At 43.2% G+C, this 72,089-nt stretch overlaps 1 protein-coding gene across 1 annotated transcript; it reads left to right on the top strand.

The window, feature by feature from the left end:
* Nucleotides 1–26,024: 26,024 nt before the first annotated feature.
* LOC115473729 (perforin-1-like) lies at nucleotides 26,025–48,982 on the top strand. The gene is made up of 3 exons (XM_030208790.1): nucleotides 26,025–26,064; nucleotides 42,089–42,684; nucleotides 47,862–48,982. Exons 2-3 carry the CDS (start codon nucleotides 42,098–42,100, stop codon nucleotides 48,949–48,951), a joined length of 1,677 nt encoding a protein of 558 aa, XP_030064650.1. The 5' UTR covers nucleotides 26,025–26,064; nucleotides 42,089–42,097; the 3' UTR covers nucleotides 48,952–48,982.
* The last annotated feature ends 23,107 nt before the right edge of the window (nucleotides 48,983–72,089 follow it).

Genomic DNA, 72,089 nt, shown 5'->3' with positions numbered 1-72,089 from the left:
GTCAGTAATAATAGGTACACATGTTTCGTATTTTATAAAATACACAGTAAGAAGTAAATTCTAAGTGGCACCTAAAAATCAGCACCAAACGTTTTACACACTGAGATACATATACATGTCCTTTATAGAACAGCACTTAGGGCACAAACTGCACCTCACTTTAATTCTATATTTCCGCATGTAAAATTTTGGAATGCCCCCAGAATGCCCCTAGCCATGCCTCGAAAAATATACACGTGATAAGATTCACAAACGGATCATTGTAGAATACGATCTGTGTGTAAATCAAAATTAAGGCCAATTAACATTAACACCAATAATTGGTTGTTAGCAGCCATCTATTACCTCTGATAGGCTTGTTAAGCAATTAAGTTGTGCGCACAACTTTAGCTGCGTTTATGGAATGCAGTGGTAAGTACCAAACACCCACCCTCTGCCTATTCTCCACCCATGGGACCACCTACATATATGAGGGTATTTTTATAAAGGTTTTTCCACATATAGGACCTTATTCTATAAAGGTTATCTTCCTATATTTACGCTCCTAAAATTTATGCTCCTAAAATTTATGCTCCTAATTTATGAGCATAATTTATGCTCCTAAATTAGGAGCATAATCTATTTTGGAGCATAGAGTATGGTCATAATTTAGAAACATAAATTATGCTCCTAAATTAGGAGCATACATTTTAGAAGGATAAATTTAGGAGAATAAATTTTAGGAGTGCAAATTTATAAAATAAATTTATAAAATAGGGTCCATAGGGGGAGATTCTATATATGTTGCCTAAAAAATCAGCTCTGAAATAAGTGCCGACTAAGTGTATTCTATAATTGGTGCCTAGATTCAGGTACCGATTATACAATAAGCTTAGTTGATATTTCAGTGCCTAAAACTGTGCACATCCATTTACACCAAAGAAAACATGGCATAAATCCCAGCACGTAGATTTATATGGACTGGGCAATATTTTATAAATATGCATGCAAGTTTCAGCATACCCACAAAACACCCATTTCTCCGCCCAAAACCATGCTCTACAGGCCGATTTTGCGACAGTTTTATGAAGGGTTAGAGAATGCAAGTGAATTCAGTACGGAACGGCTCTAACAAGGACTTTGGTGCATCCCCCCCTCAATTCTTAGGCAAATCTATTTTATTGCAATTCTCCCTATACACAAAGAGAATCCAATCTACAATTCAGCTGCCTGTAAGAACTGAGCCTATTGCAACATGAAGTTCGTACCCAGCCACCTCAGAGGCAAGGAGAGGCCAGACCTCAGCACTGCTGAAAAGCAAAGATGTAAACTCTAGGGTCCTTTACTAAGCCGCGTAGGCGCCTATGTGCGCCCAACATGCGCCAGTTTAGAGTTACTGCCCAGTTACCACATGGCCCTTCCGGTAATTTCAATTTTGGCACACATCCGCTATGTGTGTCTGAAAAATATTTTTTATTTTCGGACACGCATAGCGGATGCACGCCAAGTGGTGTCTGTCGCACATAGGTCATTACCGTCCAAATTCTTTACCACTAGGTCTATGGCTGGCGGTAAGGCCTCAGACCCAAAAAGGACGTGTGGCAATTTTGATTTTGCCACATGTCCATTTTCGGCAAAAAAAAAAAAAAAAGAAAGGCCTTTTTTACAGGTGCGCTGAAAAATGATTCTGTGTGCACCCAAAACCCGCACCTACAATACTGCAGGCCATTTTTCAGCGCGCCTTTGTAAATGGACCCCTCAAACAGGGAGAACAAATGGAAAATGCCTTTTACAGCAACCTAAGAGAGAGAGAGAGAGAGATGAGAAAGAGAAGGTAAAAAACCTTGATGGAACCACAGTGGAACTAAGAAAGGTCAGCTCTCAGAATAGATGCTAGCACATGGTATGCAAGGCACCTTAAGTGTTGCCAGATGGCAAAACGTTTTCCAGCCCAAAAGTAGCCAACAAAATAGCCAAATTTTATTAATATTAATAAGGTCAATATGAATATTAATAAGGTCGGTATGAATATTAATAAAGTCAGTATGAAATCCTCATTATCAGCATAGTCATAATCATAATAATCAGCAACAGCAGCATAATTCATAATCCATATTCCTGCAGCATAATCCATAATCAGCATAATCATAATCAGCATGTCATAAATAAGTAAATAAATAGATAGCTAGAAACTCTGAATGTTGAGCACCTGATTCTCATAACATGATGTATGTAACAATTAAGAATTACAACATGGATGCAGCAGCTCATCATAGGTTTGTTTGCTTTATTTTGAGTGTATGCAGAACAACGGCTGAGCAGGGGAGGGGAAACACAGACTACCCAAATTGACTTCAACTTTTTTATATCATCTGGTCCTGTCTCCTGTTTTCAATATTGAAAACAGGAGACGGGAACAGATGAGACCAACCTCTTTGCTCTTTAGCCCTTCCTGGTGGTCTAGTGGGGCAGGAAAGATCCCACTCTTTCCTGCCCGCTGCTGTGCCGATAATCTGCTGCTCACTCCTGCCTCCCACTTTGTTTTTAAAATGGCTGCCGAGAGAGCTTGAAGTCTCAGTTGGCAGCTATTTAAAAAGCAAAGTGAGAGGCGGGAGCAAGCATCAGCGGCAGCCGGCAGCACAGCAGGCAGGAAAGAGTGGGGATCTTTCCTGCCTGGCTGTCCCACTAGACCACCAGTACTGAGGTATGTTTAGGGAGGGGAGGGGAGGACGGCGACCGACGGCGACTGACGGCGACACTGAGGCTGATGCTAGTGCTGCGCGGGATCCCTCCCAGTGGGGATTCCCCGATCCCCACGATGATGCATCATTCTCATTGGGCCCCTGTTCCTCTGCTCTGGCTCCCTCCCCCCTCCCGCCCCTGCCCAGACCCTGACTCACAATTAGACTGTCACTGCTGCACTGCCGGTGTTCGCTACTGCACACTTTCTTCTCCTCTCTGGTGCCGGGTCCAGTCCTGATGATCTGCTCTGCTCTCTGATAGTCAGAGAGTTCAGCAGATCATCAGGCAGGGAGTGGGGATCCACGGTGCCACCAGCCAACAACATGAACAGGTAAAGTGAGAGAATTGAGAGTTCTGGGACTCTTGGGAGTTGGGACGTGTTGGAGAGGGGACGGCACACGGGGTGGTGCCAAGTATTTAAAGTGGGCTAGATCCCGCCTCCCTCACCATCCTATTGGTCAAATTTGACCGATAGGATTGGCAAGGGGAAAAATCCACCAACCCACGGGCCCCCGCAGGAAAACAGCCCAGAAAATGCTACCCACAGCTTTTGCATTTTTCCAGCAGGGGCTCGTGGGAAACCACCCAATTCCGTGGTTTTACCTTGGAATTGGCAACCTTGAGACTAAGCCTCTCATACCCAGCCTGCCAGGCAAAGAAAGAGGGTTGACCCTAGCTCAAAGACAACAGGGTTGCCAGATTTAAATAATTTTTCCCACCCCAAAACCAGATCTAAACCCGCCCAAACCCGCACACCCCCGCCCCCGACGTTCACAGCCCCACCCCCAATGTTCACAGCTCCACCCCCACGTTCACAGCTCCACCCCCTATGTCACCAGCTCCACCCCCTTCATCACCAGCTCCACCCCTTCATCACCAGCTTCACCCCCTATGCCATTAACCACGCCCCCCGCGCCGCAAAAACCGCAGCCGAAGAACAAAACAAAACCCGCCCAACCGAACGCGAAGCCGCCCAAAAAACCGCGACCCGCAATGGTCGAAAATGTCCCACAATGGGTCGTGGAAAGCCGCCCAATTGGGCGGGAAAACTGCCCATCTGGCAACCTTGAAAGCCAACAACCAATAGGAACAAGCTCACAAGGAGCCAGCCAATCACAGGATACTGTAACTATAGACAGGGGAGGGGAAGTCCCAGTAACCTGTGCTGTCTATACAAATAATATTCCCATTAAATACAATAATGCCCTCTTCCCCCATGAATTTGGGGGCAGCACAATATTCATATAAAACCTCTCTCCTATAAATATACAATTGCACTTACTGGACCATCAAACATGGGAGAGCATTCAAATAAAAAGACAACTTCTAGTCTATCAGCTCAGTATCATCATGTCCATTTTTTTTTACTGTTAAGCCAAATTATTCAATCTTTCAAGATAATAATCTTTCTTCCAAAGTATTATAATATACTTAAACATGGTAACTTTTTCAGGGATATCTCCTCTATCAAACAGCAGCCTGTCCTATATCATACTTAAAATTCCAGTATATTTTCTGCTAATTCAGGTCAGAACTCTACCCCAGTGTAAATATAGAAAAAAAGAAGCCTTTACCTTGCCCCCCCCTGAGAGGGAGGCATCTTGCAGGGAGGTACAGAGGGCTCAGGGCAGCCCAGAAACAGCACTGACACCTTTCAGTTAAAATGTTTAAAGTGTTTAAAATGCTCCAACACTGTTATAAAACTAAGAACTCAGGTGCCCATAGATGTTAGAGGTGTGTTCAAATTTTATGAGTTTTTAACTGTGGGAGGATGTGCAGTGAAGTCTGTTACAAGGTTCCTGATTGGCTGTCTGAGGCCCCAGGGAAAACTGGGAGCCTGAGGGGCATGTGAGGCAAGCCTGAGGGGCAGTGTGGAAGTCATCTCTATGCTGATGACTCCCAAATGTACCTTTCTACCCCTGATATCTCACCTTGCATCCAAACCAAAGTTTCAGCGTGCTTGTCTGACATTGCTATCTGGATGTCTCAACGCCACCTGAAATTAAACATGACCAAAACCGAACCTCATTTTTCCCCCCAAACCCACCTCCCCACTCCCCCCGTTTTCTATTTCTGTTGATGGCTCTCTCATTCTCCCTGTCTCCTCGGCTCGAAACCTTGGGGTCATCTTTGACTCTTCTCTCTCCTTCTCTGCTCACATCCAGCAGACCGCCAAGACCTGTTGTTTCTTTCTTTACAACATCCGTAAAATCCGCCCCTTTCTTTCCGAGCACTCTACCAAAACCCTCATCCACACCCTTGTCACCTCTCGTTTAGACTACTGCAATCTGGTTCTTGCTGGCCTCCCACTTAGTCACCTCTCCCCTCTCCAATCAGTTCAAAACTCTGCTGCCCGTCTCGTCTTCCGCCAGGGTCGCTTTACTCATACTACCCCTCTCCTCAAGTCGCTTCACTGGCTCCCTATCCGTTTTCGCATCCTATTCAAACTTCTTCTACTAACCTATAAATGTACTCACTCTGCTGCTCCCCAGTATCTCTCCACACTTGTCCTTCCCTACACCCCTTCCCGTGCACTCCGCTCCATGGATAAATCCTTCTTATCTGTTCCCTTCTCCACTACTGCCAACTCCAGACTTCGCGCCTTCTGTCTCGCTGCACCCTACGCCTGGAATAAACTTCCTGAGCCCCTACGTCTTGCCCCTTCCTTGGCCACCTTTAAATCTAGACTGAAAGCCCACCTCTTTAACATTGCTTTTGACTCGTAACCACTTGTAACCACCTGCCTCCACCTACCCTCGATCCTGTACACAATAATTGATTTGATTTGCTTACTTTATTTTTTGTCTATTAGATTGTAAGCTCTTTGAGCAGGGACTGTCTTTCTTCTATGTTTGTGCAGCGCTGCGTATGCCTTGTAGCGCTACAGAAATGCTAAATAGTAGTAGTAGCAGTAGGAAGATGGCCAATAGGAGCCAGGATATGGTAAAAGGCATGAATTTAGACCAATGAGGTGGCAGGAGGCAGCCTGACCCATAGATTGGCGTGAATTTCAAGCCAATCCAGGGGACAGGAGGGGTGGAGCAGCAGAAAAAGAATAGCAGCCCAGAGGCAACTGGGTAGGGGAGAAAGGCAAGCCCAAGCAAAGAGAGGAGGCTGCAAGCATGATCTGAGAGGAGAAGATCTGACCCAGGCAGGAGTGTGCTACAAGCAGGGGCAGAGAAGGGCAAGCTCAGGCAAGAAAAGGCAGCTGCAAGCTGGAGGAGAAGCAGATCAAACCCAAGCAGGAGTGAGCTGCAGGCTGGAAGAGAAGGACCCACTGACGAGCCCCCAATGAAGAGAGAGAACTGGTGAGTCCTGCAAGGGGCCGGGCACCAAAGCAGACAAGAACAGAGGAGGAGGAGAAGGGGTTCTGGAGCGAGCCAGGGACAAAAGAGGAGCCGAGCTGCAGGGGAACAGGCGAGCTGGGGCCAAGAAGAGGAGCTGTAGCAGTAGCCACAGAGGCCATTATTCAGGCAGAGAGAGAAGCAGAGGAGGAAGAGGGACCACACTGGAGAGCTGAGACATGGGAGCAGTGCAGAGCTGAATAGAGAGCAGCGTGGCAAGGGCCCTAAATCCCAGAGAAGTCCACCCAGTGTGTGCTTGCCTGTCCAGAGAGGAGAAAGCTGGCCGTGTGACTGCCTGTCCTGTAGAGAGGAGGCCTATCTGGAAAGGGAAGAAGCCCCACAAAGAAAGAGACACCCCCTCCCCCCGCACTGAGTGCCCAGACTCCAAAGGAACTTTTTTAGAGTGTCTGCCAGCGTGAGTGTCTGCCTCAGGAGGATCCAGCACAGAAGCCTGCTAGTTCGAGTGTCCACACCTAAGTGAGCCTGCCCTGGGGAAGGAGCTGCCCTGCCTAAGCCTTGAGCCCTGTGAGTGCCTGCAGTTAAGGACCTGCCTTTAGGAGGTTTAGTTTAGCAGTCCATCAATTTGAGTCAGTGGCGTAGCCAAGGGTGGGCTTGGGTGGGCCCAGGCCCACCAGTAGCAGCACACCTATGATGTGGCTGGCAGAGATTCCCAAGCTGAAAACTCCCAACAACTGTCCCTCCTGTATACCTTATAAATAGCAGATCTTTGCCTGCAGGAAGCAGCGACTGATACATACTGCTCACACCGGCTCCAAAGCCTTCCCCTCTGATGAATTCTCGCCTGTGCAGAAACAGGAAGCTGCATCAGTGGGAAGGATGTGGGGCCAACATGAATACTGTGTATTAGTTGCTGCTTACTGCCAGTGAAAATCTGCTATTTAAAAGGTGTGCAGGAGAGGGGGGATATTTGAGAGACCATATGGCATGCAGGCGAGAGAAGGAGAGACCAAATCACCTGTGGGATGGGGTGGGGTTCTTCTGCCCACCCATCTTGGGCCCTGGCACATCCAAAATTGGGTGTCTGGCTACGCCCCTGGTTTGAGTAGAGGGTGTATAACAAAATAAAAGAAAAGGGGTCATGTTTTGGGAGGGCTAGATAGGAATTTGCCTTGCTTATCTTTTTATTTGAATTTAGTTAGCCCACAAGGTCCCTTGCCAAAGAAAATACTGATTGAGGTTAGCACACACGACGAGCAAAGGGAGTCAGGGTTTTCATTTTTTGAGTGAGTCAGAGCAGTAGGTATCCTGGAGTTCCTGAGCTGGTGAGCTGACCTCGCCAGCCAAGAAAGCGTGGATGTGAAGAAGACCAAGGTACCCAATCCAAGAGAGCAGCGATGCTAGTGAAGATTTGATACACCGGTAACATTATTGTGTGCACACAAATTGAAAAAAACATATATATATACAGTGGGGGAAATAAGTATTTGATCCCTTGCTGATTTTGTAAGTTTGCCCACTGACAAAGACATGAGCAGCCCATAATTGAAGGGTAGGTTATTGGTAACAGTGAGAGATAGCACATCACAAATTAAATCCGGAAAATCACATTGTGGAAAGTATATGAATTTATTTGCATTCTGCAGAGGGAAATAAGTATTTGATCCCCCACCAACCAGTAAGAGATCTGGCCCCTACAGACCAGGTAGATGCTCCAAATCAACTCGTTACCTGCATGACAGACAGCTGTCGGCAATGGTCACCTGTATGAAAGACACCTGTCCACAGACTCAGTGAATCAGTCAGACTCTAACCTCTACAAAATGGCCAAGAGCAAGGAGCTGTCTAAGGATGTCAGGGACAAGATCATACACCTGCACAAGGCTGGAATGGGCTACAAAACCATCAGTAAGACGCTGGGCGAGAAGGAGACAACTGTTGGTGCCATAGTAAGAAAATGGAAGAAGTACAAAATGACTGTCAATCGACAAAGATCTGGGGCTCCACGCAAAATCTCACCTCGTGGGGTATCCTTGATCATGAGGAAGGTTAGAAATCAGCCTACAACTACAAGGGGGGAACTTGTCAATGATCTCAAGGCAGCTGGGACCACTGTCACCACGAAAACCATTGGTAACACATTACGACATAACGGATTGCAATCCTGCAGTGCCCGCAAGGTCCCCCTGCTCCGGAAGGCACATGTGACGGCCCGTCTGAAGTTTGCCAGTGAACACCTGGATGATGCTGAGAGTGATTGGGAGAAGGTGCTGTGGTCAGATGAGACAAAAATTGAGCTCTTTGGCATGAACTCAACTCGCCGTGTTTGGAGGAAGAGAAATGCTGCCTATGACCCAAAGAACACCGTCCCCACTGTCAAGCATGGAGGTGGAAATGTTATGTTTTGGGGGTGTTTCTCTGCTAAGGGCACAGGACTACTTCACCACATCAATGGGAGAATGGATGGGGCCATGTACCGTACAATTCTGAGTGACAACCTCCTTCCCTCCGCCAGGGCCTTAAAAATGGGTCGTGGCTGGGTCTTCCAGCACGACAATGACCCAAAACATACAGCCAAGGCAACAAAGGAGTGGCTCAGGAAGAAGCACATTAGGGTCATGGAGTGGCCTAGCCAGTCACCAGACCTTAATCCCATTGAAAACTTATGGAGGGAGCTGAAGCTGCGAGTTGCCAAGCGACAGCCCAGAACTCTTAATGATTTAGAGATGATCTGCAAAGAGGAGTGGACCAAAATTCCTCCTGACATGTGTGCAAACCTCATCATCAACTACAGAAGACGTCTGACCGCTGTGCTTGCCAACAAGGGTTTTGCCACCAAGTATTAGGTCTTGTTTGCCAGAGGGATCAAATACTTATTTCCCTCTGCAGAATGCAAATAAATTCATATACTTTCCACAATGTGATTTTCCGGATTTAATTTGTGATGTGCTATCTCTCACTGTTACCAATAACCTACCCTTCAATTATGGGCTGCTCATGTCTTTGTCAGTGGGCAAACTTACAAAATCAGCAAGGGATCAAATACTTATTTCCCCCACTGTATATCAGATCTGAGTACAATAATTGGGGTTGTGCACATGTTTGGGATGGTTTGTGTTATTGCAGAAGTGAGGTCGGGGGTCTTGGTAACTGTAATTGTAGTTTTGAACATCTTATTGCCTTTGTAACTTATCACAAAGTATTTAACACCTTGCACTATTTTTATTGAATACCAGCAAACTTTAACAATTGGTACCAACATTAAGGAACATATCCAAATGTTTCTATTTATTTTATCATTTAATAAAATATTTAATATTTTTCTTATCAAATCCCTTGGTTGCATGGAGTTTATTTGGGAACCCTATTTGAAACTGTGACATTCCTATATATTTATTTCTTTACTTATTGCAATTACCTGCTCCATCACTAGGGGGTTTACAGCAGCATTCATTCTAAAAAGTAAGATGGCTATGGCATTTTTATATACTGATCATTTGACATAATTTCACCAACCAAAAAAAGCAGCATTATTCAAAATTAACCTTTCAAACTAAGATAAGGAGAACCAATCCCTCTCTGCATGTTTAACCTCACTCCCACCCTCAGAATTGTTCCTAAAAGTTCAAAAAATTATCATAACACCCTCAACATCTGTATCAATAATATCAATAACTCTCCTTTTAATACTGAGGAGTAGATGGTTCTTCCATTTCCAATGAGCCATGATGGGGGCATTTTCATTTCTAGTATACAATCAGTTTTTATGCTTGTTTAATCAAAGGTGAATATTTTTCTCAGGCTAACTGATGTACACTAAAGAACATAAAATGATATAAAAAATAGGGATAGGCAGTCAGAAATTTTTCATTTCACTTTTAATCCTCTTTTTTTTTCCATTTGGAAATGAATGTCTTTAAGAATGTGCACTGTTTGCAATTTTCTTAAAGAATGTGCCCTGTCCCCCAAATTCCATATATGGTGCCCAAAATTGGGTGCTTAGATTTGGGCTCCGATTGAAGATGTGCATCCAATTAGTGTCAATAATTGGGTATTAATCGACACTAATTTGGAATTGGGTGCACATTTTGCAAGGCATTATTCTATGGGCCCTGTTTACTAAGCTATGTTATAGGTGTGTTAGCATTTTTAATGCGTGTTAACCTATATGGCAACTGAAAAGCCTTCTATAACTGTCTGCTAAGTTCTTCTCTGGTACCCTTGATCTCTTTGTAATACCAACTGTATCTTTTACACTGGAATGGCAATGCCATAACAGGTCTTTGTAAGCCACATTGAGCCTGCAAATAGGTGGGAAAATGTGGGATACAAGTGCAATAAATAAATAAATAAAAAATAAATAAATAAAATTCCACGTGGAATAAATTTCGGCCTAAGAGTATTTAGAATATACTTAGTTGATATCACAGCGCTTAAAGCTACCTGCATCCACTGTATTGTAGTGGAAGAGTTAGAGCAGTCTATGTATTTCTTCATGCATAGGTCTTTCTGGACACCATATAGGATGCATGTTATTACCCCCTCTAGCTCTGATCTATGCTGGTCTTGTCAGTCTCAGGTGGGTAATTTTAGGCACCTTATATATGATTGTGGGTGTATTCGGCAATACTGGTTAGAAATATGGGCGCAACTGGTAGACATCTTTCATCTCCCTGGCGTGATCTCTTATAAATTTGTGATACTCAGAGACCAATGTTTCCGCAGTTTGCTGACTCCTAGTGAAGGGGCTCTGGTTAACACCATGGTATCCTTAGCGTTGAAGGTAATCTTCTCCCATTGGAAGGCTTTGCAACAGGTTACCTACCAGGAATGGTGGAACCTGTTGCTTCAAATGTATAAATACGAGTTGAACCTTGCTAAGAAATCGCCCCGCTTTGCAGCTTATAGAGAAAAATGGCTACCATTTGCATCTCATTTTAGTGTTCTGCAGTGATATGTGCAAATTTGGTGTACCTCATGCAAACGTTGTTGTATATCCCCCAGCACCCCTTCCCGCTTTTCTTTCTCTCTCCTCATAACTGATTGTTAACCTTGTTACTTATTAGGCTGAGCTCTGGTTTTGCTTCTTATTGCTGTCTGTTGCCATGTTGTGAGCTCTTCTATATTTCTGTGCTGAACACCAATAAAAGAAATTAAACACTAAAACTACCTGCATCCATTTACATGTGGCATAAATGTTGGCGCATAGATTTAGGTGTACAGGGACATATTCTATAACAGTGCGTATAAATTTTGGAATGCCCATGAAATGCCCATTTCCCCACCCGTAACCATGCTCCTTTTTGGCTGTGTGGATTAAAATTTAGCTGCAGTGTGTTACAGAATACGCTTAGTGAGTTGTTCATGTAAATTCTAATTAGTGCTCATTCTTGCTCATTAAGACCAGTTATCAACACTGATTAGCTTGTTAAGCCAATTACTTTATAAGCATTGTTATAGAATATGCTTGGATTTTGACATGAAACACTAGGCATGATACATAGAATCTGGGAGATAGTGCATACTCTTTCCCAGTGGTTGCACATGCATACACTACTGGGAAAGAGTGTGGACTATGGGTTTCTTTTATCAAGCTGTGTGACAATGCCGACGGAGCCCATTCAAATTGAATGGACTTTGTCTGTATTACCGCACCGGGGAGCCGCTAGTGCAGCTTGATAAAAGAGGCCCTGTGTACATACAGGGTGCATCTCTTCAAGAAAAGTGCACACTATGGGGCCTAAAAAATCAGCACGGAAATCAATGCCAACTAAGTGTATTCTATAAGCGGTGCCTAGATTTAGGCATGGTATATAGAATGCACTTAGTTGATATCTCAGTTCTTAAAACTACATGCTTCCATTTACACCAATGAAAACGTGGTATAAATCCCAGTGCATATATTTAGGCGCACTGGGCCATGTTCTATAACTACGCGCATAAATTTTGGAACTCCCATGAAAAGCCCATTTCCCCACCCATAACCACGCCCCTTTTTGCCTGCAAGCATTTGGAAGTTAGGTGCATGGCATTGCAGAATGCTCTTAGCAAGTTGTGCGGGTAAATTCTAATTATTGCCAATTAGTGCTCATTATTGCTTGTTAAGAGCTGTTATCAACACTGATTAGCTTGCTAAGCCAATTAAGTTCCTTGCGTTGTTATGGAATATGCTTGGATTTTGGCACAGATCTCTAGGCATGCTATATGGAATCCGGGGGTATAGGTTGAATTTGAAAATTTTGCCTAAATAATCGGTGCAGAAAAAACTGCTCAAGCACTGTTCTATCAGTTGTGCCTAAAGATAGACATGGTTTATAGAATAGCACTTAAGTGCAGGGGTCATGCATAAATTTGGGCATGTACATTTGCAACAACAAAAACACAGTACAAATTCCCCCACCTAAAGTTATACACAGAACCCCCTTATTCTATAATTACATGCATAACTCGAATCCACGCCTATGTTCCACCACAAAACACCCATGATCCTCCCATTTCTGCACCCCCTTTTCTGGGACGTATATAAAATTTAGATGTGGTTCACATGCCTAAATTTATGCACATACATCTTAACTGATTTCAATTAGCATCAATAATTGCTTGTTAAAAAGCCAATTATTGGCACTAATTGGCTTGTTATCCGACATGCAAATCTGAGTGCATGCCCAAATTTTTGGCAACTTTTATACAATTAAGGGGTATGTGCAATAATGTGCATTCTAACTGGCAAACAACATTGAGTTTCAAAGGATTACCTATCCATAATAAATAACATAAGAAGAATTACAGGTTCTAGTCCAATAGGAAATAATAATTCTTTCATATTAGGACATATCCAGCAGTCTCCCATCAGAGCTGACACACACTGACTTCATCATCCACATACTAAGGTGCCCTTTTACTAAAGGGTTGGCATGTGACAATGGGCTTCCTGTGCACCAATCCAGAACTACCACCAGACACGCCATTTCCAGCCATACAAAAATATTTTCTATTTTTAAAGCACCAGGGCTTATCTGACGGTAGTCAGGCAGCGCCATGTACTCTCTGGTTACCACTAGGCTAGCATGGGAGCCCCTACTGCCACCTGAATGGGTGGTGGTAAGGGCTGCCCCCCCAAATGGCTGCCAGCAAGAGGGTTACTTACTGCATGGCCGTTTATTTAAAAGAAAACCCAACTTTTTACCCACTGCGGTAAAAGGGGGCCTCAGCTTGCATCAAAAACACACACCGATGCCACCGCTGGCCCCTTTTACTGCAGTTTGGTAAAAGGGGCCCTAAATGACTTCTCCACTAGATTCATACAGCAAGTAGTACTACCTGTTAACAGCTCTTTATTTTCTTCCCATGCTTATAGGTGATGATCAGGGGTTCACAGAATATTGGATATAAGGTAAAAACACTCCAGTGGGACAGTATAGAATGAACTATCTTTCTTATACTAATTGAATAGGGAAGCAAACAAACTAATCTTGCAGAAGACTCATGGTTCTTATATTGCAATAAATGATCATGATTTCCATATTTTGCTCACCTCTAAGTTTTCTGTAGCACCACTAATGGATAGCCACATTGAAGAATTCTGCCAAACAAGCGTTCCAATTCTGTTTCAAACTCAGAAGATGAAGCGTATATTCTTTTTATGTATAGAAACTGAGTGACTAGTCGTTCTGCTTTAAATTTATATGGATGACAACTACTAAATCTTAGAGAATTGTTGTGATCAGTTGTCTTTCTATATAGTATAAACAGCTGACCTCACTTCTTCACAATTGAAAGATCCAAAAAAATTCATAGCTGTCTGGTCATATACGATCGTAAATTGATTATCACCATAAAGCATCATCCAGTACAGTTTTACATCTAGTCCAAATAAAAGGATGTCATCCAAAAATCTCTTCCACATTAGAACGTTGGTGAAATTAGGTCATGTGATCAATTTATAAAAATGCTATCACCATCTTACTTTTTAGAGTGAATGTTGCAGTAGAGTTCTGACACCAGTTTACACAGATTACACTGGACTTTTAAGTGGGATACCTTGCTACTATTTGATGCTGATGATCTCATTGAAATATGGCATCATGTTGGAAGAGAAAGAAAAGGAAAGGAGATTATTATTATGATGGAAGACTGAAAATGTTTGCTTAATTGTAACAAAAAAAAAACCCCAACAACCTACGCCTGTGATCACATCCTCTGGTCTCTTGTAATCAGAGGTTGTCTATTTTATTTTTATTTTTGTTTTTTAATGTTCTTCCTTATTTGATAGACCAGTAAGTGCAGTAGTATATCTGTAGGAGAGTGGTCTTATATATATATACTTTTGTAACATAGATTTTAAATAGGTGCCTTTTAAAATTTTTCACATATGTGTTCTGTTATGAGGGAAGGATTTCTCATGTCATTTCATGTCATTTTTAACCCAAAGCAAGAAACAGAATGAAATTTTACACTGTCATGTCAATAGTGCACACAATTGATAATATTGCCCCCCCCTCCAAAAAAAAGAAATGCATTTTTGAAAATGCCACAAGAAACTAAACAAAATAAAAATTTTGGCTGGCACACCCCTACTGCTAAGAATGAGCTTGGACATGAGAGGAATTGTAATACGTGGAGGGGCATAATCGAACGCGAACGCCCATCTCCATAGGCGTCTATGTCCGAGAACAGGTACGTGAAGGGGTGGGTACCGACCGTATTTTTGAAAAAAATGGGCGTCCATCTTTCGCTTCGAAAATACGGTTTGTACGGACCAAAATGCCATGGATTTAGTTGTTTCCGAGCTGGGCTTTTGTTTTTTTTTAGCGATAATGGAAACTAAAAATGCCCAGCTCAAAAACGTCCCAATCCAAGCCATTTGGTCATGGGAGGGGCCAAGATTCGTAGTACACTTGCCCCCCTGACATGCCAGGACACCAACTGGACACTCTAGAGGTCAGTGCGGTGGACTTCAGACAATGCTCCCACATGCATAGGTCCCTTACCATGGGTGCTGAGCTCCCAACCCCCCTCCCCCAAAACCCACTACCCACAAATGTACAACACTACCATAGCTCTTAGGGGTGAAGGGGGCACCTACATGTGGGTACAGTGAGTTTTGGAGTCTTCCCATTTACCAAGCCAAGTGTTACAGGTAGGGGGGATGGGCCTGGGTCCGCCTGCCTTAAGTGCACTGCGGTACCCACTAAAAGTGCTCCAGGCACCTGCATACATGCAGGCCTCTAGGACTTGTTGCTGCTGTATAACCTTGGCACACCAGGTGACACCTGAAGACTAATGTCTCCGAAAACGTCCTTTATTGGAATAAGCACGCTTACTCACAGTTAACTGCAGATCAGAGGTTGTGCCCCACTGGCAAAGAGTCTCCCTGGTACTGAGATTAGCAGTAGGTCAGAGCTGGCAGAATGCTGTACAATGCCCACTTTCAGTAACGTGGGTAACACATGAAAGGGAGCTAAAACTGGCTTACAAAAATGGCCACTACTTCATGGACTACCGGAAACAAAACAGGGCACACTCTGACCCAGTAAGCAGGGGGAAAAGCACCATGGGAGTAGAGCCTACCAACTACCAACATCATGAGCATTTAACACAAGCTAGATGAATCACGGAGCCCACTACCCTACACCCACCACAATGCATTGCTGATGTGACTCTGCAGGGCGCATAACAGAAAAGGTGTCACACTCACCCGAGAGCCACATCAGAACCAGGGAAAGGCTGTCAGAGGATAGAACACATTCTGCTGTCATGGAGGTGGGTACGGCATTTGAGGCTGGCATACAGGCTGGGAAAAAAGTTTTTAAAGTGGGGTTTTTTTTTGGTGGGAGGGGGTTAGTGACCACTGGGGGAGTCAGTGGAGGTGATCCCTGATTCCCTCCGGTGGTCATCTGGTCAGTTGGGGCACTTTTTTGGGACTTGGACCTGAAAAAAAAGGGTTCAAATAAAGCGGACCAAATTCTCGTCCAAAACACCCTTCTTGTTTCGATTATCACCTAAAGATGCCCATCTCTCCTCGGCCAATAACCACACCCCAGTTCCGCCTTCACCACGCCTCCGACACGCCCCCATCCACTTTGTTTGTTCCTGCAATGGAGTGCAGTTGAAGACGACCAAAATCGGCTTTCAATTATACCGATTTGTTCACCCACGGGAGAAAGACGCCCATCTCCCAATTTGGGTTAAAATATGGGTGTCTTTCTCTTTCGAAAATAAGCTGGACTGTGATTCTGTCTGTAAAATTTGCTATCCACCTTATAATTGAAAGAGAAAAACGCCTAGATTTCGACCCAAATCGGGAGATAGACGTTTATCTCACAAAAACGAATAAATCGGTATAATGGAAAGCCGATTTTGGACGTTTTCAACTGCACTCCATCGCGGAAGCGTACAAAGTTGATGGGGGCGTGTCGGAGGCGTGGCGAAGGTGGAACTGGGGCGTGGTTATCGGCCGAGGAGAGATGGGCGCCTTTCGCCGATAATGGAAAAAAAGTATACATTTGTAGCTAGAATTTAGGGCACTTTTCCTGGACCCTGTTTTTTCACGAATAAGGCCCCAAAAAGTGCCCTAAATGACCAGATTACCACCAGAGGGAATCGGGGATGACCTCCCCTGACTCCCCCAGTGGTCACTAACCCCCTCCCACCACAAAACATGATGTTTCACAACTTTTTATTTTCACCCTCAAATGTCATACCCACCTCCCTGGCAGCAGTATGCAGGTCCCTGGAGCAGTTGTTAGGGAGTGCAGTGGACTTCAGGCAGGTGGACCCAGGCCCATCCCCCCCTACCTGTTACAATTGTGCTGCTTAATGCTTAGTCGTCCAACCCCCCCAAACCCACTGTACCCACATGTAGGTGCCCCCTTCACCCCTTAGGGCTATAGTAATGGTGTAGACTTGTGGGCAGTGGGTTTTGAGGGGGATTTGAGGGGGATTTGGGGGGCTCAACACACAAGGGAAGGGTGCTATGCACCTGGGAGCTCTTTTACCTTTTTTTTTGTTTTTGTAAAAGTGCCCCCTAGGGTGCCCGGTTGGTGTCCTGGCATGTGAGGGGGACCAGTGCACTACGAATCCTGGCCCCTCCCACAAACAAATGCCTTGGATTTATTCGTTTTTGAGCTGGGTGCTTTCATTTTCCATTATCACTGAAAAACAAAAAACGCCCAGCTCACAAATTGTCGAATAAAACATGGACGTCTATTTTTTTCGAAAATACGGTTCGGTCCGCCCCTTCACGGACCCGTTCTCGGAGATAAACGCCCATCGAGATAGACGTTTTTGTTCAATTATGCCCCTCCACGTGTTCCAATAATAATGAAAATAACATAGTTGCTAATTAATATTAGATTTTATGCAGGCTACATAGTAGTCATTTCAGGCTTAGGGTGTAGTTACGTTTTCAGTATCAAAAGCCAGAAATTAAAACAAGTGGGCTTTTAATCTAATTATGCATAGGCATCTAGGTAGGATTTATAGACATCCAGGTTGGCACATTTTCAATTCCTAGAGTATTTTACAAAAGACTGTTCTGACTCTGAATGTGAAGCCTTTTGTAAAATAAATATAAGAACATTGCGAAGCACACATGTATTTATGAGCACTTCCAACAGAAACAGCCATTTTAGAAAGAAACATGTTGGAACCTTGGTTTAAGAATATGTGGAACCCAGTTGGCCCTGAATTCTATAAACGCTGTTAAAAAGTGTTGCACAATTTAACTGAATAATGAGTCAATTAGCGCCAATAATTGAGATTTTAACAAGAAATTATTGGTGCTAACTGGATTTAATTAAAATTTAGCACATAAATTTAGGCGTGGGATCCATACGTAAATTTTACAAGTGGGTCTAAAAAGGGTGTGTGGCCATGGGTGGTTCATCGGCAGATCAAGGGCATTTCTTTAATTTACCTGTGTTGTCATAGAATAAAAGGTGTCTGCACCTAATTTAGACACAGGGATTTACACCAAGGCTTTATTGGTGGAAATGGTTGTGCCTAAATGTAGTCACGTTTCCCGGTGCTAAGCACTCTTCTATAAAAGGTGCCTAACTTTAAGCGCTGTTTATATAATTGCACTAAGCACTATTTTTTCACTGCTGATTTTTAGGCACCATTTATAAAACCCTTGATGTTTATTTGAAATAGCAGCAGACTTAAATGTAACTGTTACTCTGGTCACATGTTGATTGTTTTGGATTGGATTGTATTGGAATATACACTAAAATAAATAAAAATGTTGGAACTAAAAAAGAAAGAAACATGCTGGAAAAAGAAAGCAATGTCATGCAGGGCTTTACAATTTTAAGTGTTGGCAAATAACCAAGTAAGGAAGGAAGTTATCAAGGCGTGATAAAAGATGAGCTTTTACTGCACCTTGATTTACCACAGGAGTCAACAACCTGAGGTATAGCAGTCCCACAAGTTGCTGACTACGGTGATAAATGATTTGAGAAATATAATCCTTAGCTGTAGTAGAGCGAGACTACTGCTAGGGGCGCCATTTTGGAAACAGTGCCCGCAGGGCAGGAGCAACTGGTAGGGCCCATGTGAATGGTGGGGAGCCCTTGGGGGGTGGGGAATGTGATTGGCAGGGTTGGGGCTTTTGGCTAGGGTTATTTTACTGTCATTTTATGCCTGCTGCACACTGCAAGTCACGTTCTGGTTTTACATGATAATGAGCTGCTTTACATGCATTTGCATGTTCTAAATCTCATTACTATGTAACCTGTGGTGACCTAAACATCACCATGGTATGGCAAGACAAACTGTATTAAAACCCTTTAATTAATGTTGAGGGGCAAATAGTCCCTAAAACAGATTGATAACTTCCCCCCTAAATGCTGATCTTCAGAAAACTGTGGGTACAAGATGAGACAATCAAGGAGCCAGATGAATTAGATAAACTCTTATTTATGAATTTATGAGGCCATATTAGACACCATAGAGTAAAGCACAATTGTCCCTTCAATCATGGATAGAGACCATAGGTCCAAATGAGCAGGTAGCTGATATTTAAAACTGTAAATTCTAACAAGGAAGTTTTTTTAAGTATACATGCATTCCCATTGTAATACTGGAAAATACATATATTTTTGACTACCCAAAACATGCTTCCTTCAAAAGCTGTGCATTTTATGGCTTCATGTGTAACTAGCAGCACTGCAAAATAGGCACTTACAGATACAGCAAATCCACACATGTAAAAACCATCCAAGCTTTCTATAATGCTCCTTTATTTCTTAAGTAAAATATATTGATGTAATAGGAAAGCATACTTCTAATCTAAACTCTTAATTTAAGATAAATTTTCAGTGGAAAAATTATAGGATCCTAATTTTGGTTGAAAATAGGGCACACATTTAGAAACATAACATAGGGCTGGATCCAAGATGGCGGCATAGTGTTTAATTGCCCCAGACGTGCCCAGATATTCTCCCAAAGTGCTGTGGGAACGGCTCCTGACCTCCATGGACAATGGGGGAAAGGAGAGGGAAGGTGCGGGAAAATCCCTCGACCCCCACCGAGACCCACCTTCTTCACAAGACGACTTTGGGGCAGTTCGGGCTGACGTCCGATCCCAGGCAAGCTTCTTCTCCCGCCATTGGAGCCAATGTGTCAGCGTTGGCCAGCAGTGTCGACGGGGTCTCCTTGAGCCCCGTCTTAATCTGCAGCTCCCTCACAGCCAGGAAGGAATGGCGTGGAATCAAGTCCTGCAGCTTGGTCTCCGAATGTAGAAGTGCTAAGCATGCAGGGAGGGAACCTGCCCATGCTGAGAGAAATGGCTAAGGGTAATTTGATGGAAGAACAAATTGCTGCACAAATATTACCTTCACAGATAGTGAGTACTGTGAACCAATCCCTTAATGCCCCCCTTCCTGCTTTTTCTTTGGGAGCTTTGGTAAAACCAGCTGTAGTGACAATGGAGTCACTTGGGGACCTGACATTTAACTTACAATCTTCTTTACAATTACTGATAACTAAAATTCTAGTGAAATTAAAGTATTGTCTGAAGCAGGCCTTATCCAGGCACAGGCAACTGCTCAACAATCCTCTGAAGTGAAACTTCTAGATGAAAAAATACCAAAACTGGAATCTTTGGGACAAGTCTCAATTAAGGACAGAAACTTTACCTTTCGTCAATTGGAATGTTTAAAGAATCAATCTAGGAGACTTAATTTGAGACTGACTAATTTTCCCAGGTCACCTTTAATAACATTGATAGAAATGGTTCAAAAATAGTTGGTTGAAATTTTAGGAATGTCTGGGGATTCATTGCCTCCAATAACTCGGGCACAGTATTTACAGAGTAATGTAAAATCTATGGCTGGAAGTTCTCAACACCAAGTAGGAGAGGCTATGAACCTCACATCTTTCCTAGAATCCTCACTAGAGGTTATTACTCAGAGAACTACTGTGGTGGTTTCCTTTGCTCTGGAGATGGATCGAGATGCTTTCATTCTGACATTTAGACTCTCTGTTTTTGGGATCTAAAATAAGAATTTATCCTGACTTGTCTAGAGAAACACAGAAAAGGTGTAAAGCCTTTTTGGCTCTACGCCTAAGGACTTTGGCTTTAGGTGCAAATTTTGAACTTACATTTCCATGTATATGTCGAATACTATTTCAGTTTAAGCAATTTCAGTTCTTTGACCCCAAGCAGTTAGAAGAATTTTTGCTGTCTAAAGAAGAGGTTAATGTTATAGTCTAGTCAAAGATAGTACACTGTATGATAGTAATTTAGTAATTAATTTCCTAAGCATAATTATTATGTGTTGTTATTATTTTCTTGGATCTAATTTACCTAAATATAATGGACGAAAGTGGTGAATTAATTTCTGTTTATTGGTAACATTGAACATTTCCTTATGTTAACATTTTCCAATTTCCTGTATTATCTCTCTTTGAGTTGTATAATATATAATCAAATAAAAATAAATTAAAGAATAGAAACCTAACGTGGAGGGGCATAATCGAACGAAAACGTCTATCTCCATGGGCGTTTATCTCCAAGAACGGGTCCGTGAAGGGGCGGACCGAACCGTATTTTCGCAAAAAATAGACGTCCATGTTTTATTCGACAATTTGTGAGCTGGGCGTTTTTGTTTTTCAGCGATAATGGAAAATGAAAGCGCCCAGCTCAAAAACGAATAAATCCAAGGCATTTGTTCGTGGGAGGGGCCAGGATTCGTAGTGCACTGGTCCCCCTCACATGCCAGGACACCAACCGGGCACCCTAGGGGGCACTTTTACAAAAAAAAAAAAAGGTAAAAGAGCTCCCAGGTGCATAGCACCCTTCCCTTGTGTGTTGAGCCCCCCAAATCCCCCTCAAAACCCACCACCCACAAGTCTACACCATTACTATAGCCCTAAGGGGTGAAGGGGGGCACCTACATGTGGGTACAGTGGGTTTGGGGGGCGGTGTGGAGGGCTCCCATTTACCAGCACAAGTGTAACAGGTGGGGGGGGATGGGCCTGAGTCTACCTGCCTGACGTCCACTGCACCCCCTAGTAACTGCTACAGTGACCTGCATACTGCTGCCAGGGAGGTGGGTATGACATTTGAGGGTGAACATAAAAAGTTGTGAAACGGCATATGTTTGTGGTGGGAGGGGGTTTGTGACCACTGGGGGAGTCAGGGGAGGTCATCCCCGACTCCCTCCAGTGGTCATCTGGTCATTTAGGGCACTTTTTGGGGCCCTATTCGTGGAAAAACAGGGTCCAGGAAAAGTGCCCTAAATTCTCGCTAAAAACGCATATTTTTTTTCCATTATCGGCGAAAGGCGCCTATTTCTGATCGGCCGATAACCACGCCCCAGTTCCGCCTTCACCACGCCTTTGACACGCCCTCATCAACTTTGTCCGCATCCGCGATGGAGTGCAGTTGAAAACATCCAAATTCGGCTTTCGATTATACCGCTTTATTCGTTTTTGTGAGATAAACGTCTATCTCCCGACTTGGGTCGCAATATAGGCGTTTTTCTTTTTCAATTATAAACTGGATAGGCTCCTACATTTAGCAGCTGTTTTGATTTTGAATATTAGGCCTTCTGAAACCATATTGAGGAATACAAATGTGATTTCTTTTTGAATGCTACAACTTACAAAGTAGCTACCAAAGGTTCTAATGCCACTTCCATATGTTTGTTAAAGGAATAGTTTTTCTTATGTTCCATCACCGCTAACATCCTAATAAAAGCCACAGAGATCTTTGGTCGGCTTGGTTCTCTTCCAAATCTTCATGATAAATTCCAATGTTTCTCCATGAGGGATGTTAACATATAAAGAAATCACATCCAATGATACCAAAGTACCGCAAGATTGCTGCTAGAAGTCATGGCAGCCATTTTGAAAGGGGAGCCATGATGGGCAAAAATGACTGGGTATTTCTTCTGCCCTCTCTCCACTAGACCACCAGAGATCAGGAATGTAGGCCGGGGTGGAGGAGGATAAGAAATAGTCGGATGCTGTTCCAGAAGGGTGGGAGGGAGGATTGAATAGAGGGCTATTCCAGGGGGTGGGAGGAAGGGGGATTCAAATTGGGGAGAAGGGTTGGGATCTGGCCAGATATCCTTCTGCATGGGCCTGGCTGAATAATGGCCCAGACCCACATAAATCCCGGTGGCTGCTTCTTGTCCAGCCAGGCCCAGATATTCAATGCCAGCACCTGCACATGGCTCAGTATTGAACATGCAAGTCTAACTTAGCCAGGCCCAGATATTCAATGCCAGCACCTGCACATGGCTCAGTATTGAACATGCAAGTCTAACTTAGCCAGCGATGGTACTGTAAGCATTTAAAAAAAAAAACATTCACTGCCTCCAGCTAAATATTGACTGGTTAGTTTCACAGAAAGAAATGTTATACTGAATCTGGCACAAACACAGGTCTAGACCCCTGACACAGGTGGATTATACTGAAACATAGCTGTGTTGGGTTGAATTATTGAATACTTCAATAAAACATTTATAACCAAGTTGGACTCTGGAGTCCTTTGTTTTCCTGGTCATCACCACTTCTGTTGGTTCTACGCTGTCATTTGCAACCACATGGGAAAGGTCAACAGCATATCCCATGTCAATGCATGTCATTAACAATCAAGCAGAAAAAAAATGACATGTCTTGGTTTTCTGTTTGTCAATAATGGGCTGCACTCTTTCAAAAGAATGTGCACTCTATGTAAAGAGTGTTTGCACTCTTTTGGAAAGAGTGTGCTATTTGTAAAAAGGGTGCTCTTTTTTCCCAAAAAGAACACCCAACTGAGCCAGTGCATATGTGCAAACTATTGCACATCACGAAAAGAGTACTCACTCTTTCCGAAATTGCACACACTTTTACTAAAGGGTTGGCGCACAGCAACAGGCTTGCTGTGCACCAATCCGGAACTACTGCAGGAGCCCGGCGATAGTTCCCACCCCCCCCCCCCCCCCAGCATGCGCCATTTCAGGTGCTTATCTGGCAGTACTCAGACAGTGGAGGAGTGGCCTAGTGGTTAGAGCACTGGTCTTGCAATCCAGAGGTGGCCAGTTCAAATCCCACTGTTGCTGCTTGTGATCTTGGGCAAGTCACTTAACTCTCCATTCAGGTGCAAACTTAGATTGTGAGCCCTCCTGGGACAGAGAAAAAACCAGTGTACCTGAATGTAACTCACCTTGAGCTACTACTGCAAAAGGTGTGAGCAAAATCTAAATTAAATAAATGCCACATTCTGCCCAGTTAGCACAGGAGCCCTTACTGCCACTTCAATGGGTGGTGGTAACTGCTGCTCCCCCAAAATGGCTGCATGGTGAGTGGTTCACTTACCACACAGGCATTCCTTTTCGTGGAAAAGGAAACCTTTTACCCGCTGTGGTAAAATGGGGCCTGAGAACGCATCAAAAACACGTGCTGATGCTAGCACAGGCCCCCCCCTTTTACAGCAGCTTAGTAAAAGGACCCCTCAATGAATGTGCTCCCATGATGACAAAAAGACAAAATGAGAATGAATAAAATGAACGTTCCTAGAAATGATACAGGAAACAAAAAGATCTGAAAATTTTCTGGCTGCCCATCCTTAACAGAGTATAATAAGAAAAGCTGGCTTACATCTAACATACAGTAACACACCGGAGGGAGAGAACAACAACACAATCTGGCACCAAAGAGCCAGAGGGAAGGGTAGCATTGCACAACAATAATATCCTGGCACTTAACTTTAAACTGAACACAAAAGGGAACGGAAATACAGAGTATGGAGAAAAATTTGCAACAGTCTGAGTAGGTTTGGAATAAAAACCTGGTTTTAAGAGAAGATTTAAACTTTAGCACAGAGTGCTCAGAGTGAAGGTCAGCAGGGAGTTGATTCCAAAGAGTCAAGGTCAAACAACTAAAAGATGCAAGTCAAGAGAAATCTAGCCTAATTTTAATCATGCAAGTAATAACCAGATGATTAGTAGCAGATGAACATAGAGTCCAAGACAGTTGGTAAAAAAGAATCTAGTGTAATGGACTTTACATGAGAGAAGTAAGATTTTAAATTGTATTCTACTCTAAATAGGCAGCCAATGTTGCTCAAATAAAAGAGGGGCAACATTGAAAAATCTAAAAGGCGTATTAATTAATTAATTAATTTATTTATTTATAATGACATTTGTATCCCACATTATCCCATACATAGTTCAGGTTCAATGTGGCTTACAATTCAGACAATTTAGCAAGTATATATTATATTTATAAATCTTCTGATAAAGAAAAAATGTTGAGTAAATCTTCTACTGTATATACGATCATATGAAACTTTACAAAAATTAGTTTATGGATTATTTTACAAGGTTGTAGTGTGTAACAAACATCAAATTATAAGCAGTTATGAAGCTTTGCCATATAAAAATGATCAGCAATTCAGCAGCATATTCTGCTTGAAAAACATATGATGCCAAAGTTACCTTCATATGGATTAACCATGTCATGCCATTGCTCCATCTTAAATTAGTTGATAGGATTTGGCAAGAAGAAAATAAAATGGATTGTGTTCATCAATGCTAGATCAGCCAGTATCATAACAAATTCTGTGATGCAAATGCAGAGCCTTTTGTAAAATACCTGCAAGAGTACACACCTATTTGCTGGCACATGCAGTGGGAACAGCCAATTTACAAACATACACATTGAAAAAATGAATGGCAAGAACCTGGCAACTTGGAAGTGTGGGTACTTACACATGGATATAGTAATGTTGCAAAGTCCGTGTGTAAACAGTGCTACTTTCCCTTGTAGCTGTCCCACTTTACAAACCTATGCATGCAAGTGCCATCAATTAAGTAGTGAGGCTGCAATTTTAACTTGTTTTCATTTTAGATGTGAACATAAACTACATGACATTGAAGAGAATGACTCCCTTATTTCCTCTTGTAATGCCCATGTCTTGGAGCTGGTGTAAAACCTGATGTGGAAATTTTTCATATACATATGTATTCATTTTGTAAAATGAGGAATGCCCAAGTATATTTTTACCCTGCCTAAGCTATGTCCAAACCGTGGTCCACTTAAAATCTGTATATGGTATGAATCTCCACATGTAAATAGAGGCTTTCTGAAATAATGGCCTTTGCATCTTTGAATTAATTGCTGAAGTAATATATCATGACCTGAATGTTCCAATTACCCTCTGCAGTAGCTGAGGGTGATGAAAGCAGAAAAAAATAGCACTGAAATGATAGCGCTTACACTCCTTTTCAGCTAGTGCCTTCTGTAATCCAGGGGAGATTTTGTATTTCAAGCAACACTTTGTCATATGGTGAGAAATGCTGTACATTCAAGTTCACGCTCTAAAAGGGACAGGAAAATGCTGACCATAAATGTGGGTGAGATTGTAAAATGATGCAGAATGTTGCTATAGAGATCACCGGAACTGAGGCGGACATGTGAAATCCACATCCTGTTCAGTTGTGGAGTTGTTGGCAAAATATGAATCATTCTGCTAATGCCTTAAGTTCTCAGTCGCCTTCTGAACTTTGGAGAGATTGAGAGAATATTTACAGAGGTGGTCCCCAACCAGGTGAGTCATATTTTCGTGAGCTATGTTTCAGCATTAGAAACTATATTTGTTATCTAGTGGTAGGGGTATACTAAAGACTTCACATTTTCTCACGTCCCTGCCATCTCTGTGTATAAATGATTTCCCTTTGGTGATGCCTGGGTGCATGGGACATCTGTGCAGGGCCACCGAGAGACTGAGCCGAGCCTGGGGCAAGGCCACCCCCGTGGCCGCTGGCGCCACCCCCCGGGCCCCCACTGCCCCCCCCCCCAATCACTACCACTGTCACCTCCCTCCTGCTTCCAGGCCGCTGGCGCCGCAGTCTCCATTCTCCACCCGCCCACCCCCAGCCCCGTCAACAGCCCCCTCCATCTGCCACCGTGCCCCCTGCATTCAATTCAGCAGCGCAGTGCCAGCGAGCAGTGCCTCACCTCCGTTTGAAAGCAGAAGATCACTGCGCTGCCAACTAGAGACTCTCCCTTTTCCAAATGCAGGGGGTCCAGTGGCAGACAGAAAGGAGCCACCGATGGAGTCGAGGGCAGGCAGGTGGAGACCAGGGACTGCAGGTGGCCTGGGAGCAGGAGAAGGAGAGAGACCAAGGCACTGGGCCCCCCTTGGAGACCCAGGCCCGGGGAACTTTGTCCCCCCTGCCCCCTCTCTGGGCGGCCCTGCATCTTTGTGCTTCCCCAGCGTATTTAGTTTGCTGGTTAAAATCAGTACCTACATCCACATTCTTCTATGCTTCATCCACTTAACTTATAGTATCATAGCAGATGATGAGAAATGAAGACCAAAACATCGCATCCATTCTCCTCAGTAAGCTAGAGAGAGTTCTATCTGCAGCTTCATGCAGGTTACCCCTCCCATACCTTCTTAAAAAGTGCAAAATTCATTTCATTGTTTTGAGTTGAAGCACTCATAGTTTCCTTCCCCTTGCTCTACAAAGAATATGGAATAGAAACTGGGTACATGTCCAATTACATGGCTGATGTTAATCAGGCAATATTAATTCTCTGATGGTGATAGCACCTTAATTAATGATGTAATCAGTTCATAAGTAATGCCACACTGGGAAAAGACCAAGGGTCCATCGAGCCCAGCATCCTGTCCACGACAGCGGCCAATCCAGGCCAAGGGCACCTGGCAAGCTTCCCAAACGTACAAACATTCTATATATGTTATTCCTGGTAATAGTATTCTGAGCTTTGTATTCAGTTATCACTGCTATCACTCTGCAATAACAGCGTGTAGACAGTGTGACCTGTAGATATCTACGGAGGACAGAACATTTCCTTAGCTTTGTAGTCCATTGTTACTCTCCTCCACTGCAAACTCCAGGCTTCGTTCCTTTTCCCTTGCGGCACCTTATGCCTGGAATAGACTTCCTGAGCCTATACATCTTCTAGTTCCATCTCTACCTGTTTTCAAATCTATGCTAAAAACCCACCTTTTCACCACTGCTTTTGGCTCCTAGCCAATACTCAATTGCCTCCCCCTTGTTCTTTCTCACCCAGTACTTCCCTCACCTTAATTGTCTTGTCTGTCTGTATTTTTAGACTGTAAGCTCTATTGAGCAGGGACTGTCTCTCTATGTCAGGTGTTCAGTGCTGCGTGCGTCTGGTAGCGCTATACAAATGTTAATAATAATAATAATAATAATATGACAAAATGAGAGTTCAAAGCCCCTGGGGAAGTGAGTCATGGTCATCAATGAGGGCAGAACCTAATGGTAGATTTAGAGCCCATGATACAGGATTCTGGAAGGAGCTCTGGGTGCAGAGCTCTCAGTCTCAGGATTGCTGCTGTGACTTTCAAACAAAAAGCAGGTCAAAGGGAGGCGATCTGCCGCTTTCACACGGAGATGACTGAGGCGATGCCGATTTGAATGCAGGGGGCTCGGTCATGGTGGCGGATGGAGTGTGGCTATCAACGGAGCCGAGGGCAGGCAGGTGAGACCTGGGACTGCAGCGCCGGTGACCTGTGAGCAGAAGAGGGAGGTGACAGTGGAATTGGGGGGGGAGGGGGGCCCTGGGCCCGGCTCAGTCTCTCGGCAGCCCTGGCTCTACCTCCCCCCTTCCTCACTCCCTCCTCTCAACACACACACTGATTTCAACTGAGTTGGAAAAATGGGCAAAGGACTGAGGAATTATCAAGCCCTCATCCTAAAAACAAAAAAAATTGACTTCAGATGAGAGTGAGAAGTGATGTTGAAAACTGAATGTTTCTGGGATGGAATAGAATGTAAGGATGCGTATTTGCTTGGGGAGTGTGAATGTGTGGTGCACTTGAGTGCCTTGTACAAGTGGGATGGATTTTTAAGGTTCATATGGTGGAGTAGGAAGGGGTGTAGAGGTTTCTGTGTGCTTTGGAAGTAAGCAAAGGTATCTGAGATTGGATATTTTAGAGGGGAAGGAGTGCCAAGGTTTTATATATGTCAAGGCTAGAAAGGTGTGTTAGCATTTGTGTATTTGAATTAAAAAGGAATGACCACCGGGGTGGAGAAACGAGATCTGTTATGAATTGGACAATGGAAAAACAAAAAAGTAGCGTGATCAACAAGACTCTTCCAAAAATCCAAGGAGATATAGTGAAGAAGTATTGTCTTTATTCAATACTAAAGTTGGACTCAACACGGCACTGTGTTTAGGAAAAGTGCCTGCCTCAGGAGTCTAAAACATCACAAATAAAAAAAAGTAAATACATTTACATGTAGTAAACATAAAAAGTAAAGGAAGAAACTAAAATTTAAAAACTGAAAACATTAAAAACATTGCAGGTGTATATATAGGTATATTAATTGACATATGATTAAAAATAAGATTTAACAAGGAGTCATAAATGAGTCAACAGTGATGAAAAGTAGTGTTACAAACGGACATATATAGGGATCTAAGAGACGATCAATTATGGATAAAACTAACCTTTTTATAATAGTGACTGGAAGAAGGCCTATGAAAATATGCAAATGAGAAATGAACAGGATCGAGTCTAAATATATATATATATATATATATATATATATATATATATATATATATATATAAAATATAAGGTTTTAAAACTTTACAGTAGCAACATAGATACATGTGGAGGGGCATAATCGAATGGGGCGCCCAAGTTTTCCTGAGGATGTCTTCGCAGGACGTCCCGGCGAAGGGGTGGGGAAACCCGTATTGTCAAAACAAGATGGGCGTCCATCTTTCGTTTTGATAATACGGTTGGGGACGCCCAAATTTCAACATTTAGGTCGACCTTAGAGATGGTCATTCTTAGAGATGGTCGTCCCTGGTTTTCGGCGATAATGGAAACCAAGGACGCCCATCTCAGAAATGACTAAATCCAAGCCCTTTGGTCGTGGGAGAAGCCAGCATTCATAGTGCACTGGTCCCCTTTACATGCCAGGACACCAACCGGGCACCCTAGGGGGCACTGCAGTGTACTTCACAAATTGCTCCCAGGTGCATAGCTCCCTTACCTTGGGTGCTGAGCCCCCCAAAACCCACTATCCACAACTGTACAACACTACCATAGCCCTAAGGGGTGAAGGGGGGGCACCTACATGTGGGTACAGTGGATTTGTGGTGGGTTTTGAAGGGCTCACATTTACCACCACAAGTGTAACAGGTGGGAGGGGATGGGCCTGGGTCCGCCTGCCTGAAGTGCACTGCACCCACTAAAACTGCTCCAGGGACCTGCATACTGCTGTTAGGGAGCTGGGCATGACATTTGAGGCTGGCATAGAGGTTGGAAAAAATATTTTTTAAGTTTGTTTTTTAGGGTGGGAGGGGATTAGTGACCACTGGGGGAGTAACGGGAGGTCATCCCCGATTCCCTCCGGTGATCATCTGATCAGTTCGGGCACCTTTTTGTGGCTTGGTTGCAAGAAAAAATGGACCAAGTAAATTCGGCCAAGTGCTCGTCAGGGACACCCTTCTTTTTTCCATTATCGGCCAAGGACGCCCATCTCTTAAGCACGTCCCAGTCCCGCCTTCACTATGCTTCTGACACGCCCCCAGAAACTTTGGTCGTCCCCGTGACGGAAAGCAGTTGAGGACACCCAAAATCAGCTTTCGATTATGCCGATTTGGGCGACCCTGGGAGGAGGACGCCCATCTCCCGATTTGTGTCGAAAGATGGGCACCCTTCTCTTTCAAAAATAAGCCTGAAAGTGTACTAAACTTACGTGTGGTTGACAAGCGTATATTTAAAACAATAAGATATATGACATACCTTTAAAAAGACGAATGAAGCTAGTAAGGGGTTAAAGCCACATCAGCAAGATTAGCTAAGTCAAAAGAAAAAAGAAAAACAGCAGAGGTTGGTAAAAAGGTCAAGAAATGCCCATGGTTGAGAAAGTGTTACATGCTGAACAGATGAAAGTAGTGAGGAAGAGAAAAAGGCATATGCAAACAGATGCTAAGGAGAGAGCAAAGCTCCCAATTACTTAGAAGTGGGTGGTGTACTTAAAGCAGGGTAAAATATGGCATAGTCGAAGTGCTATTTAACACATCAGGTTACTGGAGAAGTGGGAAGAAAGAACAGATATGTAAAAAAAAAAAAAGGGGGGATACAGATGTCTAAAAAATAGGAGAAAGGAAAAAAATGCTATAAACCGTTAAAGAAGTACTTTGTAGCGCATGGTGTAAACAACACAGTGAAGGTCTAAAGCAATATAGCGTGTGTCGGAGACATCGTAGACAAAGCAAATACTACAGTTAGGCAAGTAATAGTGTGATTGAAACAAGGTTAAATAGAACATAGTGAAAAAGCTCATCTTATTGTAGAGAAAAAGTGTGACAGCTGTCTAATAAGAAATGGGAAAGAACGTTATTCTATAGGAGTGCTGTGAGTGGTAAGGAACATACTTCGGTAATAACATGGGTGATCAGTGGTGTAAAGGACAAACAAAGAGGTGATAGGTGACAGTGTTCTATACAAGAGAATGAAAAAAATAAGAGGGCATATGTTACAATATGCTAAAATGCAAAGGGTGAATGACCGGAAAAACAAAAGCGTGCAGAAGAGACTATAATAGGTGTGAGTATCAGAAAGAAACACAGGGAATGCCAATTAGAATGAGATCACTAAAAAGACTAAAAATAATAAGAGAACATACCTCTGGAATAATAAGTGATCCAAAGACACTAAGTGAAAAACGATGAAGCGGCAAATAAGATGTGTCACCTTTTCCTCTTTGGCACCTTTTCCTTTTTAAATATCCCTCACTTCATACACATCACCTATTTGCCACTTCGACGTTTTTCACTCAGTGTCTTTGGATCACTTATTTTTCCGTCCCCATTAGGATCCCCAAACCATGCCTCTCAGGCCTCCACATGATCTGGTTTAGCAAGGCTATGCACCTGGAGCAAAACATTATAAACCTGACAAAGAAGCAACCTGCCCTCCCCCTCCCCCCCTTTAAATAGAATCACTTCCACAGGGGATGCAGTCCTATGCAAGTGTCTAATCGCATCCTGATCCAAAGCAAGTCTGTCAACTGAAAGTATTGAAAAAAGGGGATTCATACCCGTAGCAGATCTTGCAACTGCTGGTGAGAAAGCAAACCCCCCCCCCATGCAAACAAATCTACACAACAAGTGAAACCCAGCACTTCAAACCTACCCAACAAGGAGCTAAAATATTTGATGGGGAAAGGGGCATAGTCTCACAGGTGACTGAGATGGTGCAAAGAACTACAAAGATTTAGATCCCGGCAACATGAGTCCCACTGCTTCATCAGCAGACAAACAAATGCACCTCTGCTAGAAAACCATGGGTCCCTTCCGTATTTTTTTTTGTTACATTTGTACCCCGTGCTTTCCTACTCATGGCAGGCTCAATGCGGCTTACATGGGGCCACCCTGGAATTGGGAAGCTTCAAAAATCCCTCGTTTGCCCAAATAGGTCTGCTTTATTAGGACCCAATAATTATGCAGAGGTTGATCATGATAATCCTGAAGTGCCTTAAGCACAGCAGCTTCATAATACATTTTTAGATTTGGGAGACCCCATTCCCCCCCTGATTCACCAGTTGCATGAGTCTTTGCATTCCCACCCGCGCCCTCGTCCCCTGCCATAAAAATGCCGAAAGCATTCTATGCCATTTAGCAAATAAAGCCTGAGGGAAAACAAGGGGCAGCTATGCAAAGTAAAAAAGAAATCTAGGAAGAATCATCATCTTCACCGTAGCTACCTGCCCTCATCACAAAAGTGTCAACTTCCCCCAATGCTCCAAATCTTGCTGAACTTTGCCCTATAATTGAGTGGAGGAGTGGCCTAGTGGTTAGGGTGGTGGACTTTGGTCCTGGGGAACTGAGTTCAATTCCCACTTCAGGCATAGACAGCTCCTTGTGACTCTGGGCAAGTCACTTAACCCTCCATTGCCTCATGTAAGCCACATTGAGCCTACCATGAGTGGGAAAGCACAGGGTACAAATGTAACTAAAATAAAATAGTTTAGAGCATACAAATCTACCACTTGAATGGAGAACTGAATTCCCAAATAGCAAAACCCCTGAGTAGTTAGCTGAAATGGAAAAAGAAATCCAAGCTCCTCCACCATGGTGTTATTTATTTATTTAGTTATTGAACAATAAAGTTTCTGTTTCATCAGCATTCATTTTGAAACCCAAATGGGAGGCAAACAAAGAAATTTCCTTCAGCAGGAAGGCAAACTGGTCCTGGGGTTCCCTATAAAAAAATAAGGCATCATCAGCACAGAGAGAGTAGTGGATGCTTGGAATGCCCTCCCGCGGGAGGTGGTGGAAATGAAAACGGTAACGGAATTCAAACATGCATGGGATAAACATAAAGGAATCCTGTTCAGAAGGAATGGATCCTAAGGAGCTTAGCCGAGATTGGGTGGCAGAGCCGGTGGTTGGGAGGCGGGGATGGTGCTGGGCAGACTTATACGGTCTGTGCCAGAGCCAGTGGTGGGAGGCGAGACTGGTGGTTGGGAGGCGGGGATAGTGCTGGGCAGACTTATACGGTCTGTGCCCGGAAAAGGACAGGTAGAAATTAAGGTAAGGTATACCCAAAAAGTAGCACATATGAGTTTATCTTGTTGGGCAGACTGGATGGACCGTGCAGATCTTTTTCTGCCATCATCTACTATGTAAGAAGGATTTTGTGGGCAAGGCCCTCCAACTGAAATTGTAACTATGCGCATGTTCTTACGAATAGCCATTGCTAACAGTTCTATGGCCAAAGCAAACAAGAGAGCGGGCATGGGGCACTCCTGCCGCGTACCCCTCCCCCCCACATGTAACAAAAAGTCCTCTGACTGAATGCCATTGACTAATATTTTACTACTAGGTTTGTTGTACAAACTGCAAACCCAATAGCCAACTCCATAATATCCAGCACCTGGAAAAGAGAGGGCCACTCCATCCGGTCAATTGCTTTCTTAGTGTCCACCGCCACTGCTGCCGCTTGGGTCTGAGACTGCTGCAAGTAATCAATAAGATTAATAGCTCTACGCACATTGTCTCCCAAAAACCAATCTTTAACAAATTCTATGTGGTCTGCCCCAATCAACTCAGGCAATTTAGTTTCCAAACTGGTGGCCAATATCTTCGCAAAAATGATCATATCCATATTCAACAACACTCTATAGAGCGGCCCTGCAACACTGCATTAAGTACCCAGGCAAGGAACGATATCATTTCCTCTGACATGGCCTTATAAAATTCTAGAGGAACTCTATCATCTCCTGGGGCTTTCTCCATAGTCATCCCCTTAATTGCAGCCTGGATGTCAGAAGGATGTAAATCCCTCCCCAACCATTCTTGGGTCTCCCTAGAGAGACAGGGCAGGTTCAGAGAAGTTAAGTACTCCCGGATTTCCTCCAGTAAGAAACTCACCTCTGCCGCATAAAGCCTCTCATAAAAAGATTGAAATTCTGCTGCAATCTTCGAATTCTTAACTACCAGTTTTCTAGGTGGGACTTCAAGGTGAGTAATTCATCTGTCCATTCTTTTCATCTTTAGCTGCCAAGCTAACAACTTTCCTGCCTTATTCCCCTGCTCCATATACTGAGCTTTTGTACCAAGGGCATAAGCAGACCTGCCATTTTGGGTGGGTGGGTGGACCCTTCCCACCCCCACCCCTGTACACACATACAATATAGTGTTTTTTTTAATGACCCAACGTCTGCCTGTTTCTGTCTGAATCCCCTCCCCTGGTCCTATAGGGAACCTGCACCGGCCCTGCAGGCTTCTTTCTACCAGGCCCATACCAAAGAAACAAGAAGTGGTTTCCAGAGAGAGACAGGCAGATGCCAGTCCATGTGTGGAGAAGAGGGAGAGAGAGTAGTGAGGCACCGCCACTGAAGAGTATTGAGGGCCTCATGGGCTGCTGACTGGGTGGGCCTGAGGCAAGAATGGGTGTGTGTGTGCCCACCCAGGCCCACCCTTAGCTAAGCCACTGTTTTGTACACTGCATAAGATATTCCATATGCTGAATAGCCAGAACATTCAGTTCTCTATTCTTAGCCTGCAATTGAGAGAGGAGTTCTTTCACAACAAGGTTCAAAAGATAAACCTTGCTTTCTCTACCTCACCAGCTCTCCCTCCACTAGTCCGTTCCCCTCTCTCTCCTTCCCCTCATTCCCTTTCCTCCTTTCCTGAAGTTACTATTGAGGAAACTACACTTCTCCTTTCTTCCTCAAAATGTACCACCTGTTCCTCTGATCCCATTCCCACCCACCTTCTTAATGCCATCTCTCCTACTCTTATTCCTTTTATCTGTCACATTCTCAACCTCTCACTTTCCACTGCGACTGTCCCTGCTGCCTTTAAACATGCTGTGGTCACACCTCTCCTTAAGAAGCCTTCACTTGACCCTACTTGTCCCTCTAATTACCGACCCATCTCCCTCCTTCCTTTTCTCTCCAAATTACTTGAGCGTGCTGTTCACCGCCGCTGCCTTGATTTTCTCTCCTCACATGCTATTCTTGACCCATTACAATCTGGTTTTCGCCCTCTCCACTCAACCGAAACTGCGCTTACTAAAGTCTCCAATGACCTATTACTGGCTAAATCCAGAGGTCAATATTCCATCCTCATTCTTCTTGATCTTTCCGCTGCTTTTGACACTGTCGATCACAGCATACTTCTCGATACCCTGTCCTCACTTGGATTCCAGGGCTCTGTCCTTTCCTGGTTCTCTTCCTACCTCTCCCTCCGCACCTTTAGTGTTCACTCTGGTGGATCCTCTTCTACTTCTATCCCTCTGCCTGTCGGCGTACCTCAGGGTTCTGTTCTTGGTCCCCTCCTCTTTTCTATTTACACTTCTTCCCTTGGTTCATTAATCTCATCCCATGGCTTTTCCTACCATCTCTATGCTGATGACTCCCAAATCTACCTTTCTACCCCTGATATCTCACCTTGCATCCAAACCAAAGTTTCAGCGTGCTTGTCTGACATTGCTGCCTGGATGTCTCAACGCCACCTGAAATTAAATATGACCAAAACCAAGCTTCTCATTTTCCCCCCAAACCCACCTCCCCGCTCCCCCCGTTTTCTATTTCTGTTGATGGCTCTCTCATTCTCCCTGTCTCCTCAGCTCGAAACCTTGGGGTCATCTTTGACTCTTCTCTCTCCTTCTCTGCTCATATCCAGCAGACCGCCAAGACCTGTCGTTTATTTCTTTACAACATCCGTAAAATCCGCCCCTTTCTTTCCGAGCACTCAACCAAAACCCTCATCCACACCCTTGTCACCTCTCGTTTAGACTACTGCAATCTGCTTCTTGCTGGCCTCCCACTTAGTCACCTCTCCCCTCTCCAGTCGGTTCAAAACTCTGCTGCCCGTCTCATCTTCCGCCAGGGTCGCTTTACTCATACTACCCCTCTCCTCAAGACCCTTCACTGGCTCCCTATCCGTTTTCGCATCCTGTTCAAACTTCTTCTACTAACCTATAAATGTATTCACTCTGCTGCTCCTCAGTATCTCTCCACACTCGTCCTTCCCTACACCCCTTCCCGTGCACTCCGCTCCATGGATAAATCCTTCTTATCTGTTCCCTTCTCCACTACTGCCAACTCCAGACTTCGTGCCTCCTGTCTCGCTGCACCCTACGCCTGGAATAAACTTCCTGAGCCCCTACGTCTTGCCCCTTCCTTGGCCACCTTTAAATCTAGACTGAAAGCCCACCTCTTTAACATTGCTTTTGACTCATAACCACTTGTAACCACTCACCTCCACCTACCCTCCTCTCTTCCTTCCCGTTCACATTAATTGATTTGATTTGCTTACTTTATTTATTTTTTGTCTATTAGATTGTAAGCTCTTTGAGCAGGGACTGTCTTTCTTCTATGTTTGTGCAGTGCTGCGTATGCCTTGTAGCGCTAAAGAAATGCTAAATAGTAGTAGTAGTAGTAGAGTTTCTTACCCCCCCCCTTCAATTTATGCTGAGCCTGCAACCCCTCAATGTCTTCCAATAGGGTTTTCCTTGCAGCCTCCTGCTGTTTTTTCTCCTGGGATCCTTTCTGCATGAGCAAGCCCTGAAGATACACTTTCTCCACATCCCACAGAGTGCCTATATTAGTTTCCATAGTATCAATTATTTCCAGATATTCCACTCATCTTTCTTGTAACCACACCTGTATACCCCCCCCCCCCCCCCCCCCCCGTAGGAGCATGCTAGTATTGGCCCTCCAGTTTCGAGACCCCGCTGTAGCCGGAGCAAGATCTAGATACCCCACCACCAGCGCATAATCCAAAACACAAATAGAACCTATCTTCAAAGCCGACCATTGATAGACTTGCGTAGTCAAGCTAAGAAGATAGTCCAGCCTAGAGTAGGATTGAAATTGAGCTGAACAATAAGACGTGTCCTGAGCGCCTCCATGAAAATGTCACCACATATCCAAGAGTCCCCACTCCTGCATTTATCCAGTCAATATTAGAGTAAATAAAATCAACAGAAACAAGAAAAACCTTCACAGAATATAAAAACAGAGGTGAAACCACAAGTCCAGGTACGAAGTCTTTATTAATGATTGGCCTGACACAGCCATGTTTTGGCACAATGCCTGCATCAGGGGTCCTATTCAATAACATAATAACAGACAAATATTAAAAAATAATAATAACACAGGTATTAAAAATTTAAAGCAATATGATCAGACACACATGAAATATAAACCAGAAAACAGAATGTTAAGTACATGTGTATCAATATTTGACCACTGTTCCCTCTAAACTGAGCGGGAGTCCTCCAACTGCACTGCAGGCCAGTGGGGGATGGTGCTTCAATATTATGTTTTCAATCACTAGGGACAGGCAGGTTCCCTGGAGTCCTGCAGAGCTTGCCTGTCCCTTTCTATTGAAAATATGATAGTGAAACAACACCTCTACTTGCAGGACACTTGCATTTAATGCCACTGTTAGTCCCGCCAACATTCCAACTAGCCACATTACACCTGGTCATGATGATAAAAGCAGCTATCTTCCACACACACCACCCCTTACACGCTCCCTCCCCACCATCTTACTTTTCCACCTATCTATCTTTTCCATCTAGGTGGAGGACTCCCGCTTAGCTTAGAAGGAACAGTGTACTCGACCACAAACTGAATAGTAATCAAAAAGACAAAAAGGTATGTGATGAGAAGTAGACAGCTAAAATGATAAATATATAAAAACCATAAAAAAGGAATTGATGACAAGTATGCAGAATATATAAAAGCCAGTATAATGAAAACACAACATACATTGCCTGTTTATAAAGTAGTTATCTAAACTGCTCTTGTGGTGTCAAAATTTCAATTGAAACATCAAAAATATATCTCAGTGATAGAAAAACGAGACAATATATATTAAGACAACAAACAATAACATTTTAAGGGTCCTGTTTACCAAGTCACGCTATAGATGTTCTGGCGTTGTTAGTGTGTGCTAATGCTAGAGATACCCATAGGAATATTTGAGTATTTCTAGCATTAGTGCGTGCTAATTTTTAACGTGCACTAAAAATACTAGTGCAGCTTAGTAAATAGGGCCCTAACCAGCTCATTTTTGAAAGAGAAAGACGCCCATATTTCGACCCAAATCGGGAGATGGGCACCTTTTTCCCGTGGGTGCCCAAATCAGTATAATCGAAAGCCGATTTTGGGCGCCTCCAACTGCAGTCTGTCGCGGGAACGAACAAAGTTGATGGGGACGTGTCGGAGGTGTGGTGAAGGCGGGACTGGGGCATGTTTATCAGCCGAGGAGAGATGGGCGCTTGGCCGATAATGGAAAAAAGAAGGGCGCCAGAAGCGAGAACTTAGGTCACTTTTTTGGACCCTTTTTTTCACGAACAAGTCCCCAAAAAGTGCCCCAACTGCCCAGATGACCACCGGAGGGAATCGTGGATGACCTCCCCTGACTCCCCCAGTGGTCACTAACTCCTCCCACCAAAAAAAAAAGAACTTTAAAAACTTTTTTTCCAGCCTGTATGCCAGCCTCAAATGTCATACCCAGCTCCGTTAGTGGGTGCAGTGGACTTCAGGCAGGTGGACCCAGGCCCATCCCCTCCCACCTGTTACACTTGTGCTGCTAAATGGGAGCGCTCCAAACCGCCCCCAAAACCCACTGTACCCACATCTAGGTGCCCCCCTTCAGCCATAAGTGCTAAGGTAATGGTGTAGAGTTGTGGGGAGTGGGTTTTGGGGGGGATTTGGGGGGCTCAACACCCAAGGTAACGGAGCTATGGACTTGGAAGGTATTTTAATGTTTTTTTTTAATTGTTACAAGTGCCTCCTAGGGTGCCCGGTTGGTGTCCTGGCATGTGAGAAGGACCAGTGCACTACGAATCCTGGCCCCTCCCATGACCAAATGCCTTGGATTTGTTCATTTTTGAGCTGGGCGCCTTCGGTTTCCATTATCGCTGAAAACCGATACTGCCCAGCTCAAATCCACCCAAATGTGATGCAATTGCCCTGCAAAAACCGTATTATCGAAACAAAAGATGGACACCCATCTTTTTCAAAAATACGGTCTGTCCCGCCCCTTCGTGTACCCGTCCTCGGAGATAGGCGCCCATGGAGATGGGCGTTCGCGTTCGATTATGCCCCTCCATGTCAACATGTTCAATAAACACAGATTTAACCAATAAACTTAAAAATATTAAAAAGAGTTAAATAACCTCTAATATAGATTTAAAGAAGAGAATCTCCAATGGAAGAAAAAGGAGAGGAAAGAGTGGGAACAGAAAGAGGAGAACTTGCTGATATAAAATAGTGTCAATACAAATATAAATATGTCTAAGTGAGAACAAAAGACTAAAAAAACTGGAAACACAAACAAAAACTGATTTCAATGTGCTTAAGTAATAACTACAAATGGAAACACAACTGGCTGCATAAATATAAATATATTATAACAGCCATAACAAAGGTTGAAAAAAACCTTCCTTACTACATTATTAAGTTCAAAAGATAAAGTTGAATCAAAAATTACTCCCAAAATTCTTGATGACTGTACAACTGGGATTGTAGCATTTTGGGCCAGTGGAATAAAGGATGCTATTTCCGAGATCAAATTATTAAACCACAATATTTTGGTTTTATCAGCAATGAGTTTAAATAAGTGTTTATACACCCAATTTTTTATTTTATCTGTACAATTAGCAATTTCTATGTATGTGTAATTAAGATCACTGGCGACTGGCAATAATAGAAAAATGTCGTACGCATATTGGCAAAGACTGAACAAGACCCTGCTCTGCTTTCTACAGGCTATCTGTTACAGTTAAGTTTAAACCTCTGGAAAAAGAGTTTTACACTATTTAAACACGTTAAAAAATAAAGGGGTCCTTTTACTAAGCTGTGATAAAAAAGTGATCTTAGCGTGCTCATACATGGGTCATTCCCATGTGCTAAGGCCATTTTTACCACAGCTGTAAAAATAACTTTTTTCCTATTTTCCCCCATTAATGGGCATGCACTAATGTTGCCATTAGCACACAACCATTTTTCAAAATTACCATAAGACCATTTATCCATATCTATTTTGAAGGCGGTAAGGGCTCCTTCATTATCTGTGTGCTAACCAGCTAGCGTGTGATAATGTAGTTAGTGCAGAAAGGCATACTCTCTGCCCCTGACACACACTCTAACAAAATAAGAAACATTTTTAACACTTGGTATTGCAGGACACCTGAGCACATCCTGCAGTACTCTAAGTTTTGCTGCTTTAGGTGCATGTTAGAATCTAACACAGCTTAGTAAAAAGGACCCAAAGTTGTTTTTTTTTAAATTAAATTCAAACCTGCTCTTCTTTCTACAGGCTGTTAATGCTCTGGCTGTAGCAGTTAAGTTTAAATCTCTGGCAGAAAGTTTAAGGTTTAAACTATGGGGAAAAGAGTTTTACACTGTTTAAACAAAATATAAAATTTGCTTTTTTTTTAGAATGTATTCAAACTGTTTTTATCCATAAACCTACAAATTATTTTCTATTCAATCATAAGTCACCAAAGCACAGAACAAAATAATGTTCACTTACCCATACAGATGTCCTCTTCTCTCACAGCTGCCTCAGAAAAGGTTTCAGGGATTAGAAAGGGTATCAGGATTGTATATTCAATGCTGGAGAGGGGTATCAAAAATTGTATATGTTTGAGACAAAGCAGATGTCAGGGGTTGTATGGGTATAGAGATATTAGGGAGTTTTGCTTGTTATTTTTTCAGGGGATTGGGGGGGAGGGATCTACACAGTGGGTAACTGAGGCAATAGGAGATAAAGAGGGGCATTTTCGAAAGAAACGTCTAAGTTGGGATTTGGATGTCTTTGTAAAACGTCCAAATCTGGGCGCGGGGAAAACCGTATTTTCGAAAAAAGATGGATGTCCATCTTTGGTTTAGAAAATACCAAGGACGTCCTTGAATTTGGACGTCCTTAGACATGGACGTTTTTGACTTTCAGCGAGTTTTGAAACCAAAGACGTCCATGTCAAAAACGTCCAAATGAAAGCCATTTGGATGTGGGAGGAGCCAGCATTCGTAGTGCACTGGTCCCCCTCACATGTCAGGACACCAACTGGGCATCCTAGGGGGCACTGCAGTTGGCTTCATAAATTGCTCCCAGGTACATAGCTCCCTTACCATGTGTGCTGAGCCCCCCAAACCCCACTACCCCCAACTGTACACCACTACCATAGCCCTTACAGGTGAAGGGGGGCACCTACATGTGGGTACAGAGGGTTTGTGGTGTGTTTTAGAGGGCTCGCTGTTTTCTTCACAAACGTAATAGGTAGGGGGGGTATGGGCCTGGGTCCGCCTGTCTAAAGTGCACTGCACCCACTAAAACTGCTCCAGGGACCTGCATGCGCTGTCATGGACCCGAGTATGACATCTGAGGCTGGTATAGAGGCTGGCACAAAATATTTTTAAAGATGTTTTTTGAGGGTGGGAGGGGGTTAGTGACCACTGGGGGAGTAACTAGAGGTCATCCCTGATTCTCTCCGGTGGTCATCTGGTCATTTTGGGCACCTTTTTGTACCTTATTCGTAAACAAAACACGTCTGGGTGAAAACATCCAAGTTTTAGTTTAGGATGTCCCTGCTTTTTTCGATTATGGCTCAAAGTCGTCCAAGTGTTAGGCACGCCCAAGTCCCGCCTTCACCACACCTCCGACATGCCCCCTTGAAATTTGGATGTCCTTGCGACGGACTTCAGTTAGAGACGTCCAAAATCGGGTTTCGATTATACCGATTTGGACGTCTCTGGAGATGGACGTCCATGTTCCGATTTATGTCGGAAGATGGACGTCCATCTCTTTCGAAAATGAGCCTGATAGTGACTTTCCCAAAGTTATGAGTGCCATTAGCAAACGCAAGATTCCAACTTTGACTTTGTGGTTCTTAGCCCATTGCTCTATAAGTAGGCTACTTCCTGTGTTTCTCTGTTGGGAAGAGATGTCAGAGGCTGCATGTTTCAGAATGAAAAAGAGGTATCTATGTTGTAAAAGGTTGTCAGTGAGCTATAAAGATTTATTTTGCTATAATCATGTCTAGTTTTTGAGTATAAATAAATGCCCTTATTTCATACATTCCACAGGTGGAGAGCATGGCTGCCCTTCAAGGTATAAATCCATGCAGGTTTCTGACAGCTGCTCTGGAACCTTTTTCTGCCCTTCTTTACCTCCTCATCTTAGGCTTTCATTTTCCTGGTGCACATTCGCACTGCAGGACAGGAACCAACAGCGAATGCGAGGAATCAAACTTTGTCCCTGGACATCATCTGGTAGGTGGGGGCATCAATGTGGTGACCCTAGAAAGGGCAGGTACCTACCTTATTGACACAGATAAGTGGAAACGGAAAGATCATACCTGCACCCTATGCTCTAATGCCCTGCTAAAGAACACACCTCTTCAGAAGTTACCACGGTCCATAGTTAACTGGCGCATCCATAACAGATGTTCCCGCAAGGTCTCAAGCTCTGTCCTGCACTCAAGCTTCCAGGTGATGGAGTTGTCTGCCTCCTCAGTGCAAAATGACTGGAAGGTGGGGCTGGATGTAAGTGTGAAGCCCCCAGTGAACATCCAGGTGACTATGGCAGGATCTCACTCCCGGATGGCAGAGTTCTCCATGGAGAAGTCCAGGCAGGACAAGTACACTTTCACAGGCCATGAAATCTCCTGCACGTACTACAGGTATACTAAACTTATCAATGCATATCTCAGCTTCTACACCTTTACATTTTGCACTTAGTAGTTTCATCTGAGCTTATGACACTGCAAAGGCAACATGGAAAACCACAGAAAAGGACTGAAATGTGGAATTTCCTAAGATTTAACTGGTTTAACTCTTAGATGTATAATTATTTAAAAGGGGGATCCAGAGATATTCCTGTGTATTGTTTTAGTTTGGCTGGTCAATGCTGGTATACAGCACTAGTTTTACCTGGCTAACTGGTGCTGCCCAAATTGCAGGCCTAAAGAAAACCAAACCTTTTTGGTCCAGTTAATTTTAGAGGGGATATTCACCACATACATCATTGGTTACATTTACACTGACTATACAACCTTGAAAAAAGGACTCAGAACTTATATAGGAAACACCATTGCAGAACAACAGTAACTCCTAGGAGTCAAAGTGCAAAATCCCTATCTATTAAAATGCAGCCCTGCAAATTTTACACCATGTCCTAGGACAATCATACTCCTCCTATTAGTCTATCTACCCTGGAGGAGTGGCCTAGTGGTTAGGGTGGTGGATTTCAGTCCTGAGGAACTGAGTTCAATTCCCACTTCAGGCACAGGCAGCTACTTGTGACTTTGGGCAAGTCACTTAACCCTCCATTGCCCCATGTAAGCCACATTAAGCCTGCCATGAGTGGGAAAGCATGGGGTACAAATGTAACAAAGAAAATATTTTTTTTTTTCAATAGTGGCCAATCCAGGTGACAAGTATCTGGCAGGGTCCAAAAACATAGCAAGATTTCATGCTACTTATCTCCAGGTCTTCCTGAATAATGGTTTATGGATTTTTCCTCTAAAAATTTTTCCAAAATTTTTTAAACCAACTACAGCTTCTGATACATCACCTGGCAATGAATTCTAGAGATTAACTATGCATTGTGTTAACAAATATTTTTCAGATTTGTTTGAAATGTGCTACTTAGTAACTTAGGAGCTCCTTTATTAAGGATTGTTAGGTGCTTATCAGATGAATTTTCGAAAGAGAAGAGCGCCCATCTTCCGACACAAATCGGGAGATGGGGGTCCTTCTCGCAAGGTTGCCCAAATCGGCATAATCAAAAGCCGATTTTGGGCGCCCTCAACTGCTTTCCGTTGCGGGGATGACCAAAGTTCACGGGGGCGTGTTGGCAGTGTAGCAAAGGCGGGACTGGGGCGTGATTAGGAGATGGGCGTCCTCAGCCAGTAATGGAAAAAAGAAGGGCGTCCCCGATGAGCACTTGGACGACTTTACTTGGTCCATTTTTTTTCACGACCAAGCATCAAAAAGGTGCCCAAACTGACCAGATGACCACTGGAGGGAATTGGGGATGACCTCCCCTTACTCCCCCAGTGGTCACTAACCCCCTCCCACCATAAAAAAACTTTAAAAATACTTTTTTGCCAGCCTCTATGCCAGTCTCAAATGCCATACTCGGGTCCATCGCAGCAGTATACAGGTACCTGGAGCAGTTGTAGTGGGTGCAGAGTACTTCCACTTGTGGTGGTAAATGTGAGCCCTTCAAAACGCACCCTAAACCCACTATAACCACATGTAGGTGCCCCCCTTCATCCCTAAGGGCTATGGTAGTGGTGTACAGTTGTGGGGAGTGGGTTTTTTTTTGGGGGGGGGGTTGGGGGCCTCAACACACAAGGTAAGGAAGCTATGCACCTGGGAGCAATTTTTGAAGTCCACTGCAGTGCCCCCTTGGGTGCCTGGTTGGCATGTGAGGGGGACCAGTACACTACGAATGCTGGCTCCTCCCACGACCAAATGGCTTGGATTTGGTCATTTTTGACATGGGCGTCCTCGGTTTCCATTATCGCCGAAAACTGAGAACAACCATCTCAAAAATGACCTAAGGACGACCATCGCTAAGGTCGACCTAAATGTTGAGATTTGGGCGTTCCCGACCATATTATCGAAACGAAAGATGGACGTCCATCTTGTTTCGATAATACAGGTTGCCATGCCCCTTTACGGAGCCGTCCTGCGAGGATGCCCTCATGAAAACTTGGGCGCCCCGCTCGATTATGCCCCTCCCTGTGTGCCTAACACAGCTAAAATGGCCTAATGTACGATGCGCTAAAGCACCCTGCATTCGTTTTACCATGTGCGCTTACTAACTGCGCACTAATTATTTACTTGTGTTTTGGGGGGGGGGGGGGTTGAGTGGATGTATTGGGGTGGAGAGTGGGAATTCCTGCGCTAACCAGGTAATGCATCTGCATGACTATACACAAACTGGTTAGTGCACTGTTAATGCGTGAGCCCTTATTGCCTTCTAAATAGGTGACGATAAGTGCTCACACGGTCATTTTTTTAAAATGTTGCATGCTAATGGTAACACTAGCGCATGGCCATTAATGACATAAGTGGAAAAAAAAGGATTTTTATGACTGCGGTAAAAATGACCTTAACGCTAGGAAATGTTCCGGGTAAGAGAGCGCTAAGGTCATTTGTTACCAAACTTTAGTAAACGGTCCTCTTAATGGTGTGCCCCTTACCCCCCTGTTTACTAAGCTGTGTTAGTGGCTGGTGGAGCACTAATGCCAACACAGCGCATTCACTTTGAATAGGCTGTGTCGGCGTTGCCACGTGGCTTAGTAAACAGGGGGGGGTTAGTTTTTCTATATTTTGAAAAAGTACACAATGGGTTCACATTTCCTCATTCCACTCCATTGAGGATTTTATAGACCTCTATCATATCTCATCTCTGCTATCTCTTCTCCAAGCTAAAGATCCCAAACTCTCTAGCCTTTCCTCATATCAGAATTATTCCATCCTTTTGAACGTTTTGGTTGCCCTTCTCTGTACATTTTCTAATTCCACTAGACTTATGAACAGTGTAATCCTGGAAAAATAAAAATAAATGCATTTCCTCCCATGTTTTGCAAAATACAAAAAGATAAGAGATGTACAATTTCCAAAGTTGACACATTTCAGTCCTTAAAAATTCATTTTTTTTCCATTTTCTACCTTGTTTCCTGGGCATTTTATTTTTCTAATTAGGACAGTCATTTGTGCATTGTTGTTTACTAAAGCTTAACTTGAGTTATCTGCAGCAGGGCCCATAGGAATAAAATGGACCTGCTGCAGATAACTTGAGCTAAGCTTTAGTAAACAGGGGGGAAATTTGCTATTTAACACTGAAGTAACAAAAACAAAAGGGGATCACTCCACTGGATTATAGAACATAGCAACCAAAAAACAGCGGGTATTTCATGTTGATTGTGAATAAATAACAGAGGGGGAGAGGACCTCAGACCAGTGACACTTTTTTAATCAATTAAGATTATATTCGTGTGGTCACAAATGTATAATCACTGGTTCTCTACCAACCTCCTCCCTCAATATTCATTAGTGCGCTTTTAATATTTATTAATGCTGAATTTCTCAAACATATTCAGTAACATTAAACACCACAGCTACTTAGCTTAGCTTATTGCTGCTCCAACCAAGGGCTCCCCAACGGTCCCGTTTCGCCACATAGGGCAAATTCATGTTGAGCAGCTATACCCAAAACTGCTCTGGGAAAACTGCTGGCCCTGGAAAACCAGTTTTAATTTGTATGCCTTTCAAATTGTATGCACCATTTTAGCCTTTCAGTTGAAGGGACATTTTGTTCAGTTGGGTTCGACTAGCTGATTTAAATCTTTTGAAAATTGACCTGTTAATGCCCAGAGATACCTTTTAGATTTATAAAATCAGGAAATAGCTGTCAATCCCTATTGAAATGAGGTCTATATATTAATTATGAAATGAAAGTTATGTTAATTGGGGGAGGGGGTGGATGAAAACTGTGCAGGTAGGAACATATATTTGTCCATTTGGATTTTGCATCCGCTTTCAAAGGAAAAGTACACACATAAGTTTCCTTTGAAAATTACCCAAGAGCAAAGTATCAACAGATTTGCACCTGTTTTTTCTGCTGCATGTTTTCTGGTCAAAACAATGTGTGCTATTTAAAAATGCAAAACCAAGGGCCCCTTTTACTAAGCCACATTGGCGTCTACACGCACCCAATGCGTGCCAAAATGGACTTACTGCTCGACCACTACGTGGCTCTTGCAGTAATTTAATTTTTGTCGCGCGTCCAATCCACACAACTAAAAAATATTTTTTATTTGTGGATGCGCGTCAAGTGGCATCTGATGCGCGTAAGTCAATACTGCCCAAATTCTGTACTGCTAGGTCTATGGCTGATGGTAAGGTCAGAGACCCAAAATGGACGCACGGCAATTTTGATTTTGCCGCACGTCCATTTTCTGGAAAACAAAAAGAGGCCTTTTTTACTGGCGTGCTGAAAAATGATTCTGCGCACGTCCAAAACCCACGCCTACACTACCGCAAGCCACTTTACAGAGCACCTTTGTAAAAGGACCCCCAAATACATTGTTGTTTTCCCCAATCAACTCCATCCTGGGAATGGTTTCATGAAAATTGCAGCTAAAAGCATATCAGTTAAAAAGCAACGTATATAATTTTACAGCATACAGGCTGGACAATTTTCAGACAGCCTCTTTACACAAGTAAATGACTTTTGAAAATTGGTCTTTCAATTATACAAAATTATGGAAAGGAGTGCAATTATGGCAATTGGAAGAGTTTAAGGATGCTTGAGATCTTTCACCTCTTGTTAAAATGCCATTTTGTGCAATATATTATCATTGCCATTCTTCATGTTGACTACTTTTTTGGGCTAAATAAAGGTTTTATTTTTAACTTATTAGTACTATAGTATGAGTTGTTTTCTTTGCAGTTATAGAAAGATATACCTGGAAGAGGATCTCATCATCTTGAATAAAAAAGAGTGATAACTCTCAAAAGGTTGTTTTGTTTAGCAAATCCCTCACTTCCAAATACAGTAGTCTCTGTTTGCTTGGATCAAGTATTTGGCCAGTGTTTGCCTACCCTTTACATTTAGAAAATTCTCTTTAGTGTATGATCAGAATCAACCCTGTTGTATTTTAAGCCTATTACCACTTTTTATTTTTTCTAAGTGGAGTAAAGAAATGTGTACGGTCAATCAGCATATGTAATGTGAATGGAGCTGGGATCAAAGCTGAGACATCTAGATATCTGATAGGACATTTCTGCGTTCTAACATGTTTTTGTTTGGGGGGGGGGGGGGGGGTTATTACTTTGATAGATACCAAGTTAGCAAGAAACCATTCCTTACAAGACACTTCATCAACATCCTGAAGAACCTTCCAGAATCCTACAATGAAATGACTAAGCCCAATTATCGTTATGTTATCAACACCTATGGAACCCATTATATCACTGAGCTCTTTTTGGGGGGAAAGATACAAGATGTCACAGCCATTAAATCCTGCGAATCCTCTTTGGATGGAATCACAGTGGATGAGGTGAAAGATTGCCTAAGTGTAGATGCCTCAGTCACAGTAACAACAAAAGGCAAGATCACAGGAGAGTTCAGCACCTGTGAGGAGTTGAAGAAAAAGAAGAACTTTTCGGGTAGTTTCCATGAGAAGTACAATGAACGGCAGTCAGAAGTAGATGGAGGTAATGCAACAACAGACCTTCTGTTTGCCAAGGAGCAGGACCCAGAAAAGTTTGGGAACTGGGTGGAGAGCTTGAAGACTATCCCAGGGATCATCTCTTTCTCCCTGAAACCCATTCATACATTAGTGAGACTCCAGGGCCCACAAAAGGAAAACCTAAGGAAAGCCACTAGTGAATATATAATGGAGAGAGCTGTTCAGAAGAACTGCTCTAGCAGCTGCCCTTTTGGGGCACAAAAGAGCAAAAGAGACTCCTGCTCCTGCTTCTGCTCAGAAACCACAGGTAGAAACAACATGTGCTGTTCCACTGGTCGAGGTTTTGCCAAGATCACAGTCAACATACAGCGAGCCACAGGACTCTGGGGTGATTATGTCACAAAAACTGATGCTTATGTCAAAGTGATCTTTCAGAACAAGGAGATGAGGACCAACACAGTGTGGAACAATGACAATCCTACATGGACAGCCCACTTTGATTTTGGCACAGTACAACTGAACCAAGGAAGCTCCATGAAGCTTGAGGTCTGGGACGAGGACAACAAATATGATGATGATCTGTTAGGAACCTGCAATCAACCACTTGTTTCTGCATCTCACAAGCAGACTTGCTACCTAACCCATGGGAGCCTTGAGTTCCTGTTTAATGTGGTCTGTGGCCCCCATTTGGGAGGACCACAGTGTATGGAGTATGTTCCCTCACCAGAAAAACTTTAGAAAAACTAGGCTGAGGGATAAATATTCAGCCAGAGGTGGTCAGCATTATTTTGTCTGCCACCAGCATTTTGCCTGAATATTCAATGTCGGGCCATGTCTGAGCACCAGCATTGAATATCACTTAGGGCCTCTTTATCAAGCCATGCTAGCAGTTCCCTCATAGGAATGCCAAGAGAGCCCTCAAGATTACCACACTGGGAGCAGCTAGCGTGGCTTGATAAAAGAGTCTTTTGGTTAAGTGCTGAATATCAGCACTTAACCACATAAGCGCCAACTCCACCTCTGGACCACCACAAGTGCTTTATCCGGCCAAGAGACCCTCCTGCTTAGTTCAGATGCTTTGAATATTGACTCTTAAATGTTTTCCTTTTCTGATATGATTTGTTTTGACATTTTTTAAGGAGCTGCAGCTTAAACCCACCTTGGCAAAATGTCATGTGTGTATCACACATTCCAGTATCCTCGCTATCTTTATAGAAAGTGTCACTTGCTATGATATCACTGCCATTAAGAATCATTTGGCCATCTCTATGTGATGTTGACAGATCTTGCCCAAAATGGTTTCCTCACTGGAAGCTGCAGATGGTAGGTGTGCTTGGGAGAAGAAATGAGCACCTTAAAGAATTTTAAAATTAAAACAAAAAATTAAATAAAGAGATTATTATATATTGATATATTTACTTGCAATTGACATGCATTTCTCTGCAACAGTAGCACTCACAAAAAAAGACCACCTTTAATGTAATTTTTGTGCCACTTTTTATACTAGTGAAAGGTAATTTTATAATAAGATACCTAAGCGAGAAAGATAGATAGGCGCATAAAGGTAAAATATGCACCTTTATAAAATGACTCCAGGGTAAGTACATACATGCCTTTGCACCTGCTCAAAGCCAGGAATAATTGTGTAAATATTTGTGCTGGTAAGAATTATTATTCCTTAAACTGAATAAGAGTTCTCCACCTACAGTCCTGCCAGTGGAGGGTGCTGTTTTACTATCACATTTTCAATAGTGCGGAATGGGTAAGTTCTGCAGAGACTCCAGAGAATCTTCTTCTCTAGAGATTGAAAATATAAAATATTGAAGAACCTTCCCCCCCCCCCCCCCCCCCCCCACACACACTCTGGCAGCAATTCATTTGGAAGACTCCTGCTCAGCTTAGAGGGAACAGTGGTAAGAATAGGTGCATATGCTTGTATCTTATAAAATATAAGTACCAGTCCCACCCCCTCTCTGCCTATTACTCACCTATGGTAAGGCCTTCAAATGTGCTGGGCATTTTTATAAAGCTTTTCCCATTTTCTAAAACCTGTTTTACATGGACATAAATATGCCCAATGACAAGATGGTGGGGCATAATTTGAATGGAGCTGGAGCAGAGTTGCAATATACAGTACTTGCATATCTTATAAAATATGCATGTACACATCTTCAGAACATGTATAAATTTGTGTGTCAGCACTTGCCTGCTACAGGGGTTGGCCCTGGCTGCCCATTCTATAAAGGAATATAGATGCCTATGTTGCTTTCATAAAATAAGCTTTTCTCGCCTAGGCATTCTGTTATGCGTGTATACACCGGGCAATTTTACAACAGGTTATTTGAGCATGTAAAACACTGTTCTACATGCTTAAGTCCCTATAAAATGTATTCCTTAGTCTTTATGTATCTGTCTAGTGAAAGGCTGAAGTACCAAAAATGGCCAATTGATATTCAGCCAGCTAAAGTAGGCCTCAATATTCAATGCTGGGTCAAGTCAGAGCACTGGTACTCTACTGCTAGTGACACTGGAAGCAGGAAGGACTGACTCACATGAGTGGGAAGAATTGAGAGATGCAGATTAATGTAGGCTGGAAAAAAATCATGATTGGTCTAGTGAAAGTCAGGCTAGGGGCCTAAGCTAAAAGTAAGCTTGACTTTGCGCTTAAAAAAACCTCTTTTCCTTCTCTCTGCATATTTTCTGCTACAGAGGGAGATTTCCCAGACTGGTGCAAGAAAACATATTTTTTCAATATACTTATTTTATCAGTAGTGTAGATACTATGAACAGACAATGACAAACACAGAAGGGAAAACGTTTCCATCTTGTGCACCTGTGATAAACATGTTTTTGTGCTTCCTGATTGGCTACAGCAGCTAGTGCCTCCTAAATGTAGAGAGTATAATGATCGTTGTAGGTTCTTACAGTTTAGGACATTTGCATACAGACACTGACATCAAGATCTTCACCAGATTACATGCAGATGGAGTTTTGGGATTTCAGAGACTGTATTTGTAATTTGCCATTTTTGTAGCAATTCCCCCAGAGTTGGGCAGAGTAGGAGTTGCTATGAATTTCTTAGTGTTCTTTCATTGTGAACAGCTGCACCAAATCACTATGATTATCACTTTGCTTGACCTATCATCTGCAAATAATAAACAGCTAAGTATCCTAATTATAACTGTTTCAGGTGTCTGAGTTTGTTTGCACCTAGCAGTAGAAATATGCAAAGAACAGTAGACTGCTAGCCACAGCCTGCATCACAGATGTAGGTTATAAACTCTGTAAAATGTTTACACACATTTGTGAACCTTCTAGCTTCTGGACATTAAATCCAAAACTGGTAGAATACTAAAAAGAGCCAGACAGTTGGCTTGTGCCTAGTTTGACTATGACTTAATCTGGTCCTTTATATGGTAATAGCTATTAGTTGGCATTACACATATATTAAATAAGTTGCAATATTCACTAGGCTTCAAAGTAAAATTCACAACAGAGAAAATGAAATACACATCTGAATCAGTGGTAGGGTTGTGCCAGTACTGGGGAGAGGGAGGTATGTAGTGGGAAAACCATGCAGATCATCCTCACAGAATTATTTCTAGTGCATAGGAATGTGTTTGTATCTGTGTGTGTGTGTGTGTGTGTTATGTGTGCACCTGTGGTATTTGTGCACCTGTGGTGTGTATCTATCAGTGAGTATATTTGTGCATATATATGTATCTGTGAGTATATTGTGTATCTGTGTTGTGCATCTCTGTGTGTATGTTATGTGTATGTTGTGCATCTGTATGTGTATGCTATGTGTGTGTTATATACATACCTATGTTGTATATATGTGTCTGTTGTGTGCCTGTGTGCATATTGTGTGTGTATCTATCTATCTATCTATCTATCTATCTATCTATCTATCTATCTATCTATCTATCTATCTATATAATGTTTGTATGTATATATGTATCTGTGTGCTCTGTGTATACCTGTATGGTGTGTGTGTATCTGTTTTATGTGTCTGTGTATACCTATGTTATGTATGAAGACATATGTAGTGAATTGTATAACTTTTAACATCCAGTGTCTATGTTACATGTACTTGAGTCCTGTTATCCTTGTTACTGTGTATCTATATAAAATAAAAAATATTTACAAAATAAACCCTTTCCAGTTAAAGATTCATATTGCCATGGAGGGTTAATCTATTACTATAATGCACTGAGGTAAATTTTCAGCAGAGGGTTAAAGGACCTGTTCATGATCTGCACATGTAAATACTGTAACTTAACATACACATGTAAAACTATATTTTAGAAAACCAATATTTACCCCTATGCTACATGTTGATTACAAGGGATATAGTTTGGATGAGACTTGGGTGGAACCAGAACCTAGATGTGTATTCCTCATTTCAGAAAGGAATGCATGTGTGCGTCCCAATATATCAACATCAGCATTTACAGCTGCTTCCTTGCACATGTAGATTTCTTTAAAATGCTCATTTGGGTCAGCCTTTTACAGGAGAGATTTATTTCCCCCTCCAAAATTAAAATTAAAAGGAATTGCAGCCTCTGTTAATTAGTGGCATGTACACATGTAGGTTTGCAAAATAGCTGGCTTACCAACTTAACTTTCACGTATAAATTGTGAAACACTAATTTACATGCAATTTATATTTCACCAACATACACATGTAAGTTACACCTTCCATTTTGCATGCCTACAGACGTATGTTGTGAAACGCCTACTTGCATGTGTAAATTAATGTGTAAGATCCCAAGTTTCTTCATTCATTTTTCAAATGTGTGTCAGTGCACATTCAAGCAAATGTACATGCACTCTTGCGTGTAGCTGAGAAAAGGCTCTATGTCAGCTGATCCTTTTCTAAAATGCTACATGTGGTGTGGTAGAGTAGCCTAATGGTTAGTGCAGTGGGCTGAGAAGCTGGGGATCTGGGTTTAATTCCCACTGCAAGTCACTTAACTCTCCATTGCCCCAGATACAAACTTAGATTATGAGCCCACTAGGGACAGAAAAAAGTACCTGTGTATGATATATGTAAACCACTTCGGTTGTACCCACAGAAAAGCAGTATATCAAATCCATGACCCTTACCCTATGCATTCTGACCTAGATGTATCAATTCCCAAATTCTATGTTCTATCTAAAATTAGGCTGCACACATATAAGATAAAGTTATGCATATACTCAGCAATGAGAAAAAGATAGATGATGCCATTGAATATGCATATATAACTTTATACAGCTATATTATTTTTGTGCAGGGACACTTATGTATACAACCCATAGAGACAGCAGTTGAATAACACCACTATCTCTATAAGATTTTGTTCTGGCCACAACCTGCTCCAAAATACAGCCCAATTTAAATTTTCTAACTTTGGGTTATATACAGATACATGCAGCCAAAAGTTATGTGTTACCCAAGCCATAAAAGTAAAAGCAAAGCAAATACATGGTCAAACCCAGTTGCTACAGAACTGACACAACAACCACATGCTAGCAGAGTAGTTTAACTATATTCACCTAGGCAAAATATGGATAGAACCTCAGTCACCAAATAGAGAGAACATGATCACTGTTTAGAAACATAACCAGTCAGTATTCAGCCTGGGGTGGTCAGCACTTTTTTAAATGCTAACCACCATGGGCAGAATTAGCCCTGGATATACAATGCTGGGCTGAATATTGGCTGAGTCCTACATAAGGCTATCTGGACATGTCACGATCCTCCTCCCACCTCTCCAGAACATCAACAAGCCCCTCCTTCCAATCCTCCTCTCTCCCTCCCACCCCCAGAATATCAACAAACTCCTTCTGACCCCCTCCCCCTCCCACCCCCCCCTAGAACATCAACACACCCCTATTCCCCATCCTAACAGCAACATACCCCTCCCCCAGGCCAGGATCCCCCTGGACCTGCCTGCCTGATCCCTGATGGCCTAGTGAAGAACAAGAAGGAGCGATACTCACTCACTCCTGCCTTTAATGGCTGTCACCTCAAAACGGCTGCCATGACCTCTAGCAGCAGCCTCATGGAACGAGTTACCACCAACAGATCAGCAACAGAGTCCCTGCCTGTGCTGCCTGAGCAGCAGGAAGCCAGCAGGGGTACTCCAGTCACCAATGCTGGCATGCATTTGAATTGAACATGTGTGGAAGTGCTGGTGTCTGAAGCTGGAGCACTCTGTTGGTTTTCTCACTGTCTCTGCAGCATGGACAGGGCTCTGGCAGAGAATTTCTGGCTGGCGGGGCTTGAGCATCCCCACCAGCAAGGGTATGATTCAGCACCGAGGAGGGGAGGGCAGGTAGAACTGAGAGGACATGCTTGGCCCCTCTAGTCCACTCCTGCCCCCCCCCCCCCAAAAGAGTTCTGGTTATGCCCCTGAGCTACAGTACACATATGTATCCATGGACATTATATTCTATGTTGAAAAGAGCAGAGACTGGTGGATTAAAGGTTTTACAGAGCATTATTCTCTAGTGCAAACAACATTAAGAGCAGAACTGGACCAGTGGTACACTCAGATGAGAATCAGGATGCACTGTGCATGACTGACTGGAAGAAATAGAGAATTATTGGAATAGGTGATGAATAGAATGTTGTGGTGGAATTACTGTCAAGGAAGTGCATCCTGTACCAGAAACCAGTTGTAAGTGGTGAGTATTTGGTGGTTTGTGTTGGGTTGGGAGGATGGGGTGAAAGGGGGTGGGTGTTTGGGGGTTGGTTCCTGTTGAGGGAAAATGATTTATTCTGCATTATCTGGTTGTTGGCACTGTTTATCAGGATTGTTTTTACTGGCTCTTGCTGGGGTGATACAGCCTTTCTGAATTCTTTTTGCAATAAAAATTTATTGTTACAAAAAAAAAAAGAAAGCTCATCCTATTTGGTATGGGAAGCTGGATGAGATTTTATCAACACCCCAGATGGGTCCTTTAAGACCTAGAGACTTTTCTCTTCCCTACCCTATTTTTCTGCTCGTTGCTTGTCTGTGCTTTATTTCAGGGATTGGAGCAATGTATCAAGAAGATACATGCAATGTAGTGAGTGGATCAATAGACTCAATGGACTGAGCACTAATTTACCACTAGATGGCAGTTAGTTGTAATGAAGAAAAAAAAATCATTGCATTATCCTGACAGTGTCAGAATGGTTACATACCATACAAAATTCTACCTCATAATTAAAAGTATTGTTTAACTAATTTTGCAATTAATTTCTACTACCTCTCCCTCCGCACCTTTAGTGTTCACTCTGGTGGATCCTCTTCTACTTCTATCCCTCTGCCTGTCGGCGTACCTCAGGGTTCTGTTCTTGGTCCCCTCCTCTTTTCTATCTACACTTCTTCCCTTGGCTCATTAATCTCATCCCATGGCTTTTCCTACCATCTCTATGCTGATGACTCCCAAATCTACCTTTCTACCCCTGATATCTCACCTTGCATCCAAACCAAAGTTTCAGCATGCTTGTCTGACATTGCTGTCTGGATGTCTCAACGCCACCTGAAATTAAATATGACCAAAACCGAGCTTCTCATTTCCCCCCCAAACCCACCTCACCGCTCCCCCCGTTTTCTATTTCTGTTGATGGCTCTCTCATTCTCCCTGTCTCCTCAGCTCGAAACCTTGGGGTCATCTTTGACTCTTCTCTCTCCTTCTCTGCTCATATCCAGCAGATTGCCAAGACCTGTCGTTTCTTTCTTTACAACATCCGTAAAATCCGCCCCTTTCTTTCCGAGCACTCTACCAAAACCCTCATCCACACCCTTGTCACCTCTCGTTTAGACTACTGCAATCTGCTTCTTGCTGGCCTCCCACTTAGTCACCTCTCCCCTCTCCAGTCGGTTCAAAACTCTGCTGCCCGTCTCATCTTCCGCCAGGGTCGCTTTACTCATACTACCCCTCTCCTCAAGACCCTTCACTGGCTCCCTATCCGTTTTCGCATCATGTTCAAACTTCTTCTACTAACCTATAAATGTATTCACTCTGCTGCTCCCCAGTATCTCTCCACACTCGTCCTTCCCTACACCCCTTCCCGTGCACTCCGCTCCATGGATAAATCCTTCTTATCTGTTCCCTTCTCCACTACTGCCAACTCCAGACTTCGCGCCTTCTGTCTCGCTGCACCCTACGCCTGGAATAAACTTCCTGAGCCCCTACGTCTTGCCCCATCCTTGGCCACCTTTAAATCTAGACTGAAAGCCCACCTCTTTAACATTGCTTTTGACTCGTAACCACTTGTAACCACTCGCCTCCACCTACCCTCCTCTCTTCCTTCCCGTTCACATTAATTGATTTGATTTGCTTACTTTATTTATTTTTTTGTCTATTAGATTGTAAGCTCTTTGAGCAGGGACTGTCTTTCTTCTATGTTTGTGCAGCGCTGCATATGCCTTGTAGCGCTATAGAAATGCTAAATAGTAGTAGTAGTAGTAGTACTTTACATTATGATGTAGGTCAAACCTTGTTTGATGAGAAGTGCTATGCCTAAGATTTTCCCCACAGATTCTTTTGTATATTCTGTGTTCACTATTACTACTACTACTATTTAGCATTTTTATAGCGCTACAAGGCGTACGCAGCGCTGTACAAACATAGAAGAAAGACAGTCCCTGCTCAAAGAGCTTATGTGACCATGAATTCCTTATACGCTTATTATGCTTGAAATGGGCCATGTGCTGCTTCCTGAATTTTAAAGTGTTGAGGAAAATGTTGGGAAGTAATACTTTTTCTCTACTGTCCTCTATCTTTCCTATTAGAAATGGAGTTCATTACCTTTTTCTTCTTCCTTTCTCCTCAATATAAATTTATTGTAAACTGCTCTGAAAGTTATCACTCATGGGTGGTATATCAGGCCCAAAATAAACTTGAAACTTTGAAGAAGAGGAGGTCTCCCTGATTGCATGTGAGTCTTTATGCATTTATGGGTAATGTTTGGAAGCGGAGGATAAACCTAATGGTTAGATCAGTCAGCTGAGGACCAAGGAAGCCTTCTTCAGATCCCACTGTGCCTTCTTGTGAAGTTCGGCAAGTCACTTAACTTTCCATTCCCTCAGGTACAACCTTAGGGCCCTATTTACTAAGGTGCGCTAGCATTTTTAGCATGTGCTAAAAATTAGCGCATGCTAAGCACTAGAGACAACCATACATTCATATGGGTGTCTCCAGCATTTAGAGCACGCTAATCATTAGCATGCACTAAAAACGCTAGCATGTCTCTAGCACAGCTTAGTAAACAGGGCCCTTAGATTGTAAGTTCTCTGGGAACAGGACAATAAAATATCTACTATATTTATTTATTTGTAGCATTTGTATCCCACATTTTCCCACCTATTTGCAGGCTCAATGTGGCTTACATTTTCCACAATGGTGATCACCAATTCCGGAAGAGAAATACATGTTTAAGGTGAAGGAGTCAGAGAGGATTAGGTATACAGTTACAGAAAGTGCATTTTCATATTCAGAAATAAAGGTGTTGGATTAACTTCAATCGTGAATAGATTAACTTGAGGTACAACTGAAAAAGGTATGAGCTAAATCCTAAATCTTTTCTTTTGTTTAGTGGCCAATTTTGTTACTGTGTTGTAAGAAAGCTCTTTCAGAAGAGGGAGAGATGTAGCAGGATGCCAAAATGTGTCTTTCTTGCAATAACAAGAGGAACATTCTGGGTCCTTTCTCCAGAAATAGTACCATTCAAAGTGCTAAGGGGTGAGCTAGCCTGTGAAAATCCCAATAATAGGTGTTTCTTAGAAATTGGAGGGAAGTATTAAAATAGGTGTAGGGAGGTGCCCAGGGTGTCCTTCCTTCCCTAGAGGGAGTCTAGTAAAGTTGGTAGGAGAAGTGGTTGGTTTACCTCCCATGGACCAAGGAAGGACCTTGATCCTGTACCTCAGAGACCAAAGGAGAGGATGAAATACCAGGAACAGGTCCAATGAAAGAAACGCATAGAAAAAAGGGGTTTCAGCTGGAGTCTCATTCTGTTTCCAGCTATCCCTTTCCCCTAAGCTACGGGATTTTTGTTTTAAGCAGATGGCATATCTCTCAGTGTATTGTTTATATATGACTTCTGAAGCAGGCAACCTTGCTGAAATACAGTCATGTCACATTGTGCTTCTCTAGCTGCAAGTTGTAATCCTGTCATTGTCCACCATTTAAATAAATGGAAGTGTTTTAACACCACCTTCGAACTCCTTGGACTTCGACTTAAATAAATGAAAGTGAATGGAAGTGTTTTAACACCATCTTCGAACTCCTTAGACTTTGACAGAAAGACAGAAAGAATAAGGAGCAAGAGATGAGGACAGGGTATATTCCATACCCTATACTTTAAAAACACTGAAAATCTGAGAAGTAGGAGTTAAAGGGGCTACCCAAAGTTTGATACTTTTTTGCTGCAATGCTACTTTGTTTTTATGGCCCGTCATTGTTTTTATTGTCCAGCTTTTATACATTTTTTAACATGAGGAAGGCTCAATAAATGGATATTTCTATAAAAATCCTTACCAGCCTCCTCTAATGCTTACACAACTCTAGGATCACCTCAGCCCCACCAAATTGAAAGGGACCAACTTCACAATCTAAGCTTGTACCTGAGTTAATGCAGGTTTAAGTAACTTGCCCAAGATTAGAAGGAGCAGTAAAGGGATTTGAATCTCAGCCCACTACTGTAAGTACTCTAAGTAGGCTACTCCTTTACTACAAGGCCTCAAAACACTTAACATTGAATACAACTATATCATAGTTAAATAATAAATGGCAAGAAATATTGGGACAATATTGACCTCTGTTTGAAGAATCTTTTCCAATTTTCCATTTATATGTATGATCTTCTGGGGATGATCTGAGAAACTACAGACCAGTGAACCTGGCATCAGTGATGGGCAAAATGGTAGAAACAATAATAAAGAATAAAATTACTTATCACAAGATAGCCATTGTTTAATTGGACAAAGTCAGTAGGGTTTTAGCAAAGGGAAGTATTGTCTAACCAATCTGCTACAGTTTCTGAAGTAAAAATGAACATGTAAAAAAAGAAGTAAGACAGTTCATAGGCAGTGCCATTTTAGATAGTTTGTGAATGCGTGAATCTCGATGTGGTAGTGAAAACTTGCAGAAAATTGAACATTTTTTATAAGACCTTAAGCTGCATGTGTATGTGCTATGTAAAATAGATAATATCGCTGCATCCCTTCCCCTCCAGGAAAAATGTAGAAAAAACATATAGGAGATACATGTGGATATTACAAAATAAAGCAACGGCACATGTGCAAATCCCAATAAGTTCTAAAGATAGGGAAAGCATTGAAATTAAGTCCACATCGGAAAACATGTACATGCTTGGCCCATAAATGTGCACTACACAGTGGTCACAAGGTCCTAGCTATGAAATCCGCCATCAAAGGAGTGCAACAAAGGAGCAGGTCATGTTCCTTTATGTGTTCCCTTTCATGTCTCCTGAGGTGGCCCTGGCTCTAACCTTAGCTTTGTTACTTTTGTTTTATTCATATCTTTCTGTTTTTTTTACTTGACCTTTCAGGGACTGGGTGGGAATATGACCACTGCCCCAATCCCTGTTCAGATTGGTAGATGTTTACCTACTTTCCTGTCAAGCTTTCCCTCTGCAGTGAGATGGCTCGCCCCTATTTCTTTGCTTCCTCGCTGTTCTTCACTCCAGCATCCTATAAGGTAAGCCTTCTCAATGTTCATTCTCTGAAATCAAAATGCGCTCTTCTGTATGCCATTTTTCTTCAGCAATCACCCACTGTATTTGCAGTCTCATAAATCTGGCAAAAAAATGGTGAATCCCTCTATTTGGCCCAGTCTTGAACCCCTTCTTATTCCTTTTTCTCCTGCTGCTGCTTTAGGGTGGTGGCATGGCTATGTTTTTCTGAACCTCTGCTGTCGAAAGATTTTGCAGAGTCAATCCTCATTTTTTTATTCCGTTTTGGCTCAGTTAAATTCTTTCTTTTGAGTTTCCTGTCTTTTGGTTTATCTTGCTCTTTCTCTTTCCCCTACCTCTTTTGATGGGCTTTCTGAGCTTATCTCTAATTTTGCAGTTCATTCTGGTCTGCTGCTACTGCTTTAAGATTTCTATATTCATATCGATTCTCCTTCAACTCGTTTGGAGACCAAATTATTAAATTTTTTTGTCTTCCACCATTTTAATTTACATTCGGTAGCCTTAACATACAAGGCTTGCCATTGCCTAGATATTATTGCAGTTCCAAGATTTTCTGTTTGCCTCCTACTTATCCACTGGTCTGACCACTTCCTGGTGCAATGCACTTATCTTTTGTTTACTCCTCTGTTGCCCTCTATGTCATCTGAATCTTGGAGGAGGAATTTCTCAGCTATTGACAAGGACCATTTTATCTGGTGTTGTCTTTCTATATTGCCACCAAAAAAGCAGGGATAGACAAGTGACCTTCCAGAATAAGAACCCAGGGGACACGCTTGAAATTAAATATATCAGCTTTACTGATGTCATCGATTATGTCAGGCTATCACATACAAACACACTTGGAATGGGCCTGTGTTTCGGTGACTAAGTGCCTGTGTCAAAATCTTCTGAAAATCCTGGTATATCACTGTCTGTCAAAAAAAAGGGGGAGATAAAATTACTCTGATTGCAGTAAGGACTGTTAGTGATTATCAGACTTATTTTCGAAAGAGAAGGACGCCCAAATCGGTATAATGGAAAGCCAATTTTAGGCATCCCCAACTGCTTTCCATCGCAGGGATGACCAAAGTTCCCAGGGGCGTGTCGGAGGCATAGCGAAGGCGGGACTTGGGCATGCCTAACACATGGGCGTCCTCGACCTATAATGAAAAAAAAAGGGTGTCCCTGACGAACACTTGGATGACTTTACCTGATCCTTTTTTTCTTACGACCAAGCCACAAAAAGGTGCCCGAACTGACCAGAATACCACTGGAGGGAATCGGGGATGACCTCTCCTTATTCCCCCAGTGGTCACTAACCCCCTCCCACCCTAAAAAAAAATTAAAAAATATTTTTTGCCAGCCTCTATGCCAGCCTCAAATATCATACCCAGCTCCATGACAGCAGTATGCAGATCCCTGGAGCAGTTTTAGTGGGTGCAGTGTACTTCAGGCAGGTGGACCCGGGCCCATCCCCCCCACCTGTTACACTTGTGCTGGTAAATGTGAGCCCGTCAAAACCCACCAGAAACCCACTGTACCCACATCAACGTGCCCCCCTTCACCTGTAAGGGCTATGTGTCACATTTTCCAAAGCAGGAAACTGGGTTTGTGAGCCCTTGGGCCACTGGCAGTGGCAGGCAAAACCACCCCACACCGGAGACTAGGCAGAACAGGACTGGAACCCCGGACTGGAGTTGCAGCAGAGGCAAACAAGCAGGAATAAAGCAGAGCAGGTACCCTTAAACTTCACCTGCACTTGGCCACTTTTCACCAGGAGTTGAGCTCCTGGCTGCAGGTGGCAGGTAGGACTTACTGGGCAAGGCAGGACTGGAAACCCCCTAGGCTGAACCAGGACTGAGGGTCAGAGGGAAAAGGAATAAACAGGGGCAGCAAGGCAAGAAACAGGGCTAGGACTCACAGAAGAGACAACACAACACAAGGCAGGGAAAGGACAAGCTAGGGGACAGAAACTGAAAGCTGCAAGCAGCCACAAAAACAGGAAACAAACACTGACAAACAGGGGAAAGAACTAAAAGCTGCCAGCAGCCACTGAAGACAGACAACACAGAAACCTAAGCACAACACAAAGAACTACAAACAAGGAGCAAGACTAAGAAACAAGCAAACTCTAAACTAAACAAAGACTAACTAGAAGCAGGCAAGAACTTCAGGCAAGAAACTAGAACAAGGAAACAAACTCAGGCTGAAGTGCAACAAGCACCAACATACCAGGGCCTTAGACGATGCAAAGGCAAAGCAGAAAGGTTTCAAAATGGCTAATAAGCCCAGCAGCAGCTGAGACTCACTACAGCAATCACCAGGCAACTAAGGGTGCTGTGCAGGTTCAAATAAAACAAGCAGGTCTGGCAGTCTGGAAGATCCGGACCGGACCGGGCTGAAATCTGGAACGGGTGACAGCACACAGACAATCTAATGCAGCCAGCATACAGAGACAGAGACAGAACTAACTCACAAAGAACAGACAGAAGCCAGCTCAGAAGCTGACCACAGGAAATAAGGTGAGTCTGAGAGGGGTCACGGCCACAGACTTGACACTATGGTAGTGGTGTACAGTTGTGGGTAGAGGGTTTTGGGGGGGCTCAGCACACAAGGTAAGGGAGCTATGCACTTGGGAGCAATTTATGAAGTCCACTGCAGTGCCCCCTAGGGTGCCCGGTTGGTGTCTTGGCATGTCAGGGGGACCAGTGCACTACGAATGCTGGGCTTGGATTTGGTCGTTTCTGAGATGGGTGTCCTTGGTTTCCATTAGTGCCAAAAATCAGAAACTACCAAGTCTAGGGATGGCCATCTCTAAGGTCGACCTAAATGTCAAGATGTGGGTGTCCCCAACCGTATTATCGAAACGAAAGATGGACGCCCATCTTGTTTTGATAATACAGGTTTTCCTGCCCCTTCACCGAGACGTCCTGCGAGGATGTCCTCAGGAAAACTTGGGCACCCCTTTCGATTATGCCCCTCCACATCTTCAAAGCCTCATAGTTCATCTTCACTCTTAACTGTCAATGCTAGACAGCGCAGGAAACAGCTTTGAAGATATAGTCACTGACATTCTTTATTGCTGCAATCAAAGGAACTTTACCTCCCCTTTTATTGACACATAGCAATATAGCAGGATTTTCAGAAGATTGAATGACTCCTGATGCAAGCACTTAGTCGAAGAAATACAGGCCCATGTTGAGTCTGTTTGTATGTGAAATCCTGATATAATCGATGACAATAAAGCTGATATATTTACTTTTAAGCATGTCCCGTGGGTTCTTTTCCTGGAAGGCTAGTTGTCCATTCCTGCTTTTTTTGGTAGTGCTTGTTCATTTGCAGGGTTGTTTTGTCTTTTTTTCTTTTGTGGTCTCTCTATATCGCCAGCCATGTCTTCTCTTCCTCTCGAAGAGAAGCTTATATTATTTGATGCTCATCTGAAAGAGGACATAGACGATCTTGTATCCTACCATTATGTTAGGCACCATTATGACTTGAATGCACAATGGTTCACTCGGGCATTGAAGGAACAAAGGAAAGAACTTCATTGCCAGGAATGATGTTGGAGGAATACAAAGTCACCAGCTGACCTCTCTAGCTATTACTCTTTGCAGTCATGATACAAATCAGCTATTCTACAGGCTAAAAAAATCATTCATCTCTAAACAAATTGTGACTGCTGAGAATTACCCTCGATGACTCAAATTATGCATAATCTTTGCTCAAATAATGCTCAGTAAGCTATCAGTCCTGAGTTTTCCACAGACAGTTTTGCTGATTTTTTGCTGGATACATTTATCAGTTCCATTAGTGTGTTTTTGCCTCTGCTTCAGTCTCCTCCTTTGGATCATTCATGTTCTCCTAGGTGATTATCCACCTGTAGCTCTTTTTCAGCTTTTGCCTCAATTTCACAAATTCAATTCACTAAATTTATGGCACCTTCTCAACTGTCTGGTTCCATTTATGACCAGGTGTCATCTTGGCTATTGAAGAATTTCTCTTTCACCTATTCTACAGGACTTGATTAACTTAAGTCTTTTGACTGGTGTCCTTCCTGGACTATGGAAGCACTCAGTGAAAAGTAGACTTTTTAAAAGTGCTGGTGCTAATTCAACCACTCAATCTAGTTTCAGTCCTATTGCTAATTTTCCATTCTTAGCTAAACTGACTGAAAGGGCTGTCCTCAATCAATTGTCTGCCTTTTGGGTTACTGTGTTTGTTTTCCATGAAAACCAGTCCAGTTTCAGAAAGGGCACAGCACCAAAATGGCCCTAGTGTACTTTCTCTACGAAATCCTCTGCAACCTAGATTCTGGAGAAGGTGTCATTCTTATTCAATTAGACCTCAGTGCAGCCTTCAATGTAGTGGATCATTCACTCTTATTGGACTGACTCTATAGCTCCATGCTTTTATGGCATTGCTCTAAACTGGTTTCATTCCTATCTTTTAGTCAGGTCTTATGAAGGGATTCCTCTTCTGCTATCTTCCCTGTCTCCTGTGGAGTGCTCCAGGGTTCCATTCTGTCTCTTAGCCTGTTTAATATTTTATTGGTACCTCTGCCAACTTTGATTCAGGGTCTGGGACTGAGCATACACATCTACATGGATGGTATCCAATTGTTGATAGCTTCAGATATATGAGATTGACTCACGATGACAATCTTAGCGTGATTTCCTGTTAGTTGACTGATAATAAGCTGATCTTAAATCCCTCTGAATCAGAGGTTCTTTGGATTCCAAGTTCCCAGCACTCACTTCCTTTTCAATCCTGCCTTAATTCCTCCCCCATTCCAGTAAAAGACATGATCTATTCTTTTGAGTCTTCTTTGATGGTTCACTTTCATTTGATTTTCATATTTTCCAAGGTATGGTATAAATTTATTTTTTTTGCTTATGAAAAATTAGATCACTATGTCCAGGCTTTGAAGGCCCTTATTCATGCCCTAGTGACCAATAGGCTGGATTACTGTAATTCGCTTCTGGTTGGGGTTCCTGCATATTTCCTTAAGCGGCTCCAGCTGATTCAGAATACAGCCATGAGACTGTTATACAATGCTAGACAATATGATCACATCACCCCTCTTCTTGCAGCACAACATTGGCTTCCAATCACTGTTGGATACACTTTAAGATTTTGATGTGTGCCCATAAAACATATTATACTAGTCAACCCTCCTACCTATTATTTTGCTTATAACATATCAACCACTTTGCATTTTATTCTCCTCTAATACTTAGCACCTAGTTGTTCCATTGTTTAACAGATGTCACCTTGTCTCTTCTGACCCAGCTGCCTTTAGTTGCGTAGCCCCCACTCTTAGAAATAGCTTCTCTACACACCTCCAGTTGTAGCCCTCCATCAAGGAATTTAAAATATTGCTTAAGACCTGTCTTTTTTGTAAAACTTACCCTTATATGGCTTAATTTATCAGATTGGGTCTGGACTCTTTCTTTTCTTTTCCCTTTTTTCTTCTTCCCTCTCTCCTACTGTGTTCTCATAATCACTGTCTTTTGGAATTTTATTGTTGTTCTAAGCTTACCTTCCCTTTCATTCCATTTTGTTTTTGTCTACTGTTTTGTATGTTTGATTGTTTGTTTGTATGTTGTTTTTGCCACTGTTTTGTACCCTGTCATGATGTAACTTGGATGTACAGGTAATAAATCTCTTAAATAAATAAATAAAGCCTGCTGGGAAAAACATGTACCTTCATCTGGCGGCAGCCATACATGTGCAAATCTAGCCATCTAGCGGCCATACATGTGCAGTACTAGCCATACAGCATCTTCCATCCAGTGATAAATGTCAGGGTCCACTATCTTACTGTCATGCCAGCTGGCACATACACAGCTTTCCTGGCACTGCCTAGGACAGCCATAAGGTGCTGTACAGAGCCATTTGCACACAGTTCAGGTCCTACAATATATACAGTGCCCACTTCGGGGACCTGCTATATTCATGTGGACGACGGATGCCAAGAAGGAATGCAATAGTTCTAAGAAGGAAAGTGACCTCCTGGCATTCCTAACCATGTAGGAGTGCCTCTTCAAGGAAAGGAGGCGCCAGGTCCCAGAAGCAGCAGCAAGAAGGGTCTGGGATGAGATCCAAAGACTCTGTAAAGGTAAGGATCTACATTGCCAACAAGCCTCCACACCTGTCCCACCTATGTGACACCCTGCCAAGCCATGCAACTAGCAAGGTGCTGATAGCACATGTACATAGTTGCAGACCTCTGAGATCAATGAACAGTGGAGGAGTAGCCAGTATACTTCACAATGCACACATGCAGTGCTGTGCAGTTACCATGTGCATAGTGATACCTATGCACACCTCATGGTGGCACCAACCTGGACCATCTCTGGCTAGCCCACCACCAGTGTACAGGCCACCTTGCCATACTCCTATTATCCCTCCCTCCCCAACCAAACCAATTACAGTACTGTGAGAGGGTATGACACCTTGCTCCAGGCAATGCCTGTCATATGGCTGTCAACTATCACCCAAAACCCCTTTTGTGCTGCCAAAAGTGTGTCAGTCATGAGCTGCATGCTTCTGCAGCTGGGACCATCATCCCGTAATGCACACTGGCCTCACCCAACTAGCACCTACCGACTTCAGTGGGATACTCCAGCTGCTGGTCTGGTCCCTATAAAGGAAGATCCTGATATCATGCTACAGGAGACTCTGCCCAGACATCTGACGGTACACTGGAATAATGCATATGCCATCTCCCTTCTATCTCACAGAATCTTTAGCATTACAAGAGATGTAGAGGCTCTCAAGAGCCTGTTTCAGGTCATCAGATGACCAATCCCTTCCTACTGCTGCACATCATGTGTTGGCTCCAACAATGGGGAGGTATGCCTCTGGAAAACACACTCCCACTGTCTGTGTTGGCTAAGCCAAACCACCTGGGCTCTTCTCATGCAGCTGCTGCAGCTGTCAATAGCGTAGCCAGACCTACGTTTTTGGGTGGGCCCTTCTAATACCCCACCCCCATAGCTCAGAATCTCCCCTGCCCTGCCCTTCCCAACCAATCCCTCCCCCAGTAGATATATAATGTACAGGTTTTTTTAACCTTCCCCTCTGCCCCCACAAACAACTCAGAGGTACACCAGGGAGGGGTGGAGGCTCATATAGAGGGGCAGATGCCAGGTGGGAGAAGAAAAAGAGATGCCACCACTGGGTGGTGCCAATAGCTAGCAATAGTACTGGCATCTGTATCCTAACTGTGACATGGTGAACAGCCATCATGTCACCTCCTTCTCTCAGAGTGGAGACAGGGTCACAAGTCACATCACCCAAACTTGATATATATGGATAGCCACATCTGGGATGAACTACTCCACAGAGAATGATGTCAGCATCACACTGCAGCCCTGCACTACCACATGGCAAAAATATGTTCCCCATGTGACATACACTTCAAAGCCACCCCATATGCAACATCCACTTCCATAGCCAATTGTACACAGCAAAGGTGTATGACCTGTACCTAGCAGGCTCTGTATATATGGCTATGTATATGTGAGGGAGAGGGAGAAAAGCTGCATTGTGCACATAAGCTCTATATAGAAAACATTCTTTTATGCATTTGGAATTACACTGCAACTGTTGGAAGTGAATGTATCCCCCTCCCACTTATTTTCAATTAAAAACAAGGTGCACTGCCCCCTCATTAAAAAAACAGTAACTTTTTACAATGCATTAAAATTTTACACCCTCCTCCCCAGTGTACAATTAAAAACAAGGTGCACTGTTCCCATCATTAAAAACCTGTAGCTATTTAGAAGACTATAAAAACAACAGTAGCCCATCACCTATGTACAAATCCTAAGCCTCCTGCCCCCTCCCCCAGTAATATTTATACTTTGGCAAGCTCTGCTGCATTGAAATCAGAAATGTCCCCAGACATCTTCTGCTCCACTCTCTGTTGTGTATTCTAAAAGACAGAGAAAAAAAGCAGATCAGGAGCACAAATATTAAAACACTCACATATCCATTTATGCCTCTTCCTCAAGACAGAGCTACCACATCTCTGCACAGAGCCTGCTGTAGAGGAAAGCATTTCCCCTTTGCCAACCATCTAAAGTAGATTCTAGGTAATGGTTAGCCATCAGCTGTGTATATAGCCTACTGCTGCTCCCAGATCAACAAATTGATGCTGAAAATGCTAATTTGGAAATCATAATGGTCGTAGGAACCTAGTGGTTAAATGTTGAAAAGCTGGAGTCAAAACATCCATAGTTAATAGAGAATTAACAGTATCCATGTGTATCTTATTTGGATGTTTATACACCAGTTGTAAAATGGCACCCATACACAGTTTGGGTCTTTACCTGTTCCCAGCTGCTGGCGATTTGGGAAACAAACACATGAAGATTATCAACATGCTTACCCCTCCCACCTCAACGTATTTCTGTGAAATTCCCTAATCTTTTAATCTTAGGGGACTTCAATATCCATGTTGATTAAGTACATAAGTAATGCCACACTGGGAAAAGACCAAGGGTCCATAGAGCCCAGTATCCTGTCCATGATAGCGGCCAATCCAGGCCAAGTGCACCTGGCAAGCTTCCCAACGTACAAACATTCTATACATGTTATTCCCGGAATTGTGGATTTTTCCCAAGTCCATTAAGTAGCGGTTTATGGACTTGTCCTTTAGGAAACTGTCTAACCCCCTTTTAAACTCTACCAAGCTAACTGCCTTCACCACGTTCTCCGGCAACGAATTCTAGAGTTTAATTACACGTTGGGTGAAGAAACATTTTCTCCGATTTGTTTTAAATTTACTACACTGTAGTTTCATCGCATGCCCCCTAGTCCTAGTATTTTTGGAAAGCGTGAACAGATGCTTCACATCCACCTGTTCCACTCCACTCATTATTTTATATACCTCTATCATGTCTCCCCTCAGCTGTCTCTTCTCCAAGCTGAAAAGCCCTAGCCTCCTTAGTCTTTCTTCATAGGGAAGTCGTCCCATCCCCGCTATCATTTTAGTTGCCCTTCGCTGCACCTTTACCAATTCCATTATATCTTTCTTGAGATGCGGCGACCAGAATTAAACATAATACTCAAGGTGCGGTCGCACCATGGAGCGATATAATGGCATTATAACATCCTCATACCTATTTTCCATACCTTTCTTAATAATACCCAACATTCTATTCGCTTTCCGAGCCACAGCAGCACACTGAGCAGAAGGTTTCAGTGTATTATCTTTTCTTTCTTTGCTTTCTGACTTAGGTCTATCTCAATCAGTTTCATCTGAAACTCATGTCACCGGTCATACCCTCGATCTGACAATTTCTGGCAACAATGCTAATTTTTCACTTGAAAAGTTGTTGAGCATTCCCGTGTCATGGACTTACAATTATCTTATTCTTTCTCCTTTGAAATCCCTTATTGTGCAAAGTCAACAGTCTAACAGTAAGAAAATCCCATTTCCCAATTCATCCCTATCCCGTAATTCTTGCTCGCAGTTTTCTACACTTTTGCATGTCCCCCTCTTTCTTCCAGTTTACCTGCTACCTTTCACTCTCTACCTCTGGACAATAAAGCCTCCAGTTGGTTCTCCACTCTAAGGAACTCTGCTAAATCGTACCCACAATCGCAATCTACATCCTCTTTATCTCACACCTCTCCCTAATCCCCCTGGTATAATCCATCCTTAAACCCACTTATGCAAAGATGTAGACAGGCCAAACACCTTTGGCTTAAATGGCACAATCCAGAAGCCCTTCTCAATTGCAAACTTGAATTGCATATCTATAATGCTGAATTAAGAAAAGCAAAAAAAAAATATCCTTCTTTTCTGAGCTGATATAGACACCAGGTAATCCAACAAAAACTGTTTTTAGGCTTGTTTCAAATCTCAGTACAAGACATTCTGATTCTATTTCACCTTTAATGCCTTCTGCAGATGCCTTTTTGACTTCTTTTATTCAGAAGATCTCTAGAAACGTTTTCTCACTTCCCTCTCCTGCAGCAGTACCCTCCCCTCTCCAAAACTGCTCTATTTGTTTCACAAATGGATCAACCCCTATTCTTACCTCTTCTATATCCTCCTTCCCAACCCTAACCTTGTTTGCTTTGAAATTGCACATTTCAAACACTAAATTCACCTTTTGTGCTCTTAATCCTGTTTCCCCTAGTTGGTATTCTATTCCCTCTCACGGTCTTCTTCCCAGTATTCTTGAAATGTTGAACACAAGCTTGACATCAGGAGTCGTCCCCACAAGTTGGAAGCATGCATTAGTTTGGCCGATTTTGAAATAATCAGACCTGAATCCTAAGGATCCAACCAATTACCGTCCTGTTTCTAATCTTTCTTATCTAAACTACTAGAATGAGTTGTTTACTCTCACCTTTTTCTTTCACTGAAGGCACCCTAATCTTCCATCACCACCAGGAGGGCTTCTACCACCACCATGACATAGAGGGCAAGATGCATCAACCAAACGTAAAAGAATCTAAAACGTAAAAGTGCTTACTGAATTTGAAAAAATGAAGAATGCACTAAAAACACACCTCAGAAATGTTCGGTACAGTACTCAAAAGTCGGATGCATGAAAGTTTCGCTAATCTGGTGCAATCCCCCGTAGCGGAGTAGGAAACGCATGCGCACAGAAAGCACACGTTATCGGCATTAATCCACAATGTAAAAAAAAAAGGATCAGAAGGGGGCAAAGGCGCTCATCAGGAGCATCCTTTATGGATGGCACCCCCGCCCCGCCCGAGGTTGTCGCTTCCCAAAAATCAAAACTTTAAGCTGGCCCGGCCCCCCTCCCTTCTCCTCTCTTCTCCCCTGCTCCGCCTCCCACCATCCTCCGCCCCGTGCTGCTCCCCCCTCCACCGGGCCTCCCTCCGTCTTACCGGGCTGCGCAGCGCCTCTCACCTCTGTGTGAAGGCGCTGCACGGGCAAGATGAACAGCTGATCGCCTCTTCGCAGAGTCTTGGACGTCCTGCCTTTCCTCCTGGGCCCGCCCTCGTCTGACGTAAGCAGGGCTTTTTTGAGGGGGTACTTGGGGGTACTGAGTACCGGCACCTTTTCCATTGTCTGCTAAAACTGACCCATGGTCCCCAAGTTTTAATGAAAGAGCTCAAGCTCTACACACCAATTCTGCCTTGTCATAGGTTCTGTGACTGGTTGCAGGGGGCCTGGCCATTGTGGGGTGGGTCCCTCAGTGATCACCCCACCCCTGAAGGGTGGCCTGGCATTTGAGTACCGGCACCTTTTTTGCTAGAAAAAACACACTGGACGTAAGTAACCTGTGTAGGTTACTTACGTCAGATGAGGGCGGGCCCAGGAAGAAAGGAGAGACGTCCGAAGACTGGCGAAGAGGCGATCAGCTGTTCTTCTTGCCCGTGCAGCGCCTTCACACAGAGGTGAGAGGCACTGTGCGGGCCAGGTAAGATGGAGGGGGGCCCAATGGAGGGGGGGAGTGGCAGTGACGACCTCAGGGGGGGCGGCGGGGGCACGGGGCTGGAGGATGGCGGGAGGCGGAGCTGGGAAAGAGAGAAAGAGAGGAAGAGAGGAAGGGAGGGGGGCCGGGGCAGCTTAAGTTTTGATTTTTTTTTAATGCAGGGGAAGCGGGGAGCAGCGGCAACCTTGGGCGGGGGGGAGCAAGGCCGTCCATAAAGGATGCTCCTGATGAGCGCCTTTGCCCCCTCCCGATCCCTTTTTTAAAAATTTGGATTAATGCAGGGGGAGCGGAGAGCAGCAGCGACCTCGGGCTTCAATAAAGGATGCTCCTGACGAGCGTTTTTGCCCCCTTCGTGATTTTTATTTGTTTTGACATTTTTGTTTTAGCCGGGCAGCCCCAACGAGAGGTACAGACCTCTCGTTAGCTTTCCGGTAGTTTTCCAGCGTTAGGGCAAGCGGAAAACTTTAGTGCATCTCATTTCAATAGGGTTTCTACACAATTTGCTCATCTGCATTCCGTTTTCGTTTGCTGCTACCGTTGTCGGAAATTGGGCTTTAATGCATGCCAGGGTAGGAAAACAGTTCGTTAAAGGCTTGTTAAAGCCTCGCAAAGTTTAATGCATCTGGCCCAGAATCTGTTCTAGTCTCTCTAGTTAGCGATCTTCATTTGACTCTCGATAAACATAACATTTCACTTTTGATTTCACTTGATCTTTCTTCTGCATTTGATGTTGTCGATCACTTTCTCCTTCTCCGTCGTCTCTCTGAAGTTGATAT

Source organism: Microcaecilia unicolor, chromosome 7, assembly GCF_901765095.1.
Source record: "Microcaecilia unicolor chromosome 7, aMicUni1.1, whole genome shotgun sequence".
NCBI classification, from domain to species: domain Eukaryota; kingdom Metazoa; phylum Chordata; class Amphibia; order Gymnophiona; family Siphonopidae; genus Microcaecilia; species Microcaecilia unicolor.
This window is presented reverse-complemented; position numbering and strand designations above follow the sequence as displayed.

Excerpts from the sequence above, each read along its gene's own strand:
- LOC115473729 (XM_030208790.1), top strand. The coding sequence starts at position 42,098 with ATGGCTGCCCTTCAAGGTATAAATCCATGCAGGTTTCTGACAGCTGCT. Across the intron at positions 42,685-47,861 it reads ATCTCCTGCACGTACTACAG|ATACCAAGTTAGCAAGAAAC; the intron begins GTATACTAAACT and ends TTACTTTGATAG.